Below are 72,089 nucleotides of genomic sequence, written 5' to 3'. Positions count from 1 at the left end.
TACAAACAAGAAGCAGGGAACACTTTGAGTCTGTCACTGGGAAAGCCCCACAGGATTCTACTCAGTTTCACAATCATGAATAAAGTTGTTTCTATGAACGTTCATGTACAAATTTTGTGTGGACATATTTTTCTCATTTAAATTCCTAGGGGGTGAAATTAGGGGGTTGTATTAATGCCAAACTGTTTTCCAAAGTAGTACATCAGTTCACATTTTCTTCAGGAATGTATGAGACTTCTGGTTGTTCTCCATCCTTACTAACATTTGATGCTACCAATCTTTTTAATTTTAGTCATTCTAGTAGATATGAAGTTATTTGCATTGTGGTTTTAATTTTTCTTTGATGACTAATAATGCTGAACATTTTAAAATGTTGCTTATTTACCATTCATGTATCTTCTTTGGTTAAGTGTCTTATTAAATGTTTTGCCTAATTTAAAATAAATTGTTGGTCTGCAAAGTAGTGTCTTAGTAAAAGCTGGAGAAGAAGCAAGTTTGGCTGGATTACAGAAAACAAGGGGGAGAGTGGTAGGAATGAGGCCAAGAGAGACATTGGAGAAGGGGAGAACAGATCAAAAAGGACTTTGAGGCCTTGGTGAGAACTTTGGATTTATTGTAATTAAATTGAATTCACTGGACGATTTTGAGTCTAGAGTGGCACAATCAGGCTTAAATTTTAAGGGACCACTTTGGCAGCTCTGTGAACAGGCCAGAGGAACAGGAGTAAACACAGGATAGACTAGGAGGTTATTGCAGCAGTCAGAAAGAGAGAAACTGGTTAGCTGCAGTTCTGAATGACCTTTCCCCTCACTCTTGTTCCTGACATTCCAAACTGCATAATTTCAGATGTGGAAGACTGAGAAATTTCCTGGATTTTCTCAACAGAATATTGACTTACTCAAGGCCTTTAAGTGGAACACACTCTACTGAGGGTTGAGAGACAGCTGACAATAGTGGCTTGCTCAGCTTAACTCCGTGGTTATGGTTGTTAGTTGTGGTTGCAATATTATGGTTGTGTGACTCTTTGGTTAGTATTCACTTTCTCCATCTTGGAATATACGTTTGATGAGGATGGAAAAATGATCTCTGCTTTGAACTGTAGCCTCAGTTTGAGCACAGTGCCTGCCAATTAGCATTTAGTCAATGGGTTTTTTTGTAGGGGAGTGAATGTGTGTATGTGTGAGGGAGAGAGAGAAGAGGGGCAGAAACAGAGAGGGGGAAGAGACAGCCATAGGGACAGGGGAACAAGTCCATATTGCAAAAGAACAGGACAATATTTTCTGTGAGTAGAATGCTCAGAGCCTGTGTACTGTGTTCTTTTCTACTTTCTCAGGTTAGATTTATCACTTCATAAATTTTCTTTATCTTATCCAAAATGAATCTACATTTTTTTTTCTTATAAGTATAAAGAGAAAGATTTTTTTGGGGGGGAAATTTTTAATGTCTCACTACAATTCAAGTACCATACATGTCTCTTTCTATTATTTGTATATCTTGAAAATATACCAGCATTATTGTCTAACACAAAGGAGGCACTAAATAAAAGTTTTTCTTTGAAACATTGGTAGTATAAATTATAAGAGACAGGAGCCATGTTTTCACAGCTCTGTTTCTTGAGCACCCAGCCCAACGGTATTGTGGAGATGCAATAACAATCACCATGAGCACAGGTCACTGCTGACAAAGGGACTTGCTTTCTCTCTAAACCATTTGACTTTGTTGGTGCCCAGGGCAGGATGCTCCAAAATATGCCTCAGTGGAATATTACTTTGAATTAAAGTTACTGAAGAAATGACTGATGCAAGAGAGACACACTGACCTTCCTATCTGTCTCCATGAAAGCAGGAAATTAATATCTCATGTGACTGGTGCCCTCCCTCTACCAGGAGGTAGAAAGACATCATTAGCACCAGAGATAGGGAATGCAGGGTCAAGATGGCTGTATAAACCTTGTTACTTCTTTAACTCAAGAAGGTTGGCAGGGACATTTCTTCCTCCTCAACAGCTGACAAGACAACCAGGAGGCTGGCTAAACCCTGCTTCCCACCACAAGACTGCTGCAGCTGAGAGATCCTAGGACACATGACAAAGACCAGCAGAAGGTAAAAGTTCGTATCTCCTCAACTTCCCAGGCCTGTAAGGTCTGGTGGGTGGGAAAGTGCTTAAGAGTCTCCTTTTCTCTCTCTCTAAATTTAGATTAGCAGAAGAAAATACTTATGGAGCAAGATCCTTGTGACATAGAAAATCTGGTTTTTGGAAATGAGTAATCTCGTCTCAGTTTTTCTTAATCCTTTCCTCCCAGAGATAGTCACTGTTTTTCTTTGTCTCTGTCTCCTGAGTCATGTTTCATAAGAAGAAAGAACCATAGGTCAGAGTACAGGCATAGGCCCTATAAGCCTGCTGTTGGAGACAGCCTCACAGACTGGTGAGTTAACAGTTCTCTCCAGTCCAGTGCCTATTAAGACAAACTTTGCTGTCAGTCCTCTATATAAAAACTGGATGAGATTTTTCCTTCCGTATTTTTCTATGTCCTGAGAGTTTGGCTTTTTGTCCAGTGAGAATATTCTCTCTGGTCTCCACCATCTGGATGGTGTATTTACTGGGGTGCATCTGGTAACCAGTTGAATTGACTGGGGTTCTGAGACGCAAAGTCATAAACAGCACACTCTAGTCTTGTTGTGCCAGCTGTCAGAGGAGTTTGTCCTAAGGGGACCCAGTCCATAAGGGGCCTTTGTTGTTTCAACCTTCATTACCTTGTAAGTGTTGGAAAAGTCCCATTCCAGCAGCATATGCCTGATGTCACAGATTAGTAGGTTTGGGATCAGAGGTGCCTCAAATTCCCAGGAGAGACCAGGGACACAGTTTGCATTATACCACCCTTACTGCCTGTGCAATGAAGGCCTTTGCTTTCTTAGATTATCCTTGGAAATGAATTTTCACATTATAGGGGCTATACCATCCGTGCCCGCTCCATCTGAAAGTATGCTTATTTCATCCATGGTAAGGATTTATTCTAAGCCTGAAAAGTTACCTCTGGGTCGTTCCATAAAAAACCTTACTGATTTGAGTCACTATTTGAAATTAATGAAAGGTCTTACTCCTCAATGTCCAGATGATGGATCCTTTAAATTTGCTGTATTTAAAAGATTACCTTTTTGAGAGCTCTCATCATAAACAGCTGTCATATTGGTATTTATGGAAGGATCAAATTGAAAGGAAAAATAATGTATAACAGCTAGCCTTAGGGAATCGTTATTAACATGAAATAACAGAAATTAGACTTAAAGATCCAACGTGAATTCCCCTTTTTAAGAAAAATTTTAAAAATTGCCCCATCTCCTCAGCAATTCCTTAGGCCCTCCTACAAATAATTAGGAAAAGATCAGTTGGAAGCCAATATTCAAGAGCTAATAGAAACAATTATCTTTGTCTTCCAAATCTCTACAAAACCAGAAATGCAACTTAGGAACAAGTCAAGGCCCATTTATCTTCACCAACCCTGAAACCTATTCCTCTCAAATTCTTGTAGATATTATAAAAGTTGAGGATAATTGGAGCAAAATTGTCCTGTACTTAAGAAGAAAAAGTTTTTAAAATAATACTTACCCTGAGACTTATGATAATAGAAAAATACACTCCAAAACTCACAGAAGAAAACTTACATTTTTTCTCTGTCCCTTAAAGTTATAAATCTTACCATGTCTTTGAAATGTAAACACAGCCACATTTCCTGAGACTGAGCCCAGATTATCTCAACTGTTAGAACCTGAAACTAAAATTTAAAGAATAAAAAGGAAAGAGGTTTTTTTTAAACAAAAACCACCAAAAAAACCCTCTCTTGCTCCAACTCTAAATCACAGTCTCCTTAAAATTGTTTATCAAGGGCAAGTACACTTAAAGGGCAAGAAGACTTAAAAGTCTTCTCCATAACTAATAAAAGACTGTAGCTATCTGAGTAAACTTAATTTATTCCAACAAGCAATCTAAAAATTCTCAAAAATATAACAAAAACGAATACAAATGTTTTTCAAATTCACATGATCTTGGATAATTTTTGGTAAGTAAAATCTAGTTCAGGTTTAATGGTTTAATTAATACAGACATATCTTAAGAGTTATCAGCATTAAGTATAATAGCTTTATGCTATATAGTTTTCCTAAAAGTCAAATAAGCTCATGTTATCTCTTTTACAAAATTTCTCAGAAAACAGTAATAATAATAATAATTTAAGATGATGGCTAACACTACTTTAACATCTTATGAAATTGTCATGAGTAATCTGAGTGATTGTTAAGAACAAATTAATTAAATAGACATAAGATAAGAATTCTTTTAGGTAAACTTTTTTTAGCAATAATTGTTTTTGCTATGTCAACTTAAATAGTTTTCAAAATGTCTTTGATAAATTGTACCCTTAGAGTTTTGCTAAGTTACATTAAATGAATTGAATATCTAGATCATTTCCAACTAAGACAAAATACTGAAATATTAATTGCTGAACGAGTCTAAGTTTACCTACTTTTGACCTCTTATTACACACTAAATATGTTTGGTTCTATTAGTAAACATGTCTTGTGCTTCATTAAAAGCTTGTACTATGAAGTAGAATATGTTTCTAGAAATTATGAAATGTATTTATAAGTTTGCCAAGCCACAAAATACTTACACAGTTAATAATTTTTAACTTTATCTTTACAAAAAAATTAAAGCTTTGAAGGATTAAGAATTATAAATTATATATGTGGTTAAAGCTACTAGGAATTATAAGGAAATTAGAATATGTTTTGGGGTAAGAAAAAGTGTAAGCTATGGAGATGTTTTTGTTCATGTAAAAACTTTGTTAAGTGATTTTTGTCCTAAAGCTGGTAACTTCTAAATGGGAAAGAGAACAAGGGACAAATCAAAATGGGCAGAGAAAGTTGTAAGAGGTTAAAAAGGAATCTTTAGAAAGGAATTTTATGTGTAGTCAGGTCTAAGATTGGAATGAATTTAATAAAGTGATTGAGTTTTAATATCCAAAGTAAGCTGGTAGAAAATTAAAATTTGTTTTTTTCTCTCTTTTTGCAAAATTTTCTTAATTATTGGTCTGCTCTTAATGAGAAATTGTAAACAAAGACTTTTTTTACATTTAATGTAATCTGTCTAGCAAAACAAATATTGTACATTTTGTCTTGATGAGTCTTTGATAATTTTGAAGAAAAACTGAGTGCTTTCAATATTAAAAGAGCTAAGTCTTTTTACACTATTTAACTATCTGTATTTACATGTGAATCTTTGTCACTTTGATTAAATTGATAACTAAATATTAATTCACAGTGACATATGATCATATTTGACAAAGTGTTTTAAAACATTTTTATTTTTGAAAAAGTAGATTTTCCCCCAAGTCAAATTCTAAATGAAGTCTTATTGACCTGGAAATAATGTTCAGGTTTTCCAGAGGCCCCTTGGAACACCCTCAAAGATTTGTTTTATCTTATTAGAAAAGAGAGCTATGAAACTCATTAGGCTTATTTGGTATGTGACTTACATGGGAAGCATTGCTAAATAAATGATCATCAACTCTAGGTTATATCATAAGGGTGAATGTTATTAATATAAATGTTCTCGAAAGTATATGAAATTCCTAAAATTGGATATGTCCTAGTATAATGTTATCAGTCATAATTCTAGTTATTATCTTAAATGTTTTGTGTCACAGAGATAAATTTTCTTGTCAATTCCATTAGAATGAATCCAATTTTTAGTAATGGCTATTTGTCTTTTATTACTTAGACAATGGTTTTACTCAGATGCTTTTACAAAAGCTTCCTGAAAATGTGTTTCATGTTCAGAGAAATTCATGGAAAAGGATCTAACAAGTATTCTAGAACACAAGTTTCTGATGAATTTCAAATCATTACACTGAACTGAGTAAGAATTTACAAAACCCTAATGGAGAAATTGACGGTTTCATAAAACTTCTAACAAAAGATCAAACAAAACAAGAATTAATTCCATGGGACTAAGTAAACTGAAGAAGATGGTTATAATATTTTATGATTTTAAAAATAAATTTATTTAGTTTATTTATTTTTGGCTGCATTGGGTCTTTGTTGCTGTGTGTGGGCTTTCTCTAGTTGCAGCGAATGGCAGCTACTCTTCGTTGTGGTGCATGGGCTTCTCATTGCAGTGGCTTCTCTTGTTGTAGAGCATGGGCTCTAGATGCATGGGCTTCAGTAGTTGTGGCTTGTGGGCTTTAGTAGTTGTGGCTCATGGGCTCTAGAATACAGGCTCAGTAGTTGTGGCACGTGGGCTTAGTTGCTCTGCGGCATGTGGGATCTTCCTGGACCAGGGTTTGAACCCATGTCCCCTGCACTGGGAGGCAGATTCTTAAACACTGTGCCACCAGGAAAGCCCCATTTCATGATTTTTTTTTTCGTGGTACGCGGGCCTCTCACTGTTGTGGCCTCTCCCGTTGTGGAGCACAGGCTCCGGACGCGCAGGCTCAGCGGCCATGGCTCACAAGCCCAGTCGCTCCATGGCATGTGGGATCCTCCCAGACCGGGGCATGAACCCGTGTCCCCTGCATCACAGGCAGACTCTCAACCACTGCACCACCAGGGAAGCCCTATGATTTTTAAATTTGAAACATTGCTGGTTTTATTTTTTTTAAGTTTTGTTTCTCCAAATGTAGGAAAATTTGTTTTTCTCTCTTAAGCTTAGAGCAGTTTGGTAAATTATACCCATGTAAGCAAAATTGAATCATTTGTCTTTTTCTCTCTACCCGATTCCTCCAGAATTCAGAAGCTTTCAGTGAACATTCTTGTTTTCTTGGCAATATAGTTATTTGCATAATTTCAATAAGAATCTGTTCTCCTTATAATAGCACATAATTGCAAACATTGCTTATATTACTAAAGTTTTGCCTAGAATGTCATATTTGAGAGAGATATACATAAACTTAGGTTTGACCAAACCGCTTTAAGAAACTAAGGTTGACTTCATGGAGCCAATAAAGCCCCTTGGGAAAATAGTGTGGTACCTTGCTTAGAGTTCCCAGCAGCCTTACTAGTTGAGTGAGGAAGGTCACTTCCTGGCAAATGCAAGAACCTCAGAATATTTGGGGGACATTGAGGAGAAGAATTCACCCAAATCTATAGATGTCAAATGATTGGCTTGGCTTCTTAGCCTCAAGGGACTATTAAAAGTTTAATCTGGAGATTCCTTATAAAAAGTTCCAGCAAAGCAGATTTAAAAGAGCCTATATGGGAGATTTCCCTCTAACCCTGGAGATATTCTGCAGAGATAGTGGTTGACCAGAGGTAAAGCCTGAAGTCCTTCATGAATTTCAATCAAAATTGAACTTTAAGAAGCCAGAACTCCTGACAGTGACATTCAGGAGAGAGTGTAGAGACAAAGATGACAGAGTAGAAGGACGTGAGCTAACCTCTTCTCATGAAACCACCCAAATCACAACGAACTGCTGAACAACCATCAACAAAAAAGACTTGAACATACAAAAAAGACACTCTACATCCAAAGACAAAGAAGAAACTACAACTAGATGGTAGGAGCGGTGCTTTCATGATATAATCAAATCTCATACCTGCTGGGTGGGTGACCCAGAAAGTGGAAAATAATCATCATATCACAGAGGTTCTCCCACAGGAGTGAGAGCTCTGAGACCCACGTGAGGCTCCTCAGCCTGGGGACATGGCAATGAGAGGAGGAGATCCCAGAGCATTTGATCTTGAAGGCCAGTGAGACTTGAGGGCAGGAGCTCCACAGGATTGGGGGAAAGAGACTCCACTTTTGGAGGGTGCACACAAGGTTTCATGTGTACTGGGACCCAGGGCAAAGCAGTAACTCCATAAAAGCCTGGGCCAGACCTACCTGAGGGTCTTGGAGGGTCTCCTGGGGAGGAAGAAGTTGGCTGTGGCTCACTGTGGGGGCAAGGACACTGGTGGCAGAGGACCCAGGGAATATTTTTTGGTGTGAGCTCTCCTGCAGGTCACCATTTGGGCACTGAGACCTGGCCCCACCCAATAGCCTGCAGTCTCCAGTTCTGGGATGCCTCAGGGCAAACAACCAACAGGGTGGGAACACAGACCCTCCCAGGAGCAGACAGGCTGCCTAAAGTTATTCTGATTCCAAAGCCACCTCTAAACACCACTTGACACAACCCTGCCCACCAGAGGGAGAAGACCCAGCTCCACCCACCAGTGGGCAGGCACCAGTCCCTACCACCAGGAAGACTGCACAAGCTCCTGGACCAACCTCACCCATCAGGGGGCAGGCACCAGAAGTGAGAGGAGCCATGATCCTGCAGCCTGAGGAAAGGAGGCTACAAACACAGAAGGCAGAGAAATGTGTTCCAGATGAAGGAACATCATCAAACTCCAGAAGAACAACTAAGTGAAGTGGAGACAGGCAATCTTCCTGAAAAAGAATTCAGAGTAATGATAGTAAAGATGATACAAGTAACTGGAAAAAGAATGGAGGCACAGACCAAGAACATAGATGAAATTTTTAACAAAGAGCTAGAAGTTTTAAAAAACAAAGGGAGATAAACAATAACTGAAATGAAAAATACTCTACAAGTAATCAATAGCAGAATAAATGAGGCAGAAGAATAAATAAGTGAGCTGGTAGACAGATTGGTGAGAATCACTGCTTTGGAACCGAATAAAGAAAAACAATGAAAACAAATGAGGACAGTCTAAGAGACCTGTGGGACAACATTAAATGTGCCAACATTCACATTATAGGGGTCCCAGAAGGAGAAGAGAGAGACAGAGGGGCTGAAAAAATATTTGAAGAGATAATAGCCAAAAACTTCCCTAACATGGAAAAGGAACAGTCACTGAAGTCCAAGAAGCACAGAGAGTCAAATACAGGACAAACCCAAAGAGGAACATGCCAACACACATGAATCAAATTGACAAAAATTAAAGACAAAGAAAACATTAAAAGCAACAAGAGAAAAACAACAAATAACATACAAGGAAACCCCAGTAAGGTTATCAGCTGATTTTTTTCAGCAGAAACTCTGCAGGCCAGAAGGGAGTGGCCCAATATATTTACAGTGATGAAAGGCAAAAACCTACGACCAAAAATACTCTACCTAGCAAGGTTCTTATTCAGACCTGACAGAGAAATCAAAAGCTTTATAGACAAACAAAAGCTAAGAGAATTCAACACCATCAAACCAGCTTTACAACAAATGCTAAAGGAACTTCTCTAGATGAAAAAGAAAATGCCACAACTAGAAAAAAAAGAAAATTATGAATGGGAAAGCTCACCATTAAAGGCAAACCTACAGTAAAGGTAGGAAATCATCCACTCACAAATATGATATCAAAACAAGCAATCATGAGAAGAGGAGAGTACAAATGCAGGATATTGGAAATGCATTTGAAATTAAGAGGCCAGCAACTTAAAACAACTTTTCGTATATATATATATATATATATATATATATATATATATATATATACACTCTGCTATATCAAAACCTCATGGGAAATGCAAACCAGAAATCGACAATAGATACACAAAGAAAAAGCAACCCAAATGCAACACTAAAGATGGTCATCAAACCACAAGGGAAGAGAACAAAAGAGGAAGGAAGAAAAAAGAATTACAAAAACAAACCCAAAACAATTAACAAAATGACAATAAGAACATACATGTTGATAATTACATTAAAAGTAAAGAGACTAAATGCTCCAACCAAAAGACATAGACTGGCTGAACAGATACAAAAGCAAGAACCATATATATGCTGCCTACTAGAAACTCACTTTAGATCTAGACATCCACACAGACTGAAAGTGAGAGGGTAAAAGAAAGGTATTCCATACAAATGGAAATCAAAGGAAAACCAGAGTAGCAATAGTCATATCAGACAAAATAGACTCTAAAATAAAGACTGTAACAAGGACCAAGAAGGACACTGCATAATGATCAAGGAATCAATCCAAGAAGAAGATTCAACAATTGTAAATATATATTCACCCAACATAGGAACGCCTCAATATATAAGGCAAATGCTAATAGCCATAAAAGGAGAAACTGACAGTAACACAATAGTATTGGGGGATGTTAACACCCCACTTTCATCAATGCACAGATCATCCAGACAAAATCAATATGAAAACACAGGCCTTGAATGATACATTAGACCAGAAGGACTTAATTGATATTTAGAGAGCATTCCATCTGAAAGCAACAGAATACACATTCTCCTCAAGTGCACACGAAACATTCTCCAGGATAGATCACACGCTGGGCCACAAAGTGAGCCTTGGTAAATTTAAGAAAATTGAAATCATATGAAGCACCTATTCCAAACACAATGCTATGAGATTAGAAATCAACTACAAGAAAAAAACTGTAAAAAACACAAATACATGGAGGCTAAACAATATGCTATAAGCAACCAATGTATCACTGAAGAAATCAAAGCAAAAATTAAAAAATACCTACGAATGAAAACAAAAACACGAAGATCCAAAACCTATGGGATGCAGCAGAAGCATTTCTAAGAGGGAAGTTTATAGTGATAAAATCTTACCTCAGGAAACAAGAAAAATCTCAAATAAACAACCTAACCTTATAGGTAAAGCAACTAGACAAAGGAGAACAAACAAAACCCAAATTTAGTAGAAGGAAAGAAAACATATAGATCAGAGCAGAAATAAATGAGAGACAAAGAAAACAGTAGGAAAGATCAATGAAACTAGAAGCTGGTTCTTTGAAAAGATAAACAAAATTGATAAACCATTAGCCAGCATCATCAAGAAAAAAAATGGGGAGAGCTCAAAGCGATAAAATTAGAAATACAAAAGAAGTTACAATGGACACCACAGAAATACAAAAGCTCATAAGAGACTACTACCAGAAACTATATGCCTGTAAAATGCACAACCTAGAAGAAATGGACAAATTCTTCGAAAGGTACAACCTTCGAAGACTGAACCAGGAAGAAATAGAAAATATGAACAGACAAATCACAAGGCCTGAAATTGAAACTGTGATTAAGAAACTCCAACAGGGCATCCCTGGTGGCGCAATTGTTAAGAAACCACCTGCCAAGGCAGGGGACACGGGTTCGAACCCTAGTCCAGGAAGATCCCACATGTCACAGAGCAACTAAGCCCGTGGGTCACAACTACTAAGCCTGCTCTCTAGAGCCCACGAACAACAGCTGCTGAGCCTGCATGCCACAACTACTGAAGCTCACGTGCCTAAATCCCATGCTCTGCAACAAGAGAAGCCACCGCAATGAGTAACCCATGCACCGCAATGAAGAGTAGCCCCCGCTTGCCACAACTAAAAAAAGAAAGCCTACATACAACAACAAACACCCAATGCAGCCAAAAATAAAATAAATAAATAAATGTATTTTTAAAAATTTATTAAAATTTATTTAAAAAAAGAAGCTCCCAACAAACAAAAGTCCAAGATCAGATGGCTTCACAGGTGAATTCTATCAAGCATTTAGAGAACACTAAACACCTGTTCTTCTGAAACTATTCCATAAAATTTCAGAAGAAGAAACATTCCCAAACTCATCCTATGAGGCCATAATCACCCTGATACCAAAACCAAACAAAGGTACTACAAAAAAAGAAAAAAATAAGTCAATATCACTGATGAACATGGACTCAAAAATCATTTACAAAATACTAGCAAAGTGAATCCAACAACACATTAAAAGGATCAGCACCATGATCAAGTGGGATTTATCCCAAGGATGCAAGGATTTTTCACTATCCACATATCAATCAGTGTGATACACCACATCAATGAATTCAGTAAAGTCACAGAATACAAAATTAATACACAGAAATCTCTTTCATTCCTATACACTAAAAACAAAAGATCAGAAAGAGAAATTATGGAAGGAATCCCATTTACCATCACATCAAAAAGAATAAATACCTATGAATAAATCTACCTAAGGAGACAAAAGACCTGTACTCTGAAAACTCTAAGATGCTGATGAAAGAAATGGAAAGTGACACAAACAGATGGAGAGATATACCATGTGCTTGGATTGGAAGAATCAATACTGTCAAAATGACTATACTACTTAAGGCAATATACAGATTCAATGCAATCCCTATTAAATTACCAGTGGAATTTTTTTTTTTTAGATTTTTTTCATGTGGACCATTTTTAAAGTCTTTATTGAATTTGTTACAATATTGCTTCTGTTTTATGTTTTGATTTTTGTTTTTGTGTGTGTTTTTGGTTGCATGGCATGTGGGATCCCAACTCCCTGACCAAGGATTGAACCTGCATCCTCCTCACTGGAAGGTGAAGTCTCAACCACCGGACCGCCAGGGAAGCCCCCACCAATGGCATTTTTCACAGAACTAGAGCAGAAAATTTTAAAATGTGTATAGAAACACAAACCCCCAAATAACCAAAGCATACTATGAAAGCAAAATGGAGTTGGAGGAATCAGGCTCACTGTCTTCAGACTATATTACAAAGCTACATTAATCAGTATGGTACTTGCACAAAAACAGAAATATAGATCAATGGAACACAATAGAAAGCCCAGAAATAAACCCACACAACTATGGTCAATTAATCTATGACAAAGGAGGCAGGAATATACAATGGAGAAAAGACAGTCTCTTCAATAAGTGGTGCTGGGAAAACTGGACAGATACATGTAAAAAAATGAAATTAGAACAATTTTCTAACATCACAGACAAAAATAAATTCAAAATGCATTAAAGACCTAAATGTAAGACTGGATATTATAAAACTCTTAGAGGAAAATCCAGGCAGAACACTCTTTCACAGCAGCAATATCTTTTTGGATCCACCTCCTAGAGGAAAGAAAACAAAAACTAAAATAAACAAATGCGACCTAATAAAACGTAAAAGCTTTTGCACAGCAAAGGAAACCATAAACAAAACAAAAAGACAACCTACAGAATGGGAGAAAATATTTGCAAATGATGATACTGACAATGGAATAATCTCTAAAGTATACAAATAGCTCATGCAGCTCAATATCAAAAAAACAAACTACCCAATCAAAAAATGGACAGAAGATCTAAACAGACATTTCTCCAAAGAAGACATACTGATGGGCAAAAAGCACATGAAAATCTGCTCAACATCGCTAATTATTAGAGAAATGCAAATCAAAACTACAATGAGGTATCACCCCACACCAGTCAGAGTAACCATCATCAAAACGTCTACAAACTGTAGACTACAAAAATGTTGGAGAGGGTGTGGAGAAAAGGAGTCCTCCTGCACTGTTGGTGGGAATGTAAATTGGTTCAACCACTATGGAGAATATTATGGGATTCCTTAAAAAACTAAAAATAGAACTACCATATGATCCATCAATCCTACCCTTAGGCATGTATCTGGAGAAAATTATACTTCCAAAAGATACATGCACCCCAGTGTTCAGTGCAGCACTATTCACAATAACCAGGATATGAAAGCAATTTAAATGTCCATTGACGGATGGATAAAGAAGATGTGGTACATATATACAATGGAATATTACTCAGCCATAAAAATGAGTGAAGTAATGCCATTTGCAGTAACATGAATTGACGTAGAGATTATCATACTAAGTGAAGTCATTCAGAGAAAGACAAATATCATATGATATCACTTATCTGTGGAATCTGAAAAAATGATACAAATGAACTTAATTACAAAAGAGAAACAAACTCACAGACTTAAAAAACAAACTTATGGTTACTAAAGGGAAAATGTATGGGGAGGGATAAATTAGGAGTTTGGATTCACATATACACACTACTATATATAAAATAGATAATCAACAAGACCCTACTGTATAGCAAAGGGAACTCTACTCACTATTCTGTAATAACCTATATGGCAAAAGAATCTGAAAATGAATGGATATATGTATATGTATAACTGAATCATTTTGCTGTACACCTGAAACTAATTCAACATTGTAAATCAACTATACTTCAATATAAAATAAAAATTAAATTAAAAAAAGAGATTAAAAAAAGAAGTGTCTTCCAATGCAAGGATCAGATCAAAGAAGATGAATGGAATATTCCTACTGGGACGATTAGGAGGATAACACATCCTTGGTAGGTGCAGAGCCTGTTCACTTATCCTCTGACTTTCCTTGTTCCCTTACTCCACTACATCCTATTAAGCAGATAAAAACTTTGAGAAAGCTGCCTCTTCCTTCACCAATGCCAAGAAGGACAAACTCAAAGAGCCATTTTCTGTCTGTCTTCCTCTGATGTTGCTTCTTCATGTTTGAGCTATTGGGAGGAGAGAGAGGCAATAAATTCTCTTAATAAAAGCAAAAAATAAAAATAAAAAATAAGCCTATATGGTCAGTCACAATCCTTGCTATACTTATATAAATAAGACCAAGTGTATTGAATCTAGACTTATTTTGCAAACAAATTTGTCTTAATTTGGCTATCTTTGATAAAAATGAGGGTGATTTTAGAGAGAAAAATTATCTCTCGATAGAAACCAAAATACATATTGTGGATATTAGATTCTAGTGCTATTAATTTTCCTTGAAGTTTTGTTAATTACCTGAAAACTGGACTGTATCCTGAATTTTGCTAGTTTCCTCCACTACCTGACTACAACTCTCCAAACTAGTGTTTCCAAATTTTCTCCCACCCTTTTGACTTGGAATCATTGAAACTAAAACTGCCTTTTTTTCTGAAGTCCTGCATACTGAAGGTAGATATCTTAATATAAACTTCAGAGAAATCTCCACAGCAGCTCATGTTTAGACAGTCTTCTTCGTTCCTGTTGCTATATGGACCACTCAGAAAGTTTACCTGAACATCTGATGGACATTCAAACTACAAAAGATGCTTTAACCCTGACATTTAGAGATCTTCTCAACTGTCTACCCTCAGAACTCAAAAACTGATATGAAATTTGCCTCCATTATTAACCATTGTTTTTTTGTCTCCATAGCAATGCCTCTTATTCAATACCTGATTGCTTGTACAGTAAGCTTAACTTCTACTTAGAAATACTGCTTTGGAAGAGAAAATTAAGGTAAAATGATCATATGGATGGACTCTAATCCAATATGACTTGTATCTTTATAAGGAGGGAATATTAGAACACAGACATGCACAGACTGAGGGGCAACCATGTGAGGACACAGCGAGAAGGTAGCCATCAAAGGAGAGAGACCTCAAGGAAACTAAACTTGATACTTTGATCTTGGACTTCTAACCTCTAGAGCTATGAGAAAATATATTTTTGTTGTTTAAGCCACCTAGTAGCCAGTGTGGTATTTTGTTATGGCAGCCCTAGCAAACAAATACAATCACTATTAGGGAAAAAAAATCATGTGCTTTGTTATTCCAGTAGAATGATTTTAACACTGATTACTTCTTACCTTGAGATTATAAAAGACAGTGATAAACATTACTGTAGAATATATATGAGTTGTGTCCTATGAAACAAAGGTAGTTAACAAACACCTCTCAGCTGTAGATGATGCCATGTGTTCATCTGATCAGCAAGAGGACATGAGTGGAAGGGAGAACCTTTTCTGCTTCAGACAAGCAACTTCCTGGGTTACCCTGAGTATGACAAAGAGGGCCATTGCTTGGGGACCAGGTCTCCAAGCAGTCACAACAGGCCTCAGGAACCCACAAGAAAATTGTGAAGGAAGAATATTACTAGCCAGGCCCATATGAATCTTTTCCTCCCATCACTGTTCTTTTGTGAAAAATTCTTCCAAATACACATTTTTGTCCCAAAATATCATGTTGGACGCTCGCTACTAGGAGCAAATTTTTCTAGCATCTCTGTTGGATGAATTTTCACACTTGCAAAATCACTCAGAAAAGAGTTCATCCTCCCAACACCTCCCCTGCACCAGTGTCCCCCTAAACAGCATCTGACCACAATATGAAGGAACTTACCTCCCAGGTAAACAGGTGCTTGAATGTGATTTAATTATCTCTGCATCCTCTCCCTGGTCTCCCTGTGAAATCTAGTCACCTCTTTGCATTAAAGCATTTCTGTGAGAAGCCCTGTAAGGTGCTGGCTATTCTCAATTCTGTCCTGCTGGTTTCTCTGAAGTGCCTAGAAGCTGTCCTCTCCACACACAAACTGTTCTGACAAACTTCATTTGAATGATTTGGATTTTAATTCTCAATTTGCTTCTGTTCCTAAGCCTTAAGGCTTTTTTTTTTTTTTTTTTTTTTTTTTACCAATTCAGAAAAAAGCATCATTAAAAAAAGACAAGGTTGGGCTTCCCTGGAGTCGCAGTGGTTGAGAGTCCGCCTGCCAATGCAGGGGACACGGGTTCGTGCCCCGGTCCGGGTAGATCCCACATGCCGCGGAGTGGCTGGACCCGTGAGCCATGACCGCTGAGCTGGCGTGTCCGGAGCCTGTGCTCTGCAACGGGAGAGGCCACAACAGTGAGAGGCCTGCGTACCAAAAAAAAAAAAAAAAAAAAAAAAAAAAAGACAAGGCTACTCGCAGATCTAACATGCTAAGGTTTAACTTAGTACGTTCTTAGGACTGATGTTTTCCAAGGAACAAACTTTCTTGTTTCCCGTGCAATAATAAAGGTTTGTTATAAAAGTTAAGTACAAAAAGTGAGAAAAAATAAAAATAGTGGTATCTTCACAGTTGAGTTCTTAACATATTTTCTGATACATGTAAAAAGAGAAAAATTGGCAAAATGAGTACCAACATTTTTAAAAATAAGAATTAAGCCTAAATCCCTGGATTTACCAATTTTATAAAATAAGAAAGTAACATTTTATAAAATACAATTTTATGAAATATGATTTTATAAAATTTGTTTAGCTAAGTAACAAATGATTTGCCCACAAAACAGATTTAGCAGGTGGAGTCCAGGGGGCACATTCTACAAAATAAATTTATTGACACTGTAAAGGGTTACTAGCATAAAATTGTGGTGGGAATAAAAAGGGCAGTGACCTTCGTCCTGAAGTTTAGGAGTGATCCCTGAATTGAGAGATATCTGAGTTGAAGTGGTCACTGGAAACAAATGGTAGAGACAAATCACAGAGGGCAGACTGTATCAATTCCAGCTTCTGGACTCAGAGAAGGAAGGAAGAGCTTCAGATTTCATTGCAGAGAATGAGGCTGAGAAACTTTAAAATCAGATGCTTTTTCCCAGATCCAGGGCGCCAGCTAATGCACAAAAATGCTTAAAGCCACATAGGTATGTCACCTTTATTTCCTAGAGAAGATGTTAGCATTTTCTAAATCCTCATCTACCGTGCCTGGCATGCATTATTTTATAGCTTTCTGGAAGTTTCATCAGCACCACTGGTGTATTTGTAGTACGATGTGTCTGTGGAGAGTAGAGAATGCACGTCCGGGCTGGGGGCAACGGACTCTTCTAGCTACCACAGTGAGTGGTGCCCCTGCAAACCTGAGTAAGGAAGACAACTTGCCTTTGGGTGGGTAGTGTTACAATCTGCATGTCTAGGGGCACAAATGTAAAGACCGACCCTGTTCTGGGAATGATTATGATTCTGACTGACCTCAAAGGGGTAATTATGAAACCCCTGAATCATCAAGATCTGGATGTTCCCTACTTTTTCCATGGTGTGATCATGACAGAAAGCGTGGCTGTAGATATCTGGGAACATTTCCAGAAATGTCCTCCTGTAGGAGTTAATTATAAAGTAAATGTGTATAAAAGAGAAAATAATATTGAAACCTATCAAGGGGAGGAGATCTTAAGGGTTAATATTGTAGATGGACTACTTTGGAAACAATCTTTTTCCCTTGGAGTATTAAGAAGTCATCGCATAATTGCCATCTCTCCACATTTTGTTCTAGAGTGCCTGGTTTCTTGATATCAGTGTGAGACCTGTTTTAAATAAAAATCTATTTGTAAAAATCCAGATCTGTAATATGTTCTAAATATCATTATAGTGTCTTTTAACTATAGATTAAAAATCACTTCATTTTCAACAAAATATTTTGATGTAAACATCAAATGTTTTGAAAACAAAGGGGATCTGTTTTTGCTGTTTTCTCTTTTATCAAATTTTTGTATCCATTTTGTCTGGGCATATTAAATGGTAAAAATATTTATAAGATTTGCACTAGGTGAATCTTCTTAAAAAGAAAATACGGAAGGCCACAGAGTCTGGGAATATTAATATCTTTTTAATAGATTGATCCCCCTTGATTTCTTATTCTGGAGTAAAGGTACAAGTTTTTCCATGAAAATTAGACACACAAATCATCTGACACAATGTATGACAGATGGAAAATGGTTGATGGGAATTTTGCTTTAATGCACATTGTTCATTGTAATTTTGCCCAGCTTAATGAACTGTGAACTAATAATGAGGAGCAACACATTCAACGTATTATAGTAATAAAGTGCTTTTATGGACATTTTTCATGTTTCCAGGCTTTCTTGGCCACCCTGAACAATTTTAACTCAAAGGATTAAAAAATAATCACTTATTTAACTGTGTTAAAATAGTCAACTTTGAAAAGGATATTTTCCTGTATGAACTTTTTCCTAATTGATCCCATTTGGTTCTGATCAGTAAACTTACCTGAGTAAGCTGCACTATTGAAACAAAAGTGATCTGATAGAGTCTTAGATGACATACGGGACCAGAGTCCATTGCTTTCTGATTCAACGACATAAAGGAGTAAAGGGAAAAATTAATAATTGTACATTGTTTAATTAGGAGAATAGAAAAACTAAATTTCTTGTAGAAATAAGACCAAAGAGTCCTCGTGTCAGCCCTGCTCCTCTTAAAAGACCGTGACGCTGTAATACCAATGGATAATCTGGGAGACAACCAGCTGTCATTAAGATAGATTTTACCAAGGCAAGGGCAATAGGTTGCTTATTAGCAGTGAGAAATCAGTAGTCTTTTAGAAGTGTACCCTTTGGAAAGTGTGAGATATATAATAAATGAAAGCCTTTCATTATTCATTGTTATAAGCCAGATGTAGATTAAATGTACACTACCTTCAATTCAGATATTAAGACATCCTTCCCTCAGTAATTTTATGAGGTAACATGTAGAATGTCAACCATAGGCTAAGTCATATATTTTATAATCTTTCAAAAATTTTTTAAGCAATGTGTTAACCCTATAATGAATATAAAATGGATCCTAACTGCATGTCTTAGAAAATGTGCATTTCATAGAATTATTTAAGAATGAATCCTTAATAGCCCATCTTTTTAAGTATGTTAGCTGAACGTTATGATTGTGTGATATCATTTTAGGGCATTAACACATTTTAAGAAATAAAATAATATTCAGAAGCATAATTTTGCCAGAATGTAAAATTTAAAAGCAGAAATTTGACTTGTGAAAAATCCTCACATGATTATTGGCCTGTTAAAAAATAAAGCAAACCTCACAAACCTAATGCAAGCTATTATGTGCAAAATAATGTGCTAGTTACACAGCCCTCTGGGAAGTGAATGTGAGTCCGGATGCTTCTTTCTTGGTTTATTTCATTCCTAGAGTACCTTTGTTGCAGTTTTTTCTTATGTTCCCAAAGGAAACAAGTAAGCCATCTCAAGTTTAAGCTTTGTCCTCAATAAAGTAAAAAATGTGCCAGATACCATTTGACTGGATGATAACTAAAACTGGACAAATATTTTCTCTCACTGGAGACTGACAGTGTTTTAGTTGTGCTTAACATTTGTGATTCTCCTAAAAAAAGGGTACAAATGAAAACTTATGGTTACCAGGAGATAAGGGGGGAAGGATAAATTGGGAGATTGGGATTGACATATACACACGACTATATACAAAATAGATAATAATAACCTACTGTATAGCACGGGGAGCTCTACTCAATACTCTGTAATGGCCTCTATGGGAAAAGAATCTTTTAAAAAAGTGGACATATGTATATGTATAACTGGCTCTCTTTGCTGTACACCTGAAACTTACACAAATTTGTAACTCAACTATACTCCACTAAAAATCTTTTAAAATAAAAAAATAGAGTACTACATGCATTTCTAAGAAATAAACATTATTTTCTTCATTCTTCTAAAATAAATAAAAATAAAATAATGTAATATGTGATTTTCAAGCTAATGAACACCTAAGAATGAAATTTGAAAATCTACATTTGGAATGTATAATTCCTTTGTTCAGAGGAAGTGACATTACAAAAGAACAAAACTTCTCAAACATTTCCCCATTTAGAGTAATGCTGACAGTGAGTGTCTGGTGGATCTCAGAGGGGCACAACTGATAATATCTTTATCATGCTGCCAGTTTGCTAAGTGGTTTCATATTCACTAAGAAAGACTTGTCAATGGATACTGAAGAATAGATGTGAGGTCTCTGTGAGGTCTTTGTGCCAAGTCTCTGTGTGTTGTCTCTGGGTGAGATCTCTGTGTGAAGTCTCTGTATGCGGTCCCTTTGGAAGGTATCTCTGGGAAATCTGTTAAATCTGGGCTAGGTTTCTGTCTGAGGGTCTGTGAAGCAACATGAGGTCCCTGTGTGAGGTGTCAGTATGTGATCTCTGAGAAAGGTGTTTGCGTGAGAAGTCTCTCTTGGGAGGTGTGTCTGTGAAGTCTTTGTGTATTGTCTCTGGGTCTCTCCATTTCTTTTTTTCTTTTGGTCTCTCAATTTCTTGTCTTACTGTACCTTATGGAAGACGGAGCAGCAAGAGAAGGGCAAAGGGACTTGCTTCTTTCTGTTTTCTTGCTGTTCCATCAGCATCACCTGTCTGTGGCACCTTCCCAGCAGGAGCCAGAGGGGTCCAAGTCCAGCTTCCCCATATTCCCAGAACTCACTTCTGGGTGCCCCTGAGAGCACCCAGCAGCAGCCAGGCTCAGGTCCCAGCCCTGTCATCTCTTTCCTCTGGGTACCGACCCCTCCCACAAGTCCTGGCTCCACTCTCACTGCTCTGCCCATTCTGGAGGCTGCCTTGGGAATTGGGGCCCAGAGGTAGGGCCTGGCTCCAGGGAGAAACCAGGGGTGTGAGCAGTCCTGTGCTCACTCTGCCCCCTCCATCCCAGGTCACAGCAATTCCACGTGTTGAGGGGCCTGACAGGGATGGGGGATGGGGTCCATTTCTGTTGTCATCTGGATCAGGGGCATCAGCTAGAACAGAAATCTCCACAATGAGAAAGACACCACCTGGAGCTGTGTCCACCATGAGCCTTGCACATGGCAGGAAGCACCAAATCACTCTAGAGAAATTCTTCCTCGTCTCCCTGCTTTTCCATATGGATGGGGGTCAGGAGACAAGAAAAGCTGTGCCAGAAGCAGATCAGTGGAACACCCCTGGATTGCACCCTGCCCCATCCACTTTGCACAGGTCACCTCCACACCACCACAAATCCTGTCTGATTGCTTCTTCACCTGCCAGGCTCTGGGGTGATCAAGGACTGGGAGACAGGCAAGGCTTACTACACAATCACAGGCCAGTCCCTACCTCTCCCCTGGAGCAGTCCTTGGGCCATGTGTTTATGTGAAGGTCACCAGACTAGGAGTCACATCCCAAGTTCCCTAGTCCTGGCTTTTACACCTATTGTTAACTTATCCTTCCTAAAAGTCAAGAGGTGAGGATGTGTAAGCTTATTAAATATAGTGTTAAGAGATTAACCTTCCCTGATTTGCTTTACTTCTATAAGTTTGACCTTCTGTTTTGACCTAAAGGTGGTTTCTCTAGGTCTGTGATCTTAGAGTTGGAATAGGGTAGAGACCCTGGGGTGGGGCCATGATGAGCTACTGGACCCTTAACTTTTCCTCCCCTTTAGGCCTTTAGATGGTGCTTGTATGTCAGGGGGCTGCTCTTTCACAACTGCACATTTATGGGAATCTGGTACCACTTTGCCTCCTTCCTTCGATCCAGGGATTTTTCTACACCTACATCCCACCCTAAATTCACAGTGTTTGACCATCAGATAGTTACTACCCACAGTCACACCCCTATTCCATTCATCCAAAACTCCTTCTCTGGGGTTAACATAGAGTGGAAGGTAGGTGACCCATGAACATAGCCATTCATTTATATGGGACTGCACTCAACACAGCCCTCAGCAGCCTCCCTGATACTCCCCCCACCTACACACACAGAGCTGGAAATGCCATCCTTGTTGCTGCTCTAAAGTCTAGGAAAAACAGAGGTGGGGGAGGGTGATGCTGTACATTTTATTATGCCTAAGCTAAAAGGGGTTCATAGGGCATATCTCAATCCCAGCCTTCAGCAGAGAGAGAAGGAACTCTTAAGAGCAGATGTTGGATATTCCCTACCAAGAGATCCAGGGGCAAGATTTCTCCTGTTTCTGAACTCAGAGCCCATACTCTATTCCCCCCAAACTTCCATCCACTTGGCTCTGACACTTCCTGGAGCCTGAATTGCAATGTCCGGCCCTATCGTGTAAACCTATCCACTACAGTTGCATAAAGTTCAAAGTAGCATAGAAGAAGGAGAAAGACTGGTTGAACCAGGTCCTTGGGTGTGGGTTTCATAGGTTTTTACCATCTCATTGTTAGAGTAATTTTGGTTTGTGTAATGACAGTATCATAAGGTGCAATGAAGGGACACGAGACAAGGAGCAAGCTTGTGATGCTACTGTCCACCTCCCTCCATGCCCCTCCCTTCTAGAAGACAAAGTGCACAGCACAGACAGCAGCCATTACACTATGTTTTTATTAGAAAAAAAAAATGTATATATATATATATATATATATGTATTGGGGAACATTAAATATCTTGGATGTGCTAATGAGAAAATCATTTTCTCTACATGGACTGAATTTTTACTTGGAGATACGTTTTCCTACTAAAGGGAAGACTAAAGAAGGATTTTACTGTCGACCAGGCAAGACACCTCCCCAAAGATGACAATGCCTTGGACAGTGTTGATGGCGGGCTGGGGCACCTGGAATCTTTGGCCCATACTGGCAGGTACTAACTGGAAACAAACTCTTCTTGGGGGGCAAGGATGGGAGGCACCTTAGGCCCAGCTGCTCATCGTCGAACCTTACACTTTTCAAACTATGTTGGTGTCTGACTTCCCTTTCCCTGATAGAACAACTCTGGCCCTTGGAGGTGGCTTTATGACCACAGGCTGTAGAACCCATCATTCTCCCTTGCTCTGGGTAGGAGGTAAGCCTATGGTAGCAGAAGCACCCACATACTGGGACTTGGAATTCCAGTTTGTGTTCATTTAACTTTGTGGCATGAAGTCCATGGTGAATTGCTCTTTTTTCTTCTGGGATCTGTCCAACAGCTCTCATGCGTGCCTGACCCTCAGCAGTGTCACTCTTCAAGATTGATCTGCTTTTGACTGATCCGTGACTCTGGGCAGTGGCTGATATGGGCTTTTTTTTTTTTTGCAGAGCATCTCGACCATTGACTTTTTTCTTGGGGAAAATCCACTTTAAAAATAGCCTCATCCTTTTTCTGAAGAGGCTTTCTGTAGGGTTATGTTCCTTCTCTGGCATGAGCTGGAGACATCTGCTCCCAATAGAGTCTGTTATTCCCCTGACCTGGGCAGGGCGGCTCATACTTCCAGCTTGAGAGGTCCCTAATTCTTTAAACCTTTCTTCATGCTCTCCTGGTTTATGCCTCCTACAGTCCTCTCTTTTGTAAGTAGGGGCAATCATCTTGCTCTGGCTCTTCCATGAGTCTTGGAGTTTTGAAGTTTTGGGCTCCTGCTGCCCTAGGTGGCTCCTTTGGGCTTCCATAAGGCCACTTGGCTCCTGGGAAGCTAACCTGTCTCTGGTGGGGACTCTCTGGGGATGGCACTGAGGCACCTGAGAAGCCAAGTTGTCTGCAGCAAGGAACCTGTGTTTGGGAAAGTCCTGAAGCTGGTTGTCTGACTGTACCTTTACTTTGGAGTTAAACTCACTAGCAACCTCCATGTTAAGGCATGGCTCACCTGGATGTTGGAAAACAGACAGTCTAGGTAGTAGGAAACTTCTACTGGCCCCTGGCACCTCTAAACTCCTCATATGTACATTTGTGGTTTGGGATTTTGTCAACACTTTGGTTTCCAAGATAACACTAGACTGTGGTTGAAGAGCAGGAGACTCCTTGGCCTCCACAGCCACCCTGGCCTCTTCACCTCTCAAAGATTGGGATCCTAAGTTCACCTCCATCACTGTTACCCTATGGCAGGGGTCTTGTGAGGCCTGACCACCACTCTCCTCTCTTGGCTCATTCCTGACCATTGCTGAACTTGGACCTGGCTCTAGGCTGTCCCTCTTGACCCCTTCCACACTCTCACTCTTCCAGGTTCTGCCCACAAGGCTGAGTGTGAGGGACTGAGAAGGTGGCCTGTCCTCCTGTCCAGTCAGAGAAGCCTTTGAGGGCCCATGGTAGTCAGCAGATGGAATCGCTCCCAGGGCACTCTGGATTTCCTTACACACAGCTGAGGGGGCAAGGAGAGGCCTCTTCACGGTAGGAACTGACTCTTCTGTTATCACCTTCTCTCCTGAATGAGCCTGAGGAGGTTTCTCCAGGAACTCAGCACACTTGACTTTTGAGTGGGACCCAGATACACAGGTGGCTGAAGGGGAAGTGGCAAACTGTAGAATGGTGGAGGGTTGGAACTTTTTCGACTTAAAGAGATTTATGGGCTTGAGGACCTTGAGGGGTCGGGTCCACCTGTGCTTTACCGAAAACCTTTTAATATGTGCTTCCAGTACCTCTCGAGTGTCTGGATCAGGGAAGGAAACCCTACAGGAGGTGTTCATGCAGGGTTCCCAACCCTTCAAGCAGTATCTTCCACAGGCTCCAGCAGGCACTGCTTTGCACGTCTCACCAGGAGGGTCTGGACATGAGAGCTGATGAAAGTTGCCCTTGCCAGGAAGCCTCCCCAGGCAGCTGTAGGAGAGCAGATGGGGCCAGGATGGCTGGACAGGACAGGCAGGGGTGGGCACCTGCAGCCCAAGAACCCTCCTCTGCCCCCACACTGACTTCATAATGCCCCTGCTCTCCTTCACCCTAGGGCTTTAGCCACGCCCTCCCATGGCTCCCCCCCTTCCAGGGCTGGGGTCACATTAGAGGCTCGGGGAGGAAGGACGACCCAGGAGAGAAGGGGAAAGATTCTTTACCTTTGCAGAAGTGAAACCAGGTCGTGAGTCCCCTCCAGTTCTTCCAGGCAATCTCTGAAAGCTGGAAATCAGGAGACTGGGTCATGGTGGTGAAGGCAGAGGCCTAAGAGCCTTTCAGGAGGCTGAGTGCAATGGCCCTTTAAGGGAAATCTTTGGAGGATTAGACTCTGGAGCCCAAGTATCAGTGTCCAAGGCCACATGTCCCTGACAGTGATGGTAAGTCTCACTTGAAAAGGGTTTGTCCTTTGCAAAGTGCTTCCACGTTCATTAGGCTCTGTTAATTAGGCTCAGGCTCTGTTTCCTGAGGAATAAGCTCTGCCACTGGCATTCTCAGAGACCGTGAAGCTGGGGCCTCAGGACTAGGAGAGATGGAAGCTAACTCTCGGGTCACGCAGGGCTGAATGGCAAAGGCTTACCTTTCAAAGAACCACTTTTCTTCCTACTCCTGCTCCTCCCCTTCAGCTTTACTTGATGCTGAGAGATAAGAAAAAGTGAGGGGCTAACACCCAACTCTCACTGTCCTCTATCTAGGCAAGCTGTGTTCATGAACAACATGACTTTCTACATTTAACTAAAACTCTGTGGGGTTTTTTCCCCTTTTACTTATTTTTAAAGTGGATAACAATCTTTTCAGTTTTTCTTCTTTGAGGAGTGCAAAGAAGGTTTTTTTTTTTTTTTTTTTTTTTTGGGCAGGGGAGTATTCGGGCCTCTCACTGTTGTGGTCTCTCCCATTGCGGAGCACAGGCTCCGGACACACAGGCCCAGCGGCCATGGCTCACAGGCCCAGCCACTCCATGGCACGTGGGATCATCGCGGACCGGGACACGAACCTGCGTCCCCTGCATTGGCAGGGGGACTCTCAACCACTGCACCACCAGGGAAGCCCAAGAAGGATTTTTTAAGTTTTAATCACCATAGATTTCTTCTGTCACTGTTCCTCTGATCAAGAAACACACACATTCTCAGACCTAAATGCCCACGTGAGCTTTGTCAGATAGGATTCTGCTTCCCAAGGCCAGACCTCTAGTCCAGCCTCTTCTCTCAGGCTCTCAGGGGCTCAGCCCCAACACAGAGGAAGGTCTCACTTGAGACACCCGCTGTGGGAAGGTGGCTGGTGAACCAGGGCTCAGGGGTCAGCCTTCCTGCAGAGATTGAACTCTTAGTAATCCAGTCCTTAACCATTAGTCACTGCATTTGGGACTTGCCCTGGAGCCCTCTACCATACCTGAACTCCTGGTCTAAGATCTTAGGCTAGAAATCCTCATGCCCACTCTAACCCCTCTCTGGCCTGGCTTTTCCCTAGAAGGATGATGTTCTATACTTTTCTGAGAGTTCCCATCTCAGGAGTCTCTCTACGTGGTTTAGAAAAGTGGAAATAAGAATAAGAAAAAAAGAGAGAATCTCTGCTGGGATTAAGCCAAAGGTTTCTTACCTTCCTGATGTTTCTATGTTTCCTAGGTGGTGCTAAGAATAGATTACTCTGGAAGCAGTGGAGTAACATTAGGAAGAGCCCTAGTCCACACAGGAATCCAAGGATGATATCAATCACCCAGGAAGTTGGGCTGGATCTCAGCCAGATGGCAACAGTGTTTTTCAAAAAGAGATTCTCCATCTTCTGGACTGCATTGCTGCCCTCAGGCAACAGAGCACTGGGAGTTCGCTTGATGGCAGAACCCCAGGCCTGCATCACAGAGCTGTGGCCTTGTCACAAAGGGCTCCTGAGTGTGGGGGAGGGGCAATACGAGAAATAGGCTGAATCACTGCCCCTCCTTCCCATCCAGACCCACAGACACCTGCACCATCCTGGGGCTTCCAGATCCCTCCTTCCAACTACTCTCATCCTGTCAGAGAGACCTTAGCCAATTTTCTCTTCATTCCATCTGGAACCTGGTTCCTTCATCCATTAGAGACCTTTACTTGAGGCCCACCAACTTGATAACTCTTGAACATCTTAAGCTGACCCTGGAAGACTGGCTGTTTCACAGACATTTTTACTCAGGATTTCCTTTGTCCTCAGCTCCAACTTTCCCGCATCATGTTTGTGTCTTGTGTAAACCCAGGGATAGAACTTGAATTTCTTTTACACTTATTTAGTTTTGTGAATTTTGAATAGTGTATGTTTTGCCTCATTTTCTATCAGAGGGAACTACACACAAAAATTAAAATAATTTATTTTTCAAAATTCATAAGTATGAAAGAATTATAAATAACTATGTAATAGGGAAGAACAAATCTGCCTCCACATGAGATGTTTTTTACTTTAATCTTTATGCTTTGTTGCCTGAGCTAACTCTGTCCATCCCTGTGATCCAGGCTGGCTCTGCACTTTTTGTAAAACAATGTTGCCTAGAGCCTGAAATATACAGGATAGACTATTTCTAAGGCTCTGACTTTTAAGAGCCCATTCATGGAGATAAAAAGTTGCAGAACAGAGAATAATAATTGTTTTCTTGGAGGTTTACAGGAACACATGACCTGACCAGGATCTGACCCATCTGGCCAGCCTCTAGAACAAAGGATCCAACACCAAGATATTTGCAACAATTAGTCATGCCCCTCCCTCACCTTGCCTTTAAAAAGGCTTTGCTGAAAGCCTTCAGGGAGTTTGGGGTTTTTCCTGGGCATGAGCCACATGTCTTCTTGCATGGCACTGTGTAAACCTTTCTCTGCTTCAAACTCTGATGTTTCAGTATTTAGCCTCACTGTGCATCAGGCACACAGACTTGCATCTGGTAACAGTTAAACCTTCAAATGATGTTTTTGTAAGTTTGTAGTGTTTATAACTCTGGAGTTAGTAAATCTTTAAACTGCACAAAAACTTTTGGGACACACTGCAAACACGCACACACACACGTACTCATTTTCCTTAGCCAATCTAGTACTTTCAAATCCAATAATCCATACTTTTCTACTTAAAAAAAAATCTTTCATATGTTGTCTCAACCCAACTTCTTAGTTTGCAATGATAAGACAGTCCCCACTCTCCAGATAAATTTTGAAATATGTGGTCTTAATCCATTAGGGCTGCTATAACAATATACCATAGACTGGGTAGATTACAAACAACAGACATTTATTACCACAGTTCTGGAGGCTGTGAAGCCCAAGATCAAGTCACCAGTATGGCCACCTCGTAGTGAGAGCTCTCTTCCTGGTTCACAGCTGGAGCCTTCTCTCTGTATCCTCATATGATGGGAGGAGGCTAGAGATATCTCTGGAGTCTCTTTTATAAGGCACTAATCCCATTCATGAAAGCTCATAAGCACTTTTGCACGGCCCCGCCTCCTATCTTTAAGAGGTAGGATTTCAACATGTAAATTTTGAGAGAACATTAACATTCCGACATGTGCACTCATTCTATACCCGGAAGCTAGGAATGGGTTAGGGTGAGCCAAGGTCCTGACCCTAAAGGGCTGTAGGGTGAAGAGTAGGACTAGGGGTCAACCCTTGGGGCTGAGCCAGGTCTTGAGCAGCCTCTTCAGATATTCCTAGTGTGTTATGGATGTATTCTCTTTTCTGAGTGTGCCTTGACTTTCCTGCCCCATCCTCCCAGGGCCCTGAAGCTTCAAGTCCAGCCTGAACCATATAGAAAGGGAGCTTTGAGTCTTACACAAAATCCCCTTATGACATCCCTTAGCAGTAACACAAGATTCACTGAAGGATTCACATGGTAAATATGTCTTAATGCCCCATGAGGGCTTTAAAATAATGTGTATTCTCTGCTTGTTGGTCATAATTTTATACAGTTTTAGTGGGAATGTGGGCATGTGAGGTTATTTGGCTATATTGCCATGAATGTGCACTTTCACAAACATATCTCCTACATCTACTATTTTTCCTACAGTCTTTTCCTCCCATATGATATTCTCACTTTAATTCAACCTTTTATCAAAATTTAGACTTAGGTCTGTCACCATGTGGACATGCTTTGTAACAAAATAGCTTCAACCGAGGAGGTCAGTGGAAGGCCTGGACCAGCTATCTTGGTTCCATGATAGTAAGCAAAGGATCGCAAACTACCATGTTAAGCTTAAGCACAAAGCAAAGTTGATTTAAGCATAGGTACACTCTCAGAGAGGGAGAGAGAGAAGGAGAGAGAAAGAGCAGGCTGTTTCTGAGAACAGGCTATTTCAGCGAAGTGAAGCAAGCCCAAAGCAAAGTATATCGAAGCAAAGGTACACTCTCGGGATGGCGGGGGGTGATGGGTGTACTGTTTCTGCAAATTGAAAGCAGCATTCCTATAAAGGCTTACGAGCACTTTTTTTTTTTTTTAAAGAAGATGTTGGGGGTAGGAGTTTTTATTAATTAATTAATTTATTTTTGCTGTGTTGCGTCTTCATTTCTGTGTGAGGGCTTTCTCTAGTTGTGGCAAGCGGGGGCCACTCTTCATCGCGGTGCGCGGGCCTCTCACTATCGCGGCCTCTTGTTGCGGAGCACAGGCTCCAGACGCGCAGGCTCAGTAGTCGTGGCTCACGGGCCTAGTTGCTCCGCGGCATGTGGGATCCTCCCAGACCAGGGCTCGAACCCGTGTCCCCTGCATTAGCAGGCAGATTCTCAACCACTGCGCCACCAGGGAAGCCCCTTACGAGCGCTTTTAAGGAGCATTTTGCAGGGAGGCGGGGGTGAGTGACAAGGATCATTATTTGACTGACAGTCCTGAGCTATGTAACAAGTTTCCTGCTGCGCATGCTCTTATCCTTGAATCCTCAAGAAATGCCTACTGGGTGGGGGGAGGGGCAAAACCACATGTAATTTATGGTAATTATGGTATAATGAGTTTGGATTTACTATAGGGTATACGCCTGTCTGGTCTGGGCATGCACAGCCTGGAGAAGTCCCCTTGTGTTACTGTGCCTCTCTTTATCAGGATAAGCTGCCCACCACCAGACCACAGTCTCTCCCGTTCTGGGTGGAGTCAAGGGAGAGTCCCCAGACGGCTGCGTGTGACTCAATTTCTTCTTCTTGTCTTTCTCACCACCCTCACCTCCTTGCTGCTAATGTCTGACTAACTACCTAACAGGTCTTCTTTGCATTCATATTTGCTCCCTAAATTTTCTCTATTACTTTATTTTCAGTATGTTTTGTTTGATGGGGTTTTTTTTTTGGAAATTTAAAAATCTTATGAGAACATTTACCTTGGTTTCTTTAATTATTGTTCTACTGTTATTGATTTCTGCCATCTTAGTTTATGCTTTATTTTCTACATTTTCTTTATTGTTTCTTTTTTTCCCTTCTTTGGCATCTTCCATTGTACAGGTCAAGGGTACTTATGTTTGTTTGACATTTGGGAATTTTTAATATTGTAATGGTTTTATATCTTGAATTATGTTAATTTTCTCCTCAATTTCTTACCCGTGGATGAAAAATGTTCCCTGCCATATCAGTAGACAAAGGATGTTGCAGTCATCAAGTCAGATGTCAAAGCAGGAACCCTCAACTGTGCACCTTGAGGGGATTCGGGATGGAGAAAAACAGAGTACTGATTCTAGAGTTAAGGTGCATATCAAAGGAATGATTTCACGGAGCCCAGATTCTTTCATCTTCTCATACATAGAAAAGTGCTACAGTCCTTAACTTGAGATGTCTAGTTTTCTTTAATTAATAGTAACCTTTTGATGTTCTGACTACCTGGTTTTGGTTGACTCCTCCCTTAGGTCTTCTGAGCAGTTCCTCAGAGTGATCTGACAGGCTGTGTTCTGGGCTTAAGTCCTCAGAAAATCTGCCAAATAAAACATAATTCTCCTTTTGGGTTGTGCATAGTTTTCAGTCAGCAGTCTTGGCAACCAATGAAGGGGCCCAGAGCAGACTTTTCTTCTTTGCCTGAACTCTATGAGGATCCAGAGTCCTGGCACCAGCAGAGGCTTCTTGGGCCTGTCCGCTTTCTCAGAGAGTCCAGGCGAATTTGGGTGAGTATCTCCTGGTTCTTGGATCTCCAGTTTTGGTTGATGATCCTAAGTTTTATTCAGTGGTGTTCAACTCTTCTCTTGAGTAGTAGGTTATCCTTGAAACTTGGTTTCAAGAAGAAGTACTTGGGTCATCCTCAGTGAAAGACACTGGGAAGATTTTTACTCAGTTTAAACACTGAGAGCTTATCCTCAGTAGAAAAACACTGGGAAGACTTCTGCTCAAGTGGGTTAGCCTCACTTAAAAGACACTGGGAAGATCTTGCTCAGTGTAGACACTGTGGTTTATCCTCAGCTGAAAGACTGGGGAGACTTTGCTCAGGTGAAAGACACTGAGTAAAAGTTGGACTGGGTAATTAGGTGGAAGACTAACCTGTCTTCCTTGAATTGGCTACTTTAATAGAGTTTGTCAAAATAAAAGTGATCTTCACAAATTGAACTCAGAATGGGGAACTTAGCTTTCAATACAAAAGAAAAGGGAACAACAGATTTCCAGCCTCCAACGGATATCCTGGCCAGGTTTATGTCCATACAAAATTTACATTTACAAGTGCTTACTTACTTGGGACTTAAAGAAAATCTTGCCCTAAAAATGACTAAGATAGGACTCTTTTATTGCATATGCAGTTAAGTTAGAAAAAGCTGGCTCGATAAAAACATCTTTTCAGAATTCTGACTTCAAAAAAACAAAAGGCTTTCTAGGGGAAACTTGCATTTCTCTTCCTGTGTCTTTGAAATGTAAGTATTTTGATATTCTTCTGTGTGTGTGTGTGTGTGTGTGTGTGTGTTTTGAGAACTTGGTCACTACCATCCAAAAGTACTTATATGGTGTACATTTGGCAGCCAGTCAAATAGACTGGGATTCTGAGCAGTCTTTTGTCTGACTGTACGACTCTCAGGGGCTTTTTGCCATCTTAACCTTCATTGTGTCAGCCTGTACAACAAAGACCATTACTTTCTTAAACTACTTTTGGGAGTAAACTTTCTGCATCTTATTTAGACAGCATCCTTTACACTCTTTTGTGGGGAAGCCTCTTGCGTCTTATTGGTTTGAGTCACTATTAAGGTATACCTCATTTATGGCCAGATGATGGATCCTTCAAATTGGAGAAACTTCTAAATTGGTAGATTTTTAGAGAGCTCTCATTATAAACAGCTGTTTCATTGGCTCCTATGGGGGGGCGGAAATGCTGGAAATTAGTCATATAATGGTTAACCTAAAAACTCCTTTAGTTTCAAACAAACCCAAAAAATTGGTTTGGGAAACCTTATTTGTGGTCTCTGCTTCCCCTAAATGGGTCTTACAGATGCTAATAAAAACATTAGAATAATTATTGTTAATTAGGTTAAGTAACAGGGAAAAAAACTGAAGGAAAAGCCTAAAAACTTTTTCCCAACAAGGTGGAAATTTTAAAGGGACTTCTCCTAAATGAATAAGAAATCTTTAGATGGTTATTTTAAAGTGGGATAAATAAAACAGACATTAATGAGGTCAATCAAAGATTGGATACAATACTACCTAAGATTGGATGGGCCAAAGGGATCTCCTACTTGTCATCAACATTAAAGGGCCAGACCCAAACAAGTCTGCCCTATTTACCCCAGTTTAAAGTACGTATATTTTATTACATGTAAATTTTATACACGTAAAATTACACTGAGATACCTGACCAACAATTACTTGGGGCAAAAGTTAGACCAATTAATCAAGTTAAAAGATTGACAAAAGTGCCTGAGTCCCTTGGTTCAACCACTCTCTGGGGACCCCAGAGTCTTTATAAAAATTGGTATGTTTAAATGGGCATTGTGTAAGATAATTACCTCTCTTTTGCCTAATTATATTGTGTGGGATAGACATGTTTCACTGGGGAATTCTTCCCCTGCCTGATATTATAAGACGGCATATGAAGGAAATATTAATTAAACATACTAAAGGAAACCAGTGGGATTACCTGAGCCTATACAATATAAAGTAAGAACTGACAGCTAATATTTAAGGGATAATAAAAATAAATAATGGAGACTTTACTCTGGGTCTAACCTGTGCACTCAGAAAGAGGGTCTTTGTTGAATGCCTTATGCAAGTTTAGAAGGTCTGATCAATTAAACCATAAAGTTCTAGACTATAGAATTCTGAAATTTCAGTCTAGTTGGAAATCTTCTCACTGATACAGAAAAGCAAGTTAAAGAAAACGTAGTTGGGCAAATCAATCTTTTAATATTATTTAGGTGACAGGCCAGTTCTTTGGGGAATTAAAAGCAACTGTCTTTGTCTCGCAAATCGGTACAAATCAGAAATGTAAATACAGACCACAATGACCTGAGACTGAGCCTAATTAGCTAAATTAGGTAGAACCTGAAACCAAGGTTAACAAAGGGGAAAAAGTGGCCTTTTAAAACTCAAACTGCTGATTAGTCAGTCAAGAAGACGGAGGAGTAGGAAGATGTGGAGTTCATATCTCCCCACAAATGCATCAAGAATACATCTACAAATGGAACAATTCTCCCAGAGCACCTGATAAACACTAGCAGAGGACCTCAGGCACCTAAAAGGACAAGAAAGATCCCCACGTAAGCAGGTAGGACGAAAGAAAGAAGAAGGGAAAAGGAAGAGCAGATGAAGTGGGACGTGACCTGTGACCCTGGGTGGGGGAGCGGAGCTGAAGGTGAGAAGAGGTTCCCCGCATCTGGGGAAGCAGCGGGGAGAGAAGCTGGGGCAGAAGGAGAAATTTGGTGGCTCAGAGAACAGTGCAGCAACCAGTCTGTGGCAGGCAGGAGAGAGTGAGGCCTACACAAGTGGTCTGGCCACAGCTCTGCATGCCCCGGCCACTGGGGACCACTGGTGCACACGGGGGCTGAGTGTTGGAATGTGGGGTTTGAAGAGCAGACCCAGGAAGGGGAATGATGTTGGCTGTGAGGAGACAGCTCAAGGGGATAGGAGTGAGGAGCTCCACAACAAGGAATGCTCCTGGAGGAAGCCCAGACCAGCAGAGAAGCAAAGTGCCACTGCTGCGTGATGCACAAAGGGCGGGGCCCCCATTGCAGCCTCTCTCCTCACGCACTGGCCCCTGCCTCCACAGGCACTAGGAAGGGCTCCTGCCAGAGTGGCTCACGGGCCCCCAGCCATCATCACCTCAGCACTCTCCTGCTTGGGTGGCCCATTTGCCCAGCTTGCCACCTTGACTCCCTCCTGCCTGACAGGCTCGTACATCCCATAGCCACCCAGCACCCTCTCACCTGGGCAGCCTGCCTGCCCTGATTGCCGCTTCTACATCCTCCTGCCTGACAAGCTCGTGTGCTCCAGCAGCCTTGGGAGCAGACGCCAGTGGGTGGCCCACATGCAGAGACGGGGCTGAAGCCACAGCTGAGTTCCAGGGAACATGCAACTAAGGAAGAAGAGCTGAAATCTCTCCTCATGGCTGTGCAAATCATGGCATTACACTTCCTCTGATGGCTTCCTAAATTCAGCACCTGGGAACATCCCAATGGACAAGTGCTCCTGCAGCTGAGACAGGTCTGGCTTTAGCAGCTGTGGGTTTTGTGGGCACATACATGCTGGGGTTTGGCCAGGCCAGAGTCTGAGCTGCCTCCGTATCTCACATAGTGGGTCCAGGTACATAATGACTGCAGTCCTGGGACCTGACCTCAGTGGATCTGGGCCAGTGGCCTGGTGAAAATGATGCCTGAGTCACCAGGGCCAGTTGCCGCCATAACCACGGTTAAGGTGGGACTGAGAGCAGTACCAACAGCAGTGTACTTTGTAAGCCTACACAATGGGCGGAAAGGAGACAAAACAGAGCATACCCACAGGTGAACACCTCCAGAGGAGGAATACTCAATGGCTTCTATCCCAGTGGGGGTGCTCCAGTCCTCCCGACCTCACACCGCAGATCAGAAACACAGCTAAGAAACAGACCTGAGGGCCTCTGCTCCAACGACTAGGGATCAGAACCCAACCCTGACAAGGCAGTGACAGCCACAGAGGAAAGGGAAACTTCTGCTGAATAAAAATCAAAATTAAGAAAATCAACAGGAAAGATCAAACTTGGAAAATGTTTGCAATATCAATATCTGGCAAAGAACTCATATACAGATTAAAGAATTTTTACACTTCAAAAATAAAAAGACAATCCAATGGGAGAAAATGGCAAAAATATATTTATGGGTATGTTTTATATATATAAATGTAAAGTATATGTATCCATGAATATATGCCTATTGGCTATTTGCATGTCTTCCTTTTATTTTTATTTTTTTTTATTTTTTCTTTTTTTTGCGGTATGCGGGCCTCTCACTGCTGTGGCCTCTCCCATTGCGGAGCACAGGCTCCGGATGCGCAGGCCCAGCGGCCATGGCTCACGGGCCCAGCCGCTCCGCGGCATATGGGATCCTCCCAGACCGGGGCACGAACCCGTATCCCCTGCATCGGCAGGAGGACTCTCAACCACTGCGCCACCAGGGAGGCCCTCTTCCTTTTATTTTTAAGTGCCTAATTACATTTTATATATATATACACACACTATTACATATAAAATAGGTAACTAATAAGAACCTACTGTATAGCACAGGGAACTCTATTCAGTACTCTGTAATGACCTATATGGGAATAGAAACTAAAAAAGAGTGGATATATGTATAACAGACTCACTTTGCTGTACAGCAGAAACTAACACAACATTGTAAATCAACTATACTCCAAAAAAATTAATTAAAATATTTACATATATTGTATACAACATATATATTAACTATATATTATTTATATATATTAGAGATTGCTCCATCAAAGACGTACAAATTATAATTATGATGAGATACCACTACATACCACTATAATGTCTAAAATTTAAAAAACTGTTAATATCAAGTTTTGGTGTGGACCTAGAGAAACATGAATACATTGTTAATGGGCTTGTAGCATGAAAGCTTTAAAGTTAAATATACATTTACATATGACCAAGCAATTACCTAATAGTTCATACTTATCCAAGAGATATGAAGTCTTAGGTCACACAAATTTGTTCACAAAAATGTGTAACACCATTATTCATAATAGGTAAAACTGGATATGACCAAAATATCCAAGATTTTTTTTTAAACATCTTTATTGGAGTATAATTGCTTTACAGTGGTGTGTTAGTTTCTGCTTTATAACAAAGTGAATCAGTTATACATATACATATATTCCCATATCTCATCCCTCTTGCGTCTCCCTCCCTCCCACCCTCCCTATCCTGCCCCTCTAGGTGGTCACAAAGCACCGAGCTGATTTTCCTGTGCTATGCGGCTGCTTCCCACTAGCTATCTATTTAATGTTTGGTAGTGTATATATGTCTATGTCACTCTCTCACTTTGTCACAGCTTATTTACCCTTCCCCCTCCCCATATCCTCAAGTCAATTCTCTAGTAGGTCTGTGTCTTTATTCCCGTCTTACCTCTAGGTTCTTCATGACCTTTTTTTTTTTCTTTCTTAGATTCCATATATATGTGTTAGCATACGGTATTTGTTTTTCTCTTTCTGACTTACTTCACTCTGTATGACAGACTCTAGGTCCATCCACCTCACTACAAATACATCAGTTTTGTTTCTTTTTATGGCTGAGTAATATTCCATTGTATATATGTGCCACATCTTCTTTATCCATTCATCCGATGATGGACACTTACGTTGCTTCCATGTCCTGGCCATTGTAAATAGAGCTGCAGTGAACATTTTGGTACATGACTCTTTTTGAATTATGGTTTTCTCAGGGTATAGGCCCAGTACTGGGATTGTGGGGTCGTATGGTAGTTCTATTTTTAGTTTTTCAAGGAACCTCCATACAGTTCTCCATGGTGGCTGTATCAGTTTACATCCCCACCAACAGTGCAATAGCGTTCCCTTTTCTCCACACCCTCTCCAGCATTTATATGGTACTGGCACAAAAACAGAAATATAGATCAATGGAACAGGATAGAAAGCCCAGAGATAACCCCACACACATATGGTCACCTTATCTTTGATAAAGGAGGCAAGAATATACAGTGGAGAAAAGACAGCCTCTTCAATAATTGGTGCTGGGAAAACTGGACAGGTACATGTAAAAGTATGAAATTAGAACACTCCCTGACACCATACACAAAAATAAACTCAAAATGGATTAAAGTCCTAAATGTAAAGCCAGACACTATCAAACTCCTAGAGGAAAACATATGCAGAACACTCTATGACATAAATCACAGCAAGATCCTTTTGGACCCACCTCCTAGAGAAATAAAAACAAAAATAAACAAATGCGACCTAATGAAACTTCAAAGCTTTTGCACAGCAAAGGAAACCATAAACAAGACGAAAAGACAACCCTCAGAATGGGAGAAAATATTTGCAAATGAAGCAACTGACAAAGGATTTATCTCCCAAATTTAGAAGCAGCTCATGCAGCTCAATATCAAAGAAACAAACAACCCAATCTAAAAATGGGCAAAAGACCTAAATGGACATTTCTCCAAAGAAGATATACAGATTGCCAGCAAACACATGAAAGGATGCTCAACATCACTAATCATTAGAGAAATGCAAATCAAAACTACATTGAGGTATCACCTCACACCGGTCAGAATGGCCATCATCAGAAAATCTCCAACAAGATTTATATGGGTGAACCAGTTGTGGTCTATCCATACAATGTCATATCATACAGCAGTAGAAGGATAGAATTATGAGGAATGCAACAAGGATGAATCTCAGAAACACTATGCTGAGAAAAAAGCTAGACACACAAGAGTATGTACTTTATGTTTCTGTTTATATGACTTTCTAGAAAAGGAAAAATGAATCTATGGCGACAGAAAACATATCAGCAGTTGCCTGTATCAAATATGGAGTAGAGAGTGACTGCAAAGAGGAAAGGGAAAACTGCAAAGGGGGGTAATAGGAAAATTGTCTACCTTGATGGAAACAGAGTTACAAAATATTTACATTTGTCAAAATTCATTAAAGTGGACATTCAAGTTAGTATATTTTTTATATTATACCACAATATATTTCTTTTAATAAAATCATTATGAAGAGTAGGTAAGTGGGCAAAGGACCTGAACGCCAGCTTTAGCTATGTTAGAGCTGTCAAATCAAAAAAAGATCAAGTTGCCCCTAATTTAAAAACCAAGAAAATGCATAGAAGTTGAGGAAGAGAGATTTTAACTTATTTTAAGATTGAGTTTTCTCACAATTCGAGCTTCCTAAAAATGAAACAAACTTATTTTGGGTTGGCAATTTCTTTCTCAGTGAGGACATTCAAGTACAAGATGACGATCATTTTTCAGGTATGTTGTAGAAGTGCCTTAGAGATTGAAATTTGCATTAACCAATATTTAAGATGATTCAATAACATCAGAAAATATGCTATATTTATATATGCTCTTTTATGGTAGAGTTCTGTCTATAATGTTTTCTAAAATATCCTTTGAATTAATATTTCAATAGTAGTCTCCAGTGCTGCAAATGTAGGCCAGAAAGTTAGATCTGTGCACAGTCTATTTTTTAAGAAGCTTGTAATCTGGAAGAGAAGATAGACAAAAATGTTGTAGCAAAATGCAGTAAGTTTCATAATAGAGATATCCTCATGCTCTTATATGACATGGAAGCAGTGTCACATTCTTAATATGTCATCTTTTTCTGAAATACTTCAGTATTAATTTCTAACAATGATAATAATTAATTAAGGCATGAATTATTTACGGAGAGATACTAGTTATTCCTAAAATATTTGGAGATTGTTTTAACATGAAGGTATTTCTTAGAATACCTCCAGTAAAGTTCCAAAACGTGTCTTTCAAAGCCTAAATGTGTTTGTACGATCCTGAAAACCTCAAGGAAAAATGTGAATGTTGCCGATTATCCACCATTTAAAGTTTTCTAGGCTTTGGCATTTTTCTGTAAGTATAAATAATTGACTATGAACTATGCAGAGAGTTGTTTTACCTGAATTTCTTTGAGATCCATCAGATGTGGCCATTAAAATGAGCCAATCTCCTCCATTACAACTACTCACTGTGCAGGCTTCTAGTCAAGCATTGGTGGAGATAGCGCAGCTCAATTTAAATGTAAAATGCAAGGTAATGTAACTAAACAAGTTAGTCCTATCCTTTTCCCCTTACTTTCCCTTAGAGAGTTTTTGAAGTTAGGGATTTGTAAAATGAAAGTATTAAACCAAATTTAATAGCAAAATGTCATTGATATCATGAGTGAAACCAAACCCAGTTTCCATTTACCCCAAAGTATGAATTGCCTATCTGAGAAGCAGTTCAAATTTAAGTCATGTCAGATTGGTGGTCTTTCTGAGTTTCAGTTTGGAACTCTTATTTGAAGTCATTGTTTCATTCAAGAGCATCTCAATATCAATAGCAGGTTTTCTACTTCAGCAAAAGCCTTGATGTACATCAGTGCCATTGGGTCCAGAGGATAGCCTCTTTGTACGTTTTTTTCTCCCAGTCTCACTGCAATGTTAAAGTCACTGATATCACAGAGCACATTTCTAATCCTAACTATATGCCCTAATTTGGGCAGAAATCCACTCCTCCACTTTTATGCAATGTATTAACAACCAGAAATTTAATTGTATTTGTTGAGACTGTAATATCAACGTGAAGCATTCCTTTTTTGAAGCTCAAATTCTTAACACTTGCTTTCCCCTTTGCAAGAAATACTTACTCCTTTACTCCCTTGTCCCCTTAGGCTACCTACGTCATACTTCAGTTAAGAAGACATTTCACAAGGGATGCCTTTCCTCATCCTTCCAGGTGAGAAAGGCTCCCTGTTCCATGGCTCACAGTACCCTGTCTATATTTACTACAATTAGTAATTCTTCTTTAGACTGCAGGCTCTAAGAAATATGGACAATGCTTGCTTTTCCACACCTTGTATTACCAGCACCTAATGCAGTGCCTGGGACCTAGTAGAAGTTCTATAAATATGTAATGATTGCTGAATGAATGAATGAATGAATGAATGTGTTAGTAACAAGATAAATGCATAAATCGTATTTGTAAAGCACAATACAAAGTAATTTCATTAATATTCACCCACTTATTTGTACCTTTATACCCTTCTCTTCATTTATATATCTTAGAATTACTTTTATCAGCAGGGATACAGGATTTAATGATGAAATTTTGAGGAAATGTATTAGAAATATTTGTGAGTGAGTAAGCACTATGCCATGGTGAGAGAGAGAAAAAAAATAAAAGCTATTGCTATATTCTTGACTCAAGTCATACTCAATATTATTTGTTACATATTATATTACACACACAAATGCATTCTCACTGGCATGGTATCACCTACATTATTATAATTTCCATTTCCTTCCCAATCCCTCTAAAGCCCATACCTGACCCTTAGACTTATTAAATTGCATTGTTTTAAACCACTTCTCCAATTTGTCAAGGTCATATTACGGTCATGTTGAATTTTGATCTTGACAAAGTATTAATCAGTCTTATCAACTAAAGAGAACTGTAAATGACTAAATCCACATGCTTTTCTATCATCCTAGACTTGATGAAAATATTAAATAGCCTCTGGCCCAGGATTGACCTCTACATATAAAACTTCTGTCCACTTTGGTTGAGGAGGAACTATAAATGAGTTTCATTGTTCTACCTACTTTGTTTCCAATAAGTAGGTCTCTGGTGCTGATCTAGTTTTATAAATTTGTGAATGAATTCCATTTGTAATATTTTTATAATATTAATATTTAATGTCTGATTTCAAGTCGTGGATGAAAAAATGCTAACATCAATGAAAACTACCACTTGCCCAAATAGATTAATAATAGTAAGAACAGGTAAAGTAGATTTAAAACCTACTGTCATCTTTATTTACTTTCCTGAATTGTTCCCACTGTGCCACTTCCTTACTTTCTGAATATGACAGGTTCATGCATGACGTCCTCCTCTAGATGCTGTGCCATTAAGAAATCTCCCTGATTATAATAGGTGATCATCTATGATGGATAATAAATATGCTTGTGCATTTTCAATCACAAATCCACGTCTTGCACACTGAAATGATTTTACTTGTTGCTTGATCACGGGGACTTCTTCCTCTGAATAAATAAGACTTGACTTTGCCTCTTTATGCAGTCATCTGTTCACAGTTCTGCCTCTCTCCAGTAGACTGTGTCTCCTTAAAGGCAAATGAATATTCATTCATCTTTGATCCCCTTTGCTTAGCATGCATAGTAATTGTTCAACAAATATTTGTTTAATAAGTTAAACACCAATATGCCGTGAAGTAGGAAAATCTGGAGATGTGAGTGGTCAAGATGGGGGGTGTGATTAAAGGACCCCTCTGAATTCTAAGAACAACATACTTAGGAGGGAATGCATGAATAATCAACGGGGCTGACTACTTGACAACTAGTATGTATTCAACTTTCAAATTCTATATTATAAGCATCCCTGAGTGTAATTTGAAATGGATAGACAGGAATTTTTATTTTATTTTTTCTAATGAGGAAGCAGTGTAGGTCTCTATTCTCATGGCCTCTGTTGCTTCCTATGAATATTTCTCCAATATCTTGACATAATCATTTTCAGGAAGCCAAGAGAGTCCAAAAGAAAATGACAAACAACAGAAATTGCTTTCATTTTCTAGTGTTTGGAAAAACATAAAAATAGGTTTAAGTTTTTCAAACATACTTAGATTTCATGAGATTTTACTTGGTTTATAATCAATATGATAAGATGCATATATATGTGTATAGAATCATCATTCATTTTAAATTGGAAATAATGTGTATCCCCATGGCTGATCTGCAAACTGTCCATAATAAGAACCAAGCTTATGTCCTCCTAAGTCTTTTGTAGCCCCATTTTAACACATTTTCTGAAAGTTATTTCACTTCAACCACTCTAGATACTTTCTAAAAAAACAATAGATGACTTTTTAAAATTTTCCTTTCAAAATGAAAATATTAAAATATGCTCTACAAATTGGTGCAATAATGGAAGCTACAGCTTACCATGTAAGTTTGTTTGTAATTGAGCAAAATATGTTCCAATAATTTTTGCATTGTATTTGCCTTTCTCTCTGTAATTACTAACCCTTTTTCTTTCACTATGGAATGTGAATTTTGATTTCTCATCTTCAAATTTGCCTTTAAATACATTTCTACCCTTATTTTTCTTCCATCTGGAAGCTAAGTTTTCAAGAGAAAATTTGTTGCCACAAATATTGAATGTCTTCATATTAGGAATAATTCTAATGCAACTACTTTGTACTTGGAAATGTGCCACTGTGTTTAGGAAGGCTAAACACATACTTTTGGGTAAGTTCAAAAAAGATTACTCCAATGATTCAACCAAGTATATTTCACGCATATTGATAAGAAATTTCAAACTAATTGTGTGTGATAGCCATCAATTAAAGACGTAAAATGAATGCCTGCTATTTTAAAACATAGTTAAGCCAAGGAAAAGCTGTGCATAACTAGCATGTTCTGTAAAGATAATTGGCTCACTAACTAAATTCTAACAGCCCATTCACATTTCTAGATTTTAATTGAAGAATGGATGGAAATAGTAAGGTGAGCTCATTGCCCAATACACATAATAAGCATGTGACAATTTTAATTTCTGCAGAGATGCCCATATTGTGTGAAATCTTATTAATATTGTGATGGAATACAGTGAATCATGCTGTGAAAGAAGCACACATTTGTTGTACGTGTGTTCACACACACACACACAAACACACAGATACACACACATTTCTTTTCTCTCCTCTCTATTCTCATTTCAGTCCCATATATCCTCTTCTTAGATAACTGGTATCATGAATTGAATATAAATACTTTGAATCCATGCTTGAACTTTTTACTATATGCAAATGAATCCATGAAAAACACATGATTGCTTTGAGTTTTAAAAATTTGTAGACATGTCATCATGCCAAATATGTAATCTTAAAAATCATTTATCATGTATATAATTAATTATTTCGAGTGAAGTATTGCATTGCATCTTAAAAATAGTTTATATATGTCTTTTGTAAGCAGCATAAACTGGAATTTTTAAATTTATTTTTATTGTCTCTGTGATCAAATGTATTGTGATTATTGATCTATTTCTCCTTTATTTTTCCATGTTTCATCCCTCCCGGTACTAACTTCGTTTAAACACATTTTTCATTCTCTTTTTATGGTCTACCTTTTTATGAATCATATATGAAGTCTTCATTTTTAGTGTTTTCTGAAAAATTTGACATATATTTCTAACTTGAAAAAGTCTAAAACTAATTATCTCATCTTCCTCCTAAGCGGTTCATGGACCCCTCAAATTTTAAATCTGATCTCCAGTATTTCAGTATATTATCTAGTGTTTTAGTTTTACTTTGTACATACCCCCATTGGCTATTATTTTTTACACTCAACCGTTATTCAGATTCATTCCAACATTACAAATTTCTTTGCTGGTCACTGTTCAGTGCACCTTCCTACTTCTTTTTATGCTTATTTTCTTTCTTACTGAAGAACATTCTTTGTACAATGGTCTCCAATCTTGCCTAAAACACATGAGTATTATGTGAGAACTTTTTAAAGCTCCCATTATTGAAACACCGCCTAGATCACTGGTTAAAAAAAAAAAAATCTCCAAGTATTGGCTTCAGGCATCAGAATATTTTTTAATGCCTTCAGACAATTCCAATAGCTGCTGCTACTGCTTTAGTCATTTTGTTGTTGTTGTTGTTACAGTTTGTGGGTGGTAATTCCTCTTTGTCTATGAATGAAAATTTCTTTACTTCTTTTTCTTGAGTAGTTTTTTAAAATGAGGTGTAGAATTTTAATTTGGACAGCTATATGTGCTCAGTACTTTGAAGATATTATTCTATTGTTTTCCAGCATCTACCTGTTTTCTGATAAGACAACAGATATTTAAAGCCAGCACTCAAAAACAAGGCTTATTATTTCCAGGGCCCCCTTGAATTTCTTGGTTTCAACTCCTCCTCACTATTCTAATGTTGAATTTGTTTTTTCTCCTTAAATCCTGAGACTGGGGATCCCCCCCCATTTTTTGTAAGCTTGTTCATTTTCTTTTTATGTGTTGCTACATGTAAAAGCAACATATAAAAGAAAACACAAGTATAACAAACTGTGTGTTCAGATTGCAAGAAAGGATTCTCAATATCAGTTCAGCGTATCCTATTGACCGAAAGCATTTACCTTGTTTCTTTTACAACTAACTTGAATATTATGAGTCTTACATCTAATATACAGTACTCTTCACCCTTCTTGGAACGTCTATGCTCAATAAGGACATTAGTTGATTTGTCACTAATATTGCTTTCCCTACATGTGAGTGCATTCAGAGTTCTATCCTGTCCCATATACATAGCATAATCTTATATTTTGTATCTAACTGGCATCAGTTTTCCTTTTTTTTTTTCGATTTACCTTTAAGGTTTACTTTTAGCAGGACTGTACTGAAACACTCTTACACCTTAATAGATCTAATTGTCTGGACTTAAAATAATAGATTTCTCTATCACAGGGGCATTTGTCTGTACAGATACTGATTTCTGTTCTCTGCACATGTTTTCATGTTATATGCCCAGTGTAATATGAAGCGAGTTAATTTATTGTGTTGCATATAGTAAAGAATCCAGCAGAATAATGTTATTTAGGGTTTTTTTTTCATTATTTCTATGAATAACAACAACATCAACAATAATAGTAATAGAAAAGATAATTTCTACCTATAGCAAGTCTCAGTTTTTTCTTAAATGCAGTAGAAGGCCCTTCACACTCTATTTGTCAGCTTGGCTTCAGGTTTTCATATTGCTGGCTAGAAGACAGATAAAGGGGATTATGGACAGAACTGAGCCTGGTTTCTGCTAATCTCCAACTTGAATTCTTTCAAGGGTTGCAAAATATGATTCAAGTATTTCACAGGCCTTTATAACCTTTGTCATCTGTCTGGTATATGTGCCATCATGGGTGGATTTGGAACTGACATTTTATATCTCTGATCTCAACTGTATAAATATTTGTTTAGACTGACTATCAACATAGAACACAGACATTCTCTTCTGATGTATGGATGATAGAATAGTCCTTAACTGGGCCCCTAAGGATGGGGCAGGCACAAACTAACAGAGGGCAATGAGGCAAATTTTCAATGAACTCAGATTTTATATTTTCCTTTAGGTAAAAGAGTGGTTGCTTCTATACCAAAAAACTATTTCTTATAATTTGGGTTACATTAAAAATATCTCAGATATACAACCATTTATCTGAATCTATAATAGTGACTTGGTTTTCTCAAATACATTATATATGGAGTCCTTTAGACTGGAATTAAATTAATCATGGTTGTCATTTTTTTTTTCTATAGACTTCCCAGCTATTTTCCCCTAGGAAAACTCTCTTAAATAATCAAGAGAAATATTTTAGGCAACATTATGTAAATCATCACCCTTATTAGATGAATTAATATTCTTGAACTTATAGCTCATTTCATGGAAATCAGATTAACCTGATGTTATGGGCATTGTCATTTATCAGTAAGTTATTTGTTAATATGCTCAGTATGTGACATAAAATATGTAACTTTAATAAGAGAATGGATCACCTCAAATAATTTAGCAAATCTTGAAAATGATAAGGATTAAAATTGTGGATGTATAAAGGACACAGAAGCTTGGAGAACTTTAAAACCATCTATTTCTCTCCTGTTTCCCTCACACAAGGAAATGAAGGCTGACACTTTAGCATGGTTTGGAAATCCTTCTAAAAATTATCTGACTTTCTCTTAGAATTAACAAGTAATTTAAAGTTTTAAGAACTGCAGAACTGATCACATGAATTACCATAATTTAGTCAAGAATTTTTTTGAATATCCACCTTTTGACAAACATTGTACATATATATATACCAGGTTGTAGAGATGAATAAAATCATCCTTAGTCTCAAATAACTGAAAGAAAAATCCCCCAATATTAGTGAATACTGAGGAATTAAGGATGATGCTATGAGAAAATTTTTATAATGTGAAATTTATTAAGTTAAATAAAATATTGTGCTTTTGAGATTAGAATGACCTGGTTTTGTTCTAATGATACTGATGATAGACAGTGGTTGTATTTTGCAGAAGTTTTATGGGAGCAAAATAAAAACTTGATCATGTGATATAAATTTGGTCCCCCAAGGCGATTTTTATTGTTATTTCTATTGGTGTTGTTAATGAGAGAAATTTCTGTGAGCTATTAGAAAAAAAAAATGTGGATATCAATATCTAATCAAAAAGAAGGACAAAATAATGGATAATTAGAGAATATATATAACCAGTAAGTTAAAAATATACTCACATGCTAAGGAAGCACAGTGGTGGAAGTTTTACTCATCATAAAGCTTTAACAGTGAGTAGAAGGTATCTTGGTGTCTTGGGTGTGGGAAGATATGCTAACAACCAGTGATAGATCCGTTGTAAAATTTGGAACTGTTCCTTTGGTATTAAATTTCACTTAAGACCTGTGCTTCTGGACAGGATGGAGTAACAGGAACTGGATTTACTCTCCTGGCTTAAACTGCTAAAAGTAAAAAAATATATATATTAAACAATACTTTTAGACATTGAACAACAAACAGCACAAGACAACGGTTGTATAAAGCTGTTAATTATAATGATAACCCATAAAAACCAGTGGCATAATGTTTTGTGTAATACAGTTAAATGTTGGTGTTTGAACAAGTCCCTGGTCACCTGTGAAAAATAAAGGTGGATTATCTTTTCATATTTATTAACAAAATGAATTTCATAGGGATACAGTATTTAAATATGTTAAAATACTACAATTACTAGAAGAAAACATTTTTGTTTTATTTAATAAAAGTTAATTTTTAAAATTTTTTATATTTTTATGTGTTGCATTTATTGCTTTAAGATTATACAAATATGTTTTGATATAATTTAATACATGCAGCATCAACTAGAGTATTCAGTACACAGAGTATTCAATGGGTATAGGCTTAGTAGTGGGACCAAATTAGCCCTAGACTCAATTGTTTCACTTGCAGCCTAATAAGGCTTACAAGGAAGCCTCAAAATGATCAAACTATTTCTTAACTACCTCTTTGAGCAAAGTTACAAATATTTACAAAAATACAAATACGCCCTGCAACCAGTAAAGTAAAATTCACAATATCTGACATGCAATCTAGAATTACTAGGGATGCAAAGACGAAGGAAAATATAACCCATAACAAGGAGAAAAATTAATTAATGAAAACAGACTGAAAAATGGTACAATCAGTAAACAAAGACATTCAAACAGTTATTATAACTAATTTTCATAGGTTCAAAAAGTTTAAAGGAAAGCGTCAACATCTTAAATAGACATACAGAGGATATAAAAATAACCCAAATTGAGTTCCTAGAGATGAAAAATATAGTTTCTGAGATGAAAAATAAACTGGATGGGATTAAAAGAGATGAGGCAATGCAGAAGCAAAGATTGACCTCCCTGCAAAAGCAAAAGTTTGTTATTATAATCTGTCCCACTGAGTAGTCCAAATATAAAGTCTGAAATGCAAAATGCCAGCTTGGTCATCTTTTTCCATTTCAAGTTTGCTTTACCCTTTCTGGTTTGTGCTTCCAAAAATAATTAAAGTATAAAATTATGAAAATTGTATTCAATGGTATTAAAATTAAGCATCTATCCATTTTATGGATTGCCCTGCATAATGCAAATATCTAAAATCTAAATATTATGTGTATATAAACATATATGTATACGTACATATATGGATATATATCTCACTAGCAGAATGAAAAGAAAATATGAAAGTACAACACAAGCTGTGGAGGAATATAGTAAAGGAAAGTAAAATGATAGTATTTTTGTTTTTAGATATAGTTGCCCTACGCAGTGGAAAAAGGATATACGGATTAGCATATTTTATTTTCTGAGAAGCATGAATCAATTTAAAAGATGAATTTAAAGAATCATTAATTTAAATACATAATCAGTCTTCAATTTTTTTGTTACTGACAACATCCCCTTTAAGATTTTCAAAATGCTGAAAGGTGGGATTCCAAGATTTTTAGTTGCTATAGAAGCAATTATTAGCAAATCCTTTCTTCTAATCTCATTACAGAAAATAGTGCCCTTTGTGCCCAGAGAACTCCCATTAGAACAGATAGCTAGTGGGAAGCAGCCACATAGCACAGGGAGATCAGCTGGGTGCTTTGTGACCGCCTAGAGGGGTGGGATAGGGAGGGTGGGAGGGAGGGAGACGCAAGAGGGAAGTGATATGGGAACATGTGTATATGTATAACTGATTCACTTTGTTATAAAGCAGAAACTAACACACCATTGTAAAGCAAGTATACTCCAATAAAGATGTTAAAAAAAAAAAAAAGGAACTGCATTTCGGAGCAGCTCAGAACATAGGGTGTACCACTCTGGAGCTATCCGACATTTCCTGTGTCTGATTAAATATTGTGTATATATGCTATGTATTTATATCTCCATCTAAATACATCTGTATCTCCTAAAATACTCTCTCACATATAATGAAGTCACAGTTTCCAGATAGTTGTTCTGGTAGTCATTAGACAAAATATAGTCTCATTTATTTAAAAAATGTGAAATGAGAGAAATGTATGAAAAACTTGATCCATCTTCTGACTGAATTTGTGGTATTGGTACCTTCAGAAGAGGAAATAATTAATTTATTGTAAATTATTTTATTCCTCATTTATTAGAGAGGAAATTTATAAACTGAAACTGTTAGGGCTTAAAGGGTTTTTTTCCAGAAGATAATATCTGTGGTTCTCACCTTACACTGAGCAGTATATCACTAGTAAACAATCAGACAAATAGGTACATTATTAAGTTATTTTATTTTCACCTGGCTTTTTAATACTATCATCTGATATACATCATATTAATTGACACTGCAATTTCTTCCTTGATTTGTATATTTTTTTCTACAAACACTTTGCATTCCAACTTCCACGTATCTGATTTACTCATCCCTGTGATGGTCTTCATCTTCAGACATCTTGCTGTCTGGGCTGTTCAACCCTGTGACAGTAAAAGCACACTCACTAGGGACTAGGAGTTTGAGAAGGACTTAGAAAATTGTTTGGAACCTGAAAAAAAGGGCTCCAGAATATGAAAACAAATCTGCAAAATGGAGATCAAAACTTGTGTAATTAATATTTTCAACTAATATTACTACAACAGCAATGTTACTCAGCTTTCATATAGTTATCTCTAAATTATATTGGATATGTGACTTGGGCACATTTTAATGCATTTGATAACATTTAGGGTAAAGCTTCTAAAAGGGCAATTGCCTAGGACTGAGGAAGGTTTAAAAATGGCCCTGCACAGAATGAACTAGAAGTGACTTCAATGGGAGGCTGAGGCAGAGATGCTGGACCCGGAGAGTGACAGAGCAGGCGTACATTGGAGAGAGCTTTCCTATATAGGAGAGCCAAGAATGTGTTACTTATTGAGGGGGGAGCATGAAGGTAGTGGACCCTATAATGAGAATCCTAGGATTGCTCCTAGATTTCTAACTTGGATAAATGACAGGACGGTACTCTTTGGTGAATACTAAAGGAACAGCAACAGCAGCAAAAGTCTAAGAATGGAACTTTAACATATCACAATGCCACCTTTAAAGTAAATTTGGCATTCTTCCCGTTTTGAATGAATGAAAATACATTAATTAAAGACATACACGGGCTTCCCTGGTGGCGCAGTGGTTGAGAGTCCGCCTGCCGATGCAAGGGACACGGGTTCGTGCCCCGGTTTGGGAAGATCCCACATGCCGCGGAGCGGCTGGGTCCGTGCGCCATGGCCGCTGAGCCTGCGCATCCGGAGCCTGTGCTCCGCAACGGGAGAGGCCACAGCAGTGAGAAGCCCGCGTACCACACACACAAAAAAAAGACATACACATTCACACACCTGCTAATATCTGCTCTTCTGCAATCGTGTTTTCTGTATAGTGTCTAAATATCTATTCCAGTTGAAGTAGTGCTTAAACACTTCAATATGCCTCTTTTCAGCCAAAAAGAAAAACTGTCTATGACTGTTTCAACATATTTTAAATATATGTATAATCATTGCCAACTTGTCTGCTTTGCAGATTCTAGTTTCCTATACAATATTTAATATCTCCCTTTATTGAAAATGTCATTGCTCAGTATTATGATTGTTTTTCATTTTGATTATATGTCTGAATATTAGAATTATTGATTAATCTCTTTATTAATGGAATAATCTCAGCACAATGTTCAATACACTTCTTCTCTACCATTATTATATGTTATTTTAAAGATTTTCCATACAGTTACTTTAAATGGGATTTTCAGATTTTTCAGGCTTTTTGAAGTCAGTAGGATAGGCTCCAGTGAGTAAAAGAAATGCTGAAGAACAACAATATGAATTAAACAAATTTAAGTAATTAAGAAAGCACTAATCTAGTCATTGAGAAATGTATACTAATATTTACATAGTATGTATATATAAATCAATAGTTTCTAAATGAGATAATCTACTGAACAAAATATCTTAAAATATGAATGAAAAGATGTTGTAAAATCTCTATATGATTAAAGTACAAAAATTTTTATAAGCTTGGAAGATAAATAATAAGTGCATTTTTGTCTGGGAGACAAGTTGTTATCTGGGAAACCTCAAGACATTTTGTAGATTATTGAAATCACTTTACTATCAATCTTGAGCATTTCTCCTATCAACTCTATAATTAGTATTGGAAATTACCATGATGACTCTATTTCACTATCAGGAACATTGAGGAAACTATTTCAAGTGCTAAACATTGGTTTTAACAAATAAAAAACAATTCATCTGAAGAAGATGTTACAATGAGCTGAGGAATTAAAAGATCTCAAAGTAGAGAAATTTCACTGACTGCAGTATAAACAACTTGAGGGTAGAGAGTGTCTGTTTTTCCTGTTTGCCCTCCAAATTTGGGAACAGTTTTATATGCACGGTGCAGGGTAATAAGCAAATGTTTAACAAATGAAAAGTACTGAATTCATTACCTTGTGGTACAAATTAGGATTTCTTTTGTGCTGTAACTAGAAGATTTTAACTTCAGCATTATGAATTATTAATGTCTTTATCTGATTCCCAGTTCTGTGTCAACCAAACTTATTTGAGTGATAATTAGAGGACTTCATGTTTATCCTATCTTCTAGGATTTCACTTTTGCACATCTGTTAATTCATAATTTTGACATTTTTATAGCACAACCAAAGACTATAAAAACACATAGAGCAAGCACTTGCCAAAGAACTCTAAATAAAACACATCTCAGATATGAAATTAGATCCATGCTTGGTTCTACTTCTAAGTGCTTCATCTAAAGAGAGACGTGCAACACTGCTGCATGAATTAATCACCTAGGGTGACTTTTAAACCTACCAACAGCTGGCCCCTCTATCATATCTGATTTTATTCAATAGTCTAAGTGCTAATAATTTTTGGATCAAGAACTTTATTTTACTGGTTGTAAAGGTGGGCACATGCACACGCACACAATCCCCAGTGCTTTTAAAAATTGTGGGACAGAATTAATCATAACTATTGAGTTTAAATGCCATTTATCAACTTATTAAAGTGCAAGCATGCAGGGAAAATAAGCTAAAGACAAGACTTTCGTTTTGCAATTTATTTTTTAAAAGTCTTGTAGAAATCTTTATGAAATTAACACAAAATGGTGGTACCAAAAATCTTTTTGCTTTGTTTATTCCCTAGTCTGTGGCAATGTAAAGAGTGGAAGTTAACCCGGAATTTAAGTTAAGGAAAGCTATATTGTATTAAGTTTAGCCAAAATTCTCTAACTTGCCATATTTTTTCAAATAAATAAACTTTCTATTCTCTTCCCTCTCTCCTCATATCCTTAAGGTATGTCAACTCTAACCCCGCCCCCCCATACACACACCTTGTTGCCTCTGATATTATCTCCTCTACTAGAGGCGCTTTTGTACTTATTGCTACACGATAGTTCAACAATAAAATGTGATAAATGCAGGCAAAGGTGTTTCAAGAAAGAAGGTAAATGTCCTTACACATTTTCAACATAGAAACAAAAAGTTTACAAAACAGCAAAATTTAAAAAAAAAAAAGTTATAGATAAAGTTTGCAGATAATGTCATCCCTCTTAAAAGAAGAGGGATAAGGCACAGAAGAAATGTAGTGTTGAGGACAATGAAAATCAGCAGTTATTGAAATCTATTTATGCTGCATTCAATGGATTTAGAAGACAGAGGCTTGAGTGCTGTCGTTATTACTTGTTTGCCATTTGATGGTGGGCAAAATATTTAATTTCATTGGGTTTCTCTTTCTATGCCTCTAAAATGTGGATTCCCAGGCTAAGAAAATATTTCAAATCTTTTCTAGGTCTAAAAGTCACAGACCTTAGTGTACCCTTTCTAAAGGCCACATTTTCACAAAAGATAGCATTCTTGTAAAACACCTTCATAGAAAGAAAAAGCTATAGTTAGAAAGCCCACTCAGTGTCCAGGGTTTTCTGAAGTCGTACTGCTGTTTGTAACCAGGTGTAGGCCAGTAGGACAACACATTTGCTTTAATAACTGTCCAGATTTCTTGGAGTTAAAGATAAGTCTTTCATTATTCTAAGTGTTGACCTAAGAAATTATTGAAAATAAGAATTGTTCTAATTTACTTCTTGAATTGCCCAGTTCTTACATGGCCTGACACGAAAGGCGATTTAAAAGATTGCATTTAAGTTTGGACATATAGCCTTCATCCTGCTGTTTCATCACAGACCTCTTACAAGATAAACACGTGCAACCATTTTGAGTTTCTGAATGGGAGTGCTCCTTATAGTATTTTCCCCTTATAAATTTCTTGCCAACTTACTCCAATTTGAATGCAGGTAGAAATTTATAAATTTCTCCAAGAACTTATTTTTATTTTTATGAATCTTACTGATTTTGTGTTAATACCGAGGACTTTATCAAATTCATAGACATTTGATCGAATAAAAAGCAAAAGCATAATTCGGAAAAATCCAAAAACCTCAAATAGAAAATAAGATGCTATGTTGTTAGTAACAGAAATTAGCACAAATAGACTGAAAAACTGACCACCATTGTAAACTGAGCTTTTAACTATGGCAGTCGCCAGGAAAAGGAGGGTTACTCCTCTTTTTTTTTGCCTTCTTTTAACAATCTCAAAAATTAAAGAAAGATTGAAATGACAATAAAAATAATTTATTTCCCAAACCATTTGAGAGTAGTTGCTAACACAATGCAATGTCTCCCCCAAATCCTCTAGTATTTCCTACAAACACACATCCAAATATAATCATGAAAATAAGGAAATTAACACTGACACATGACCACAGAGCTACTAATCCTCAGACCCCTTTCAAGTTTTGTCAATTATCCCCATCATGTCCTTCATAATAAAAGGATCAGCCCAGTGTCACATGTTGCATCTAGTTGTCCTGTCTCTTTAGTTTTTTAATCTGGAAAATTTTCTCAGGCTTCCCTTGAATCTCATGAACTAGAAAGTTTTAAAGAATATGGATCAGTTATTTTGTAGGATTTAGCTGTTTGTATTTGTCTGATGATTATTCAGGATATGTGTAGTTGGCAGGAATAACACAGTGGTGAAGCTCTGTTCTTCTCACTGCTTCCTATCAAACAATTTTGGCAAACTTTTAACCTGTAACCTTACTGGAATATCATGTGACTCATTTGATTAAGGTGTATCACCCAGTCTTCTCCATTGTAAAGTTATTTTTTTCTCCTTCATTATTAATAATTTTTGTGGTAAGGCACTTTGTAATTATGTAAATATCCTGTTCCTCATCAAACATAATTTACTCAATTTAATTATTTAAATCAGTATGAACTCATAGACTCCTATTTTATTCAATTGACTATAATACGTTTCTGCCATTATTTATTTTGAGGCTGAGATTGTTCAAGATTTGTGCAATGGAAACCCCTTCAGTTTGGCTTCTATATCCTTTGATGTTTCCCAATTATTCTGTGGTATCTCCCTTCTTTTTTTTTTTTAACATCTTTATTGGAGTATACTTGTTTTACAATGGTGTGTTAGTTTCTGCTTTATAACAAAGTGAATCAGTTATACATGTATCCTCATATCTCTTCCCTCTTGCATCCCTCTCCTTCCCAACGTCCCAATCCCACCCCTCTAGGTCACAAAGCACCGAACTGATCTCCCTGTGCTATGCGGCTGCTTCCCACTAGCTATCTATTTTACGTTTGCTAGTGTATATATGTCCATGCCACTCTCTCACTTTGTCACAGCTTATCCTTCCCCCTCCCCATATCCTTAAGTCCATTCTCTAGTAGGTCTGTGTCTTTATTCCCGTCTTACCCCTAGGTTCTTCATGACATTTTTTTTTTTTTAGATTCCATATATATGTGTTAGCATACGGTATTTGTCTTTCTCTTTCTGACTTACTTCACTCTGTATGACAGACTCTAGGTCCATCCACCTCACTACAAATAACTCAATTTCGCTTCTTTTTATGGCTGATCCCTTACTTCTTGAAACAATAATATGTTCTAGGGTCATCTTATATTTTCCCTGTAGTGGTTCTAGAATCAGCCATTTCTCCAAAGACCTTTAGTTCCTTCAGTTGGAGAGCTGTATTTAGAAACCAAGATCTGGACACTAGGTGTATTCATTGCTCTTGGGAAGCAGTGGTCCCAGGTACTCTCAATAGGCAGAGCTAGGGGATTTATGTACATATATACATACACACATATGAAAACACATATTCATAACCATTTACACATATTCACAAACACATTCATAAACATATGCATACATATAGTCTATGTTTTTTCTATAATGTCTCTATATTGAAAATCATGTGTTCACATTAACATCCTCCATTCCCTTTCAACACCCTTTCATTCTAGTTTTTGCCCTTTTCATATTTTAACTCCCTCCACAGATATTAAAATAACACTGATTACCATATTCTTAATATCCTTAATTATTTGATCAATCTTCCTGTATTTAAGTAAATTCTTGTAGCTGCCACTTTCCCATCCACACATTTTCTCCACCTGGCACGGGTTAGGACAATCTGTACACAGTGGTTGCCAAGGCCACTTCCTCATGTGGATGCCCTTTCACACGAATCAGACTTCAGCAGTCAACTCCAGGCTCCCTTATGCAGACATCCTCTCCCCTTCCTCAGACTCTGAGACCCAATGCCAAGTCATTTGGTTCCTTGAATGCCCACCTCCCCCATGCTGACAAAGGGTTATTTTACCTCACTTAATGGACTAATTTGTTCAAGAAGGGAAGGGATCACAACACTATAAAGCAGTTATACTCCAATAAAGATATAAAAAAAAGGGAAGGGACAAGGAAGGGGATGAAGAAAGGGAGGTGGACAGGGATGAACAGGTATCTTTCCTTTCTAAACAATATTTGAAGAGGCCCTTCATTTAGAAGTTGCAAAGACATTATGAAGTAGCAGCTGAAGAACTGAAACAATGACATATATTTACACATCTGTATCCCTACATCTATGACACACAATGTACACCTAATTTTATAGCAACCAAAATATAATTTAACAAAACTTATGATGCTTAGCCATACACTTTAATACTCAGCAACTTAAAAAAATGTGCAGTGCCATTTGGCTGTTAACTATCATCCATTTATATGAATGGATGTGTAAAACTCCTAGCCAAGAGTGCTTGGGATAGCGTCTCTACTGATCCTTACTGGATCCTCTTCTTCTTTTGTCACTCTTTTCAGTCATTTGTTGATTCTCGATTGTATCTCATTGGTGACTTGCATGACCATTGGTAATCATATCTGGGCAAATACCCCAGCTTGGTGTCTTGACTCAAAGGGCTGACTGAAAACCACCTGCAACAGAATCAACTGTGGTACTAGATAAAATTCAGGTCCACAGGCCCTGTTCTGATTTCCTGCTCAGAAGCTCTTTAGAGAGTAATGAGTATTTGGAATTAGTATTAGCTAATTCTCACACATTAACACTGAAACCATGGTGGAGTTTGCATGTCTACAATTCCTCAAAGTTCACGGTTTAAAACACATAGGTCTCACCAACTACAGTTCTTTTATTTTAGCTTCATCAATTCACATTTGTTATTTAACCAACTTGGAAATGGCCAGATGTGTGAATAGCCGCCAAAGTAAAATGTATCTATCTTTTGCAAAAATGTCTTCTACCAAATGTCTCTACAAAATGAAATGTAAATACCTTCTAAGATCTTGCTTGGAGGAACCTTACAGATTTTTTAAATCTTCCAGGTTTTAGGGAATAGCAAGTGCAAAGGCCCTGATGTTGGGAAAGCCACTGCAGAAAGAAAATCTGGATGTGTGTGTGAGAGAAGAGTAGTAGTAAACGAGCTTGGAGAGTAGGGCAGAAGAAATACTGAATAAAGCATGTGGGACAGGTAAAAAGTTTAATTTTTATTCTAAAGTGATGGGAACAGGTTTTGGGAAATAATGTGATATGATTCATGTTTTTTTTGTGATTATTCTGGCTATTGTATTGGTTATAGACTATAAGGATTGGGGCAAGAGGGGAGGAAGCAAGGAGGTTGTGGAAGAGGCTGCCTATTGCATTAGATGAGGCAAGCAATGATGGCTTGGAGTAAGTAAAGACGGCAAGAGTAAGGTGAGAGGTAGGTGGATTCAGGATGTATTTTCAAGTTAGACTGGCAAGAATTTCTGATGCACTGGACACAGGAATTGTGGGAAAGTGAGAGTTCAAGGATGAATCTAACATTTTTGGCCTGAGCAACTGGATGAGTTATGGAGCCAGGAAAAACGGGAGTGCAATGGATGGATCAAAGCAAAATATTTAGTTTTATTTGCTAAGTTTGAAATGTCTATTATGCATAGATTGGAGATATTTAGTGGGAAATTGGAATTAGGAGTCTGGAGGTTAGGTGAGTGCTTAGGGCTAGAAGTACGAATTGGGGAATCATAAGTCATCTTCCCATTCAAGTAATGGGACTAGATTAAAACTCATGAGTAGTTAAGGTAGATGGAGAGTGAAGGGGGCCAGGAATGAGCCTTAGGGCATTCTAAAAGACATTGAGGGATGGGAGGCATCACCAAGGGAGACTGCCAAGGAATGGTGAGTGAGGAGGGGAGAAATCTAGGAGAGGATGGTGTCCTGGTAGCCAGTGAAACAAAATATTCATTCTGAAAATGATGAAGTTCATTTCCCAAAGTTTCTTGAATTGATGATCATTTGAAACTTGGTATTTTAAAAAGAGCTTTAGCAAACAGAAAAGAGAATAATTTTCTATCATGAGTGATTGATTGCAGTAGCATGGGGAATGGAAAAGTTGTGAAAAGGGAATCAAGAATCTATGTAAAAGACAATTTTAAACAAAAGTATTCATTTAAAAAACAAGTACACAATATTTAGACATTATATTTTGTCTTTGTGTCAACAGCAGCTACAGCATGCTGTAAGTGAAAGATGAAGGATTACAGTTTAATATCAAATCAGGGAAAAAGGTGAAATAGTTGAATTCTTTGTAGATTTTTAATAGATTTCAAACCTCTATTGGTTTTGAATAATGCCATATTTCACACATAATTTTCGAAATAATCATAACAATTTTAGAATCAGAATAAACCTTATATAACCTTATATAAAACTTATTTAAATGCACATATAGTTCATTTTTACGGGTAAAACTAAGACTCTGGTCTTCTGATTACCAGTACTATTTCTTATTGCAACACACTGTTTAAATGTATAGATGATTGAAAAAAAGAGCATACCAGTGATCTCTTAAATGTTTTACAAAATATTAAGTAATTACAATTAGGGGAAATAAAGCTCATGAGGATTAAATTACAGGAAGAGTTTATAAGAGGGCAAACAAGTAGGAGATGTTTTTCCACACAGATAAATATGAGGTTTTAGTAGAAAATGACCAAAACTGCATTTATAAGGTCATGATACTAGCTAAATGAAATAAAGACAACCATCATGTAAATAACATATAATTTTGAAGGTGAATTTTGAATATGGAGACTGGTACAGATTAACATCTGATTATAATAAAAATCAGACAGGCAGGGTAACAAGGTCTTCTTCATCCAATCACAGCTTATCAGGAATAAGGGAACCTCTTGATACTTTGGTATGTGCCATTTTAGGACAATGAACTTGGTACAAAGTGAACACCTGATACAAGAAATAGTTTAGAAACATAAATATGATTCAAGAAATTCATGGATGGTGAAAGCTATGTTGGATTATTTCAAAAAGTTAGGGAAGACTTGGTTAAGTAACTTCTCTTTTTAATAACAGAATAACTGTCACATAAAAGATCTCACTATGCCATTGACAAAGATAAAATCCCGGGACGCGGGCTTCCCTGGTGGCGCAGTGGTTGAGAGTCCGCCTGCCGATGCAGGGGACACGGGTTCGTGCCCCTATCCCGGAAGATCCCACATGCCGCGCAGCGGCTGGGCCCGCGAGCCATGGCCGCGGAGCCTGTGTGTCCGGAGCCTGTGCTCCGCAACGGGAGAGGCCACAGCAGTGAGAGGCCCGCGTACAGCAAAAAAAAAAAAAAAAAAAAAAAAAAAATCCCGGGACGCCATGGCTTCACAGTCTAATAGTCTAGAGATACAATGTCCAGTATAGTGTCCATTAGTCACAAGTGGCTATTAAATACTTGAAATGTGGGCAAGTTTGACTTAGGAACTGAAATTTTAATTTTATTGAACTTACATTTAAAAATTTAAAAACACATGTGACTAATGGCTATAGTTTTTCACAGCACTAAGAACATTTCCATTATCATGGAAAGTTCTATTGACCAGAGCTGACCCATAACCTTTTTACTTAATTTTACATTTATTCCTCTTTGCTAAGAAAATCCTCTCTCTTACTAAAAAACAATATTAGCAAGATGGCTAGATATAAACTCAAGATGCAAAAATCTATTGGATTTCTATAATCCAGGAACAAAGAGAGAGCTTAAAAATTATTTAAAATGGAAAAAAAAACTACCTAGGAATAAATCTAAATAAAAATGTGCAAGACATTTATGGAGAAAATGAAACCTTATTGAAAGATGTTAAAGAAGTCTTAAATAAATGGAGAGGTACATCTTGTTTATGGATTGAAAAGACTCATCATAATGGTGTAAGTTTTCCCCAACTTAATTTATATAGTCAATACAATTACAATAAAAATACTTAATAGAGGTTTTACAGGATTGCCAATTCTGAAATTTATGTGAATGGTCAAGAACAGCTCAGACACACCTAAAAAATCCATTCATTCCAAAATGGTCCTGGAAAACTTAATTATTCATAAGAAAACAGAAATTGGATAATACAGACAAGTCGATTGTAAGTGCATTAATGGCTTGAATATAAAACAAAGATACACTAGAACTTTCAGAAGAAAATATACTATATCTGGGTAGCATTAAACTAGGGAAGGACATTTTAAGTAGAACAAAAAGACACTAAGCTAAAAGATAAATTTGATTTCATTAAAATTGAGAGCCGCTATTTATCACAAGACAATATTAAAAATGTTAGAAGGTATGAAATAACTTATTTGTGTCATATATAGCTGACCAAAGATTATTTGCTTGTATTTAAAAAACAATACAAATAAGTAAGAAAAAGATAAACAGTAGAAAAATGGACAAAAGATATTCTCTGGACTTCACAGAATAGGAAACATAGGCAACTGTTAAACAAATGAAAGGATTCTCAGCCTATCAGTAATTAGAGAAATACAAATTAAAATTGTTATGGACTGAATTGTGTTCCCTAAAATTCGTATGTTGATGCCCCATCTCCCAATGTGGCTGTTTGGAGACAGGGACTTTAAAAACATAATTATGGTTGAATGAGGTCATAATGGTGGGGCCCTAACTGATATGACTGGTGTCCTTGTAAGAAGAGAAAGAGATAAGAAGGATGTACACACACAGAGAAAAGGCCATGTGAGGACATAGCAAGGAAGCAGTGGTCATCTGCAAGTCAAGGACAGAGGCCTCAGGAGGACCCAAAACTGCCAACATCTTGAGCCTGGACTTCCAGCCTCCAGAACTGTGAGAAGATAAATCTCTTGTTTTTTAAGCCACTGAATCTGAGGTATTTTGCTAGGACAACCTGAGCAGACTAATACAAGGAACAAAAGACTAGAATGGCCATTCTAACTGGTGAAGCTATAGAGCAAAAGGGCTGAAAATTGATTCCATAACTTTGGAAGACATTTTGACATGCATTTTTAAAGTTGAATATTTGAATTCCCTACAACTCAGCAATTCTACTCTTAGTATGTCTACTCTTTTACTTATGTTAAATCTTGCACATGTGTACCAGGAAACATTAAAATAAATGTTCATGGAAGTACTGTCCGTAATAGGCCCCAAACAACCCAAATATCATTAATAGAATAATAAACACATTTTCTTGTATTTATACAATAAAATATTATACAGTAGTACAAATGAATGAACACTAGTTAAAGTAAAGTGGATGAACCTTAGAAACATAATGTTGAGTAAAAAAAGCAAGCACAGAAGACTAAAGTATGATATCAATTTTATAAATCTCAATAATAAGCAAAATCAGATAAAGATTATGTGGATGTTCAACATAAAACCAAGATCAGAGTGATTTCTTTGGTGAAAGCAGGAAGGTGGGATCAGGGTAGAGAACAGAGAGAAGACTCAGCAGTTTTGATTCTAGTTCTTAGTTTTGGTGGTGTGTTTGCAGGAGTTTTTATTATTTCTCATAACTTACATACAATTAAATATATTCTTTTGTAGATTATCTAATAATATTTAAAAAATCAAAATCCATTATATACCAAAGATAACCCCTAGACATTAATTATAGAGAGTCCACTTTGAAACAACATACATAGTTACTCATACATCTTCTGTAGTTGAAAGCTTTTAGCTATGAAATTCTTCCCCCTTCATAGGAGGACTTTATGTTCCATAATGAAGGAAAATTGTTCCTACTTTAGGACAATTTGCCTTCTTTATTTAAGTGATACTAGTCCTTTGGCTGCCTAGAAATTTTAAAAACAACTGATAACTACATCTACTGCCTGCAAGAGAATAAAGGAAAAGGAGCATAGGAGGCAATCTCATACATTACTGATAAACACATACAAAGACAATATTGGTACAAAGCTATTTCTCCATATAGCAACTCTGAATTTTATTAATAAATACATATATATATATATCTCAAACATTAATAAAAGAATAAAATCCAATATGAGTACATTTGCTCTTTTTTTGCAATTAGTTCCAGGATTCTATTTTAGATTATTACTTCATATCTGCGAGAGTTGGGTGTGTGTTTGTGTGTTTGGTTTTATGGAAGTTGCATTGTGCTAAAGTTTACATTTCTTTCTAGAATTAAATGGCTTTTGTTATCCCTTGGGAATACTGAAGATAGCAACAACAGATTACTACCTACCGGTGGAAAAGTATAAATAGCAATTTTAGCTGCTAGTGATTCTGAAATTGCCCTTAACTTTGTCCTTCTAAAAATGCTCCAAGAATTACGTTTTGCAAATCCACAGATTTACTATCCATATTCAAGTCATTTACGTGGACAAAGAATGTAGCCTGCGGTATCAGTACAAAGGATGTTATAGCCATCAAGCCATCAGCCACTGAAGCCACCCCCAGTGCTGCACCCTGAGGGGATTCAGGATGGAGAAAACAGGATACTGGCCCTAGATAATTAAAGTGCATATCAAGGGAATGATTTCCATGAGACCAGATTCTTGCATCTCACCATATATAGAAAAGTGCTAAATTTATTTAATTAAGATGTCTAGTTTCTTTAATTAACAGTAATCTTTTGATGTTCCAACTACCTGGGTTTTTTTTTTTTTTGCAAGAACCCCTAAATATCCCGTGCCCTCCCTTACCTCTTCGGAACAGTCCCTCAGAGCTATCTGAGAGGTTGTCTCCTGATTTAAGTACTCAGTATGTCCTCCAAATAAAACATAATTCTCAACTTTTAGGTTGTGCATTTTTTTTCAGTCCACATTTAATTGTATGGCTCACGTAGGTACTATGCCTAGATGTAATGGGATGAGCTGTAAATTATTAAAACTAGATAAATTCTGTCAGCTCTACCACTAGCTGAGATCAGGCTTTCATCTCTGGATACTTCTGTCATAGACCATGGTAGATATGGGGTCTGTGTTGGTCTTAAAATTATTCTTAGAATTGTGGGGACTTATTCATTCTTTCAGCAAATTTTATTGCTTATATTCTATGTGTCAGTTACAGTGCTGGGTCTTGAAATACAGAAGTCAACACACGAAAATACAAGGATAAAACACATTTTCGACCATATTAACTTTTTTCATTCATTAATTCATCCCTAAATCATTCAACACGCATCTTCTTATTGAATACTGATGAGGGGTCAAATGCTAGGCTAAACACTGAGTATATAACTGCAAATGAGATGGATAGGCCCTGATTTTGATGTCACTACTATCTTTGGTCCTGCCATATAATGGCACAGCTTCATTATTCCCTTTACCCTAAGTTTTTATCACAAATTGCTAATGAAAATAAAACTGTTAGTGGAGTTTCAACATGCATAGGTAAATGAGAACACAGAACTCCCCTTTCGCATGCCCCATTCTTCTCCTTCTAACTCCCTATGTGAACCCACTTTGTGCCAAGACCAAGAATTTGTGCCCCAATAAGAACCAAGCTGATTTCCTCACACTGACTGGGGCTATTACTCACTTAGAAGACATGATGCTTAATTTTGATAAGCAACTAGAAGACCATGGAGACAACCTATAAAAATGATTTGTCATGGGAGAAAATACTAAAAAGGGTTAATGTGCTGTTCCACATGTCTAACCTCCTGGGATTAAACCACAGGCACCAAGATCACCAAGTGTACTTGGCAACAATGAGCTAAAAATGAAAAAAAAAAAAGCATCATACTGTTATTGTATTCATTTTCCCCCAAGGCACTCTCTGATAAACATCACAACCTCTAAGGGAATTGAGAACAATTTCCTTGTTGGGTAGGTTAGATATGCATCTTTTTCCAAGCAGTTATATCATATCCAGCTATCAGCACACCTTATTTAAGGTGATTGTAATGTATGAGATTAAATGTTCCTACCTGATTGGAAACCTTCTTGTCCTCAATTCATTGGCTATACTGGATTATTTTTCTTGGGTCAGACTTCCAGAATTCTACCAGAAATCGTTCCTTTGGGGAAACCAGGCCTTCCCAGAAACTCAGGAAACTGAAATGGAGACAGCAAGAGAGAAGGAAATTATTTGGACATATAGACCTCAATTGTTTGGTTTTAAGTAAACGTCCCAGCAAACATCTTCTACATGGTATAATAACTTTAGGGAAATTCACAGTTTATAAGTTTGTGTACTCATAAACTGAACATATTATGATAAGAGTACAGGTTGCATTTTGTGTCTTCAACTCAAGCAAAGACTTCAAAAAAGGCCCAGTTATCCTTTGTTCATTAAGACACAAAGAGAGGGCAAAAAGGGCAAGTTTCTAAGTCTTTTCCTTTAAAATTTACTTCCTTTCTTCAGCCTTCATCAAGATTTTCAGGAAATTAACTTTACTAAAGTTAATTATTCATAAAATAAACATACGAACCTGCAGAAGACTATCTCACAGGGACCTGTAATGTACAATATCCATCGCATACATGCACCATGAGCTTGTCTTTTCTAGCACTGGCATACACAAAACTCTGTGTGTGTGTGTGTGTGTGTGCACATGTGTGTCTTTTTTGTGTGATGGAGCCATAGGGAGAAAATAAATCTATTGGCTGCAATTCAGTGATATAGAAAGATTTAAGGGTAAAGGAAAAGGCTACATCAAGTGAAGCAATAAAGTCATGAGGTTGTGCTTCCATAATAATAACAATAGCAGTCTTCTGTAACCAAGGGAGCAGGCCCCTCAAATTATAGTCACACCTGTTAGACCATCTGCCCATAAATTTCACACTCTCATTAATGGAAAACAAATGGCACTGTCTCTCCTTCCCTTTATCCATTGGCTATTCTCATAGAAACGATTGTTCTCTTCAAGGTCGTGCTCTTTCCTATCTGTTTCAAAATATTAGGATTTAGGAGGGGTGATACATAATGTGCCATGCCTTGGTACTTGTACCAGTGATGGCTCTGTAAGGAGCACTGGATTGTTAGGAGGCTATAAATTGAATTCCCCTAGAAGCAGAACCTGAGGCAATAATTTGAATGCCAACTGTGCATCTGGGAGGTGCTTCCAGAAAACTCAGAAGTGGAGTGGGAATTGAGAATGGAGGCATGGAAGGAAGCCAACAGAGGTGCATTACTGAATCAATTACTCCTGCAGGAAACTGCTGCCAGTACTTCAGGGGAGTTCTGTGAAACTCTATAGAACATGTCTCAGAGTTATCCCAAGAATTGGTGAGAAACTTGAAGTACTTATCTTCCAGTCCCCTCTGTCCTTGGTTGAAAGCTACACCCAGATACATTAACTCCTGTACATTTCTGGCCTGCCCTAAGGTGGATAATTGCAGGTGGTAGCATGAGTCTATCAGCATATACTGGAATGATGAGTGCTGGGGAGATATGAGTGGAGCATTGAAACCATCTAATACAGCGGGGGCAGGAGATATTAATTATTGGCTTGCAAGTCCAAATGGTAACCTTAAATTCCTGGGTTAATGGTTTTACTTTGAGGTATTTAAGCATGATGTATGAGTAAAAATTTCCTCTATTAAATCAAGTTGAAGATCCTAAGTCCCTAATCTTCTGGAAAACTGTGGGTATCTTTTTAACAGATTTTTGAAAAGTAACATGATTAAGATTTCAAACTGACCATTCATTCATTCATTCATTCACTCATTCAACAAACATTTATTGAACACCTAAAGTAGGCCATGGGTTAAACTAGGCACCAGTGTTACTGTTACTAAAATCATTATCGTGCCACCTAGAAGTCAATGTATTGTGACACTCAAATAAGAAAATCCATAGTTACCGTAAAAATTATTACAGAGTGCTATAGGAAGACACGGTAAGACCTTAATTCATGCTGTGGACAGTAGTATATGGGGGATATCAGTAGGGCTTCCTGTAGAAGGCAATGGAAATGGATATGTAACATGAAAGAAGGGTGAATTTTTGAGGAAAAGAGAAGATAAATTCATGTTTGCCAGAAAATGAATGGTTAAGGATCAGTCCAGAAAGGAGTTCCATTCATAATCAGTATAAGAAATGTCACTGGGGCTTCCCTGGTGGCGCAGTGGTTGAGAGTCCGCCTGCCGATGCTGGGGACGCGGGTTTGTGCCCCGGTCTGGGAAGATCCCACATGCCACGGAGCAGCTGGGCCCGTGAGCCATGGCCGCTGAGCCTGCACGTTCGGAGCCTGTGCTCCGCAACGAGAGAGGCCACAACAGGGAGAGGCCCGCGTACCGCAAAAAAAAAAATAAAGAAATAAAGAAATGCTCACTGGAGTGTAAGAAAAGAAGACAATGGAGAGGGTGGTAGAAGCCAGACCATGAATGGTCCATGTATGTATAGTAAGTGCTGTGGTGTAGTCTTTGTGTTCGCCTCCAAATTTATACGTTGAAATCTTAATTTCCGGAGGTTATAGTATTAGTAGGTGGGGCCTTTGGGAAATGATTATGGGATTAGTGCTCTTATACAAGAGACGCCCCAGAGCTCCCGAAGCTCTTCTGCCATGTGAGGTTACCATGAGAAGTCTGTGACTCAGAAGAGGGCCCTCATCTGACCATACTGCCACCCTATTCTTGCACTTGCAGCCTCCAGAACTGTGAGAAAAAAATGCCTGTTGTTTATGAGCCACCCAACCTGCACCATAATCTTACAGCAGCCCAAAAGGACAAAGAGAGTTTGGATGTGAGATTTTACTCCAAGAAAGATGGGAATCCATTGAAGGATTTTAACTGGTAACTTAGAAGAGAGAAAAGTTACATAACACAATCAGGTATTTTTATAAGAAAAAGTTGTTTCATTTTCAGAAAGATCACTCTGGAAATACTGTGACTAGATTTTTGGAGAAGGGTGATGGCAGTCCCGGATATAGAAAGATGAGTTAGTAGTCCATTAATGTAAGTCAAACAAGAAAGTGGATATAGAAAGTGTGAATTTGTGGCTGAGCGTTCTTTTCTTTTAGCACTTGAAAAATGTTATGTCCATGCTTCTGACTCCAGAGTTTTAGACAAGAAATATGCTGTCATTGGAATTGGTGTTTCTCAATAAGTAATGCATCGTTTCTTCCTGTCCACTTTCGAGATTTTTTTTGTCTCTACTTTTCAGAAGTTTAATTATGACACGTCTTGGCAAGGATATCTTTGCGTTTTTCCTCTTTGGGTTTGCTCAGATTCTTGAATTTGTGTTTATGTCTTCTAAAAAATTGGGAACTTTTTAGTCATGATTTCTTTGAATACTTTGTCAGTCCTACTTGCTCTCTGTTTTCATTCTGGAACTTTGATGATATGAATGTTCGTGCTTTTGTTACTGTTTACACGTTCTTGAGATCCTGTTCTTTCTCCCGTCTCTATCCCTCAGTCTATTTTTCTCTGTACATGTGGTGGATTGTATTGATCTCTTCTAAGTTCATGATTCTATGCTTTGTAATCTCCACTCTACTCTTGAGCAAAGCTTTTTGATTGTTGTATTTTTCAGTTCTACTGTTCTCATTTGTTTTTATTGTTATAGCTTCTAGTTCTTTGTTTACATTTTCTATTTTTCCCATTTCTGTCAAGGAACACATAATTGCTAATTGAAGCATTTATGTGACAGCTTATTTAAAATCCTTGTCTGATCATTTCAATAGATGTTTTATCTCAGTGTTGGTGTATGTTTATTGTCTTTTCTCATTTATTCTGTGATTTCCTGGTTCTTAGTGTCATGAGTATTTTTCCATTGAATTCTAAACATTGTGAGCTATTATATGACTCTGCATCCCATTTAATTTTATTATTACATTTTAGACGGAAATCATCCTATTTGAGGTGTAGTATGAGGACTGGGGGGTTACATACAGATTTCCATTGGGCCCTACTGACAATACCCCAGCAAAAGTGGGCACTTACATTGCCTCACTGCAGACAGATCAAGTAGAAGTTCAGCTATCCTATGGCCTTTCTGACACCTTCCCCCAAAAGTGGGAACATTAATATCATTGTGTTGCCTTTTAGTAGGAGTGGAAGTTCATCTCCCCAGTAGATTTCTTGACACCAGGGGAGGGGAGAAGTGAAGTGTTTGCTGTCCTTCCTCCCACTTCATTCCTTCTTGTTGATGCCCGGTGTGGGTAGAGGGTCAGCTACGTGCTGGCCCCACTGACACCAGGGTAAGAGGAAGAGAACTGCCAACTAGCCCTGCTTGTGCCATCTCATTCTGTCTTACTGCCTCAGGATAGTTATGGGGATTCAGCACCCCACTGGGTCTCACTGACACCATGTGTTGGGGGTTAGTGGGGTGCCTACTCCCTCCAACCTGTAACATCCTATTCTTATTGATGTCAGGGAGAGACGGAGGCTAAGTCCCACCATTGGACCCCACGACTGTGTGAGGGCAGCCCAGTGTTAACTAGCCTGTCAGGCACCACCTTTTAAAGTCTGTTTGCTAATGGAAAGGGGTGGAGGCTCAGCTCACCACTGGACCACACTGAAACAACCCTGGTGGGGAATCAGAGCGCTGCCTCTTCTGGAGGGCAGGAGTGGGGTGGTGTGGAAGATCAAATCCTACCTTGGCCCAACTGAAACCACAGGACGTAGGGGATGGGTGCAGTATTCCACTGGCACTTGGCTCGAGTAGTGTGTATATTATTGCCCAAATGGTCTTCTGTCTTTAGCAACCCCTTTCCTCATACTTTGGCTAGGGGGAACAGGGTTTTGTGTTTTTTTCGGAAGCTTTTTTGTCTGTTGTTCTGTTGGTGGTTATTGATTGGGGGTTCCTGTAATAGCCTCTCCAGGATGTATGGGAAGCAACAGGAAACACAGGGGACTCATCACCATGTTATTCCTCAAGTCCCAAAGTCCCTAGTTAAGTCTGCCTTCTCATTTCCACCTTTCAGCGTCTTCCTATGTTTGTTTGTTGTTATGTTCAGGGTTTTAGTTTTAAGTGGGAGAACCTGGGAGAAATGGGCTACTTCATCTTCTTGGAAGCAGAGGTCTGGAAGCCTTTTGATGTTAAAAAGTACTGCTGACTGTAAGTTAAAATTTGATGATATACACCTTGCCCTTTAAGAATTATTCTGCTAGATGATGTGGCTTCCCAAAGTTGCTACAATTTGATTTCCATACTTCTAAAAGCCAAGTGTTTTGCTGGAGTTGAAATTTAAAGATAAGCAAGAGATGAGGCTAAGATGATCTATGTGGTAACAGATTAAAGTTGGAAACATCAATATACGTTCATGTTTAGCTTAATATTGCTTCATATTACCTTAATACACATGGTTATGTAGAGAGATACTTATAGATATGTGCCTATACGTGGGTCATGTACACACATATTATCTCTTTGCTCTGTCAGCTGAGAAGATCTAGAAGCAATGACATCCGAGCAGCAATTAGCACACCCCACACCCAGATCCTGCTGTCTAATACCGTTCTCCACTAAAAAGACCTAGTTATCCTTGAAGAAATAGCTGATTCTAGGACTAGGGCAGTAAATATACAAGATTTATAGACAAGACCATCTTATAGTGTCAGAAAGGAAGGAAGTTCCAAAAAAAAAAATACAGGATGGGGATACCTCAGAGTGGCACAAGAGCCAACTGAAAAGAGTTCACAAGGGTCAGGACTAGAGCAATTTGAGGAACAAAGTAACTAAAGTAGAATTAGATTATAACCCAAAGTATAAAATAAAAATCCATGAGTTTTTCTGATATAAATAAATAATTGGATACATAAATAAATGCAGGAGAATAGATAAATCTCCAGTGCAGTAGAATTCCAAATAGTTTATGTAGTACCCCATCTGAAGCATAACTCCCTTTTCCTTAGTTGTGGGCTGAGCATATTGACTTCCTTCCAAAAACTACAGCATGAAAATGGGAAAACAGTAATCTTACAATGGAGAAACCTGAAAAACACTACCTCAGCCTGGTGATCAAGGTCGACCTCAGCATTCATAATGCATATTGATACTTTGTACACTTGATGTGATCTTACAGAATGACCCTTCTACTCTGTGGTCTTCCTCCCCAAAACACATAATCCCAATATTATCATGAAAAATGCATCAAACAAATTCTAGTAGTGGGCATCCTACAAAAAACTAACTACTCAAAATTGTCAAGGTCATCCAAGGAAAATATGAGAAGCTATCAAACCCAAGAGGAGCCTAAGGAAACATGGCAACTAAAGGTAATGTGATATTTTGGATGAAATCCTGGAATAGAAAAAGGACATTAGGTAAAACCTAAGGAACTTTACTAATGGATGGGCTATAATAAATGATAATGTATCAATATTTGTTAATTGATTGTAACAATGTAACATACTAATAGAAGTGGATCATCATAGAGGGAAATGGGTATAGTGTATATGGAAACACTTTATACTATCTTCTCAATTTTTCTGTAAAATTAAAACACTTCTAAAAAATAAAGTCTATAAAAACGCTGTGTTTTCTTGTTTTATGATTATGTGCCTGTATTTCCTAATGAATATGTCAATTTGCTTTACCTTCCTTGATACTGATATTACAGAAAATACTAAGTAACTCTGAAAGAATTTGTAACTCCAATTCAACAAGCAATAATTCTTGTATTAACTTTTTGGAAGAACCCACTGAATAAATCAAAGCAAATTGTCTTTAAAGGCTGAATTTCTTTTCAGTGTTTAATCTTTTATATGATTAATGCATACCACAAAAAAGATTCTGTTTCAAAGGGCAGAAAACATTGATTGTAGGCAATGTCTAAAGTACAGTGAAATATTAATGCATGATGCTATAACAACTTTAATGTATTTTATGTTTTCAAAATGATGAATTGTTATTTCAGTCAATAAAGTATTCACTTTTATACATTTCCTACCCACCTTTTCCGAAAACACCCACAAGGAAATGATACTATCATCTGACATTAGGTTCATCAATTTAAATTGGAGTTTTTGGTAGCTGTGGTTGCCAATGGTACTGGAATGTGTGATACTTTTACAAATCCTCTCCATGGCAAAATCTGATCTTCACAAGGTAAATCACAGTAGGTGCCTAAAGCCAAATGACACATAGCTTTGTAGCTAGATGACCAAGCATTTTACTTAGAGGCACAATAGAATGTAGAAAAGGCCATTTCTCTTTCTGTCTTTTTCTGCTCAAAGGTCACTCACCATCTTACTTTTTATCAGCCATTTCAGAAGTTTTCCATAAATTTAGACCATATAATGTCACTTAATGTGAATGTAGCTCAACCTTCTGTTTTAGTACAGCTAATCTCACATTATTTTATTGGTGCTAAATATGTAAATCATCAGCAAATTTTTGTACTTAACTTTTTTTTTTTTTTGATGTGGACCACTTTAAAAGTCTTTATTGAATTTGTTACAATACTGCTTCTGTTTTATGTTTTGGTTTCTTGGCTGTGAGGCATGTGGGACCATAGCTCCCCGACTAGGGATTGAACACACACCCCCTGAATTGGAAGGTGAAGTCTTAACCACTGGACCGCCAGGGAAGTCCCTGTACTTAACTTTTTTTTTGCGGTACGCGGGCCTCTCACTCTTGTGGCTTCTCCCGTTGCGGAGCACAGGCTCCGGACGCGCAGGCTCAGCCGCCATGGCTCACAGGCCCAGCCGCTCCGCGGCATGTGGGATCTTCCCGGACCGGGTCACAAACCCGTTTCCCCTGCATCGGCAGGCGGACTCTGAATCACTGCGCCACCAGGGAAGCCCCCTGTACTTAACTTATAAAAATAATTAAAATAAGCTATTCAACACATTTTTCCTTAAAAAAAAAAAAAAAACAATACTCCTTAGGCTGGCCCTGGGCACATATGTGACTTTGCCATTTTTTCCATGGACTATTTTCTTATCTGTTTTACGGTGTCACATTTGTTCTACCTTCTCAAAAAGAAGCATTTAAAAATTCATCTACGCATTCATGCATTCATACATTTATTAAATAAATCTATTGAACACCTACAGACGGCACAGAAAAAAAGGCAGAAAACTAATCTGGGTTGCACAGAAAGTAATGAACTCAGTTAAATTTTTTGGTGAAAATAGGTATTACTCAATCTACTGGAAATTACATTTCATTATGGGGACTCACAGACTCAAGGAAAACCAAGACCTAAATAATAATAAAGTAATAAAAGCACTAGCCATTTACTGAGTGCCTGCTTGTACCTGACTCTGAAACTCTAAAATCATTACGGATGTTCTGATGATTGTCTGATATAATTGTAATCTCCATTTTACAGATGAAAATAACAAGGTTCAGAGACATTAGGTTACTTGCCTAAAGTGAAGTGGCCCAGAAACTACAGAACTGGAAATTGAAACTTAGACTTCATAATGCCAAAGTCTCTGCTTTTAATCACAACGTGTGTGTGTGAGAGAGAGAGAGAGAGAAAGAGAGAGAATGTGTTTAATAGAGAACCTCTGAGAAATGGCAAGAAAACTGCCAGGTATCCATAAAACAATAATTTAGGAGCTTCTTACTATACAAGTAATTGTTAATCATATGGCTGAACTAAGGATCTCTCACTTTTGAACTAAGAAATGAAAAGCTTCCAGAAGTTGAGTCTAAATTTTACACTTACATAAGATACTTCATACAGAATGCTAAAGTATAATAACTTAAGAGCTCTGAAAATACTGGAAGCATTCATATAAGTATGATTTCATAATGTGGATAATAGAGGATTTAAGAAATTGGCAGATGCAACTGCAGACTCATTTGTTATCATTTCTGTGAAGAGCAAGATAAATGAATAAAATGAGAAAAATGAAAAAAGAATGGCTAGCAATTTTAGGTAGTTTGCTTAATCTCCATACTAGGAAAGACTAAGCAAAAAAAAAAAAATTCTCGAAATATTATTTTGAAAGCACCTACA

General features: G+C 37.9%; 1 protein-coding gene across 1 annotated transcript; it reads right to left on the bottom strand.

Moving 5' to 3' along the window:
• Positions 1-22,799: 22,799 nt before the first annotated feature.
• Positions 22,800-34,675, bottom strand: LOC308610467 (spermatogenesis-associated protein 31A6-like; the record flags this gene model as incomplete). The annotated part of the gene is made up of 3 exons (XM_081259594.1): positions 22,800-24,831; positions 25,062-25,122; positions 34,657-34,675. 3 exons carry the CDS (start codon positions 34,673-34,675, stop codon positions 22,809-22,811), a joined length of 2,103 nt encoding a protein of 700 aa, XP_081115720.1. The 3' UTR covers positions 22,800-22,808.
• Positions 34,676-72,089: the final 37,414 nt, after the last annotated feature.

This window comes from Mesoplodon bidens, assembly GCF_964165515.1.
Source record: "Mesoplodon bidens genome assembly, contig: HAP1_SCAFFOLD_878, whole genome shotgun sequence".
NCBI lineage: Eukaryota > Metazoa > Chordata > Mammalia > Artiodactyla > Ziphiidae > Mesoplodon > Mesoplodon bidens.
Note: the sequence above shows the minus strand (reverse complement) of the source record. Positions and strands in the feature narration are given on the sequence as shown.